Source organism: Labrus bergylta, chromosome 4, assembly GCF_963930695.1.
Source record: "Labrus bergylta chromosome 4, fLabBer1.1, whole genome shotgun sequence".
NCBI lineage: Eukaryota > Metazoa > Chordata > Actinopteri > Labriformes > Labridae > Labrus > Labrus bergylta.
Window position 1 is genome coordinate 11,176,109 of NC_089198.1, and position 70,503 is coordinate 11,246,611.

Below are 70,503 nucleotides of genomic sequence, written 5' to 3' on the forward strand. Positions count from 1 at the left end.
TATATATGATGTAGTGCTTTGTCCTTGCATTAGGGGGCGCTGTGGTTAAACTTTATTATTGTTTTGTGTCACTGTGTTCAGAGGCCAACCATCTTGCTAGGGACGTCTTTGACTGACTGGCGGCGCGACCAGTCGCAGCAGCCCCTCTCTCTCCCGATAGAGCGGTGTTTTCTTCTTTTTCTAACTTTTCTTTTGACTTTTCTCCGTGTTTTACTATGGAAAAACACAATTACAGCTGTCGATTTTTACTGTACTTAAACAGTAACAGCAAGGACTTCCGGAGAGTCCCCACTCCTAAACCCCCACTGACCATCGACGGTGCTGCTGTGGAGAGAGTGAGCAGCACCAAGTTCCTGGGGGTTCACATCAGTGAGGATCTCTCCTGGACAACCAACACCACATCACTGGCCAAGAAGTCCCAGCAGCGCCTCTACTTCCTCCGCAAGCTGAAGAGAGCACGAGCCCCCCATCCATCATGTGCTCCTTCTATAGAGGCACCATCGAGAGCATCCTGACCAGCTGCATCACTGTGTGGCTTGAGAGCTGCACTGCTGCCAACCGCAAGACCCTGCAGCGCACAGTGAAGGCTGCTGAACGGATTATCGGTGTCCCACTCCCCTCTCTTCTGGACCTCTATGGTACCCGCCTCACCTGCAAAGCAACCAGCATTGTGCGTGACCCCACCCACCCCTCACACAGCCTCTTCAGCCTCCTGCCATCGTGGAGACGGTACCGCAGCCTGCGGGCCGGCTCCACCAGACTGGGAAACAGCTTCTTCCACCAAGCTGTCAGGAAGCTTAACTCTCTCCCCTCTCTTCCTTCCCTCCCCTCTGCCCCCACGAACACTGGACGTTGAAACCCCTCCCGTTTGCCACCAAGAACTCTGGACTAATAACTCTGAAGCTAACTATTCAAAAGTACACTCAGTTTACTGCACATTGCACATATTGCACAAGTTTACTTTTTCTTTAAATTTTATTTTATTTTATTTACCATTTTGTACCTTTTGCACAATTTAGAATTTATTACTGTAATATTATTTATCTTATTTTTACCTCATTTTATTTTATCTATTTTACCTTATTTTGGTTGTATTGCACCGCAGGACGGAGACAAACGCAATTTCGATTCCACTGTATGTCTGGCATATTTTGAAATTGACAATAAAGTTGACTTTGACTTTGACTTTGATCATATCTATGTAATTTGAAAAAGGTCAGACAAAGTATATAAGAGTTACAGCCACTTCCTGTTTGATGGCGATGTGATTTGTGGACTTCCTGTTGAGTTTTGGGCTTTGAAATATTGTAGGGCGCGCCACTGAGCCATTAAGCCACGCCCACTTACTGAAACAGTATAAGATGTTTGACTTTACTACCATGATTATATGTATGGGATTTCAGGACAGTACGACTATGTTATGCCTGTGAAAAAACTACTTCCTGTTTGACGGCAAGCGACGCGTCCGTATGGCGACAGCGTTGGGCGTAGGCATTTGAGCTTGAAAGTGTTGTATGGCCAAGGTGTTAGCATGGTCCACACCAATTTTGAGGGGAAAATTAGCTACCGTGTAGCAATGGCTAATGCTAATTGAGAAGCAGTAACTTCCTGTTGTCAACAGGTGGCGCTGTGACTAATCAAAAAATGTCAATCATGGATGTGTTCAGGGCGGGTCCCGTATCATGCATAAGAAATTTTAATATGATTGAACACTGCATAGCTGAGATATAAGCATTTACTTTTTTGGCAAGTTGCCAAAACACTCAAAAAACTGAAAACGCACGCCACAATCACGCCCTTTGACAAAATACCGTGCAGCGCACAACGCAATATGTTGAGACTGTCTAGAACACACTGACACTGAGTTTGCGCTGATCGGATGAGCGCCCTCGGACAAGTTCATTCAAATAGGAAGGCTGAAATCAGCGATTTTGGGCCATTATCGTGAAATTCATCTTTAATTTGTGGACTTCCTGTCGGGTTTTTTTAAATGCTGCAAGAGGATTTTTAGTCCGTCCTGACAAGCTTAATATGCGTACCAATTTTCGTGAGTGTACGTGAAAAAACTCTTTATGGGGAGGCCATTTTGAAGATTTGAAGGGGGCACCACTGAGCCATTTTGCAAAATTTGTTTACGAAACCACCAAAATATCAAATTTTTCACGAGACCTGATGACCGTGGAAAGTTTGATGAGTTTTTTTCGGGCACATTCAGGCCCTCAAAAGTGGCCGCAAAGTGTCGGAACAATAAAAACGAGAATAAAAATAATAATCGCTAGAGTTTCAAGAGGGTCCTCGCACGGTTTGTGCTCGGGTTCTAACAAAGTTACCATATTTGTTTTACTATATAAACATTTTCAATAAGTTTAGATACGTCTCAGAGCTCCCCGAAACATGTCTGAATATTATCTATAAACCCCTCTATTTCAGCCCTGCTCAGAACAGGCTGTTTCTGTGTCTGTAGCTTTAAATGCAAATGAGCTGTGTCTGACCACGCCCCCTATCTAGAAGGTGATGTGGAACAAGCTTTCTTGATCCATGTCCTGTCGTTTACTTTGGAAAGGCAGATTCAGATGGCAGAACAAACACCTACCTGTGGGAGTGTCATCCACCCATGGGAGGGGTTAATGCCCTTTGTGATGTCATGAAGGGAAAATCTCCAAATGGACTGTTTAAGCACACATTACCCTTTACCATGTTTTATTTTTTGGATAAAGTGTGACCTTTAAATTTTGATAATTCAATTACATTTGCTTCTCTTCAACTCATTTATAAAGGTTTAAATCATGAGGCTCCTCCGGTGCTCGGTGACCTCGTGGTTCCACTTAGATAGTCAGCCTCTGTAACACATGGAGCATCTAATGGATGGTTGGAGGACAGGGAGTGGCTGCTCTTCCTGGAGGAGTGATGGTGGAGGGGGAAGGCCAGAGACTTGGTCTGACCCTTTGAATGTCCCGAAGACGAGGAGGACTGGAAGATTACAGCGTCAGTGTTCAGACCGACATCCTGATGGGAGAGAGGAGAGAGAGAGAGCTGAGTTAAACAGCCTGATTTAACAGGAATTGTTTCTTTTTAGCAAGGAGATGTTTACGGATCGACATTTCTTAAAACCCATCACAGATCTTGGACATCATCCGCTCATTTACATATTTAAAGGTACAGAAACAGGAACAGCCTGGTGTGAGCAGGGCTGAAATAGAGGGGTTTATAGACATGATCAAATACAGAATCAGAGTGGATTTAGAACAAGAAACTTCACACATGTTTTGGGGAGCTCTGAGACTTATTCAAACTGCTTGAATGGAGGATAATATGTTAACATGTCCATAGGTCATGCACGTGCAAATTTTCTAGGGGGCGCCACTGAGCCGACCTCTCACTAAACCCAGAGCAAACCTTTCACTGTGCCACTGGGATAATGTGGATGAAGTTCCAAACAAATTTACCAAATTTACCAACAACCTTTAACCACCCAGCCTCTGTGTCTGTTGAGAAGAATGTTATACAGGTAAGTATATTTCCAGGTGGAGATTAAGCCATCGGTTGTTGTCTTGCCTCCTTCCTGTTGCTGCCGAAGCTGTTCTCTGTAACCATGGTCTCTGCAGCGATGTGCCGGTATTTGGAGCAGGGGGGTAAGGACAGATTAGCCATAGCCATCACCCCGGCTCGCACCTCCACCACCCTGCCACCAGCGTACAGACACACTTCAGCCCGACTCCGCACCTCCTGCAGGTCCTCCGACAGGGACGGCATTCTACACACACGCACACACAATACCAGGTGTTAGCGTAACTCTGTTATTCAAGTGTGTAGAAGTAGAATGAGTGTGTGAAAATAAACTTTGTGCATGAGTTACAGAGTTGTCAGGAACTGGGGCAGCCTAAAGCTGTGTGTGTAAATAATACAGGTCAGGACAACTTCTCCAGACCAGGTCCCCTTGTGTCACTTGCTGCTGGAGGGTAAAAGTGAAGGAGATTAGTCCTGAAGTTAGCAACAACTTTGGACCTGGAGCAAAACAATGGGCTTCGTGAATTGGGACGTTGAGGCAGAAAAAAAACAAAGAGCTATTGAAATAGTTTATTTGAGGTATTGAATGTGTCAACATTTTGGAAACTATTTGCCTAAAGTAATTCATTTTTAATCGACAATTTTGGCACATGGTGCACTGCTTCAATCTCTTAAAACAGCAAAGTCCTCTCTGTCATTTCACTTCAGTGATGTTAACATATTACATATATATCTAGAGGAGAATCCTTCCCCTTACTGCCAGGATCAAAGTCATATGTGGAGACAAGAAGAGGTAAAAAAGCAACGGCAACACTTGTAGTGTGAAGATCAAATGTTTTAACTTTAATTATATTACTAAAGATGATATTCATACTACATCATGTGTTGCTGGAGCTTTTTGACATCTTCAAGCCTTTCATTCTCCATGCACCTTGGTAGTTGAAGTTGTACCATGCAGAGAAGCCTTCTCTGCGTCTATATTAGATGAGACGGATTTCAATTTGCATATAAAAACTGTACGCACACTATGCATCCTCCATCCCTCCCAACCTGCACCCACCCACTGAGAGCAGCTGCAGTCCTGTTCACATGCAGGATATGATGGCACAAAAGGTGAATGGACCATGTTTTTCAGTTTATTGAAGATGAATCTGAGCTTTGTATGTAGATAAGTAAATCAGGGTATGATCTGTCACTGCTGTCATCGCTTCACTCAGCAGCAGGTCAAATGAACTGCAGTCACGTAAAAATGTCTGAAACAAACCGTGCAGCAGCTGTTTCATAAAGCTTGACAACCTTACACATCCACCTGCGCAGCTGCGACTCAGTGATTACATGAAGCTGCTGTAGTGTCTTACCTTTGGTCCACAGGAGATCAGCAGAAAGAACCGGATCTATAGAGCAGCTCCTCCCTCCTTTCATTCACACCGAGCTGCAGGCTGACACATTGCGATGTTACGCTCGGCAATAGCAATAACGACCGTAAAGGTGTCGGGTAGTCAGGGTTACAGCAGGTGTGTTATTATCTACAGGACCCGTCATGTCAGCAAACAACGTTAAAACACATCATCCTCATCATCACACTCTCTCCTCCTGCTGAGGAAAACATGGACGCAGCACAGATGACGTCACACGTGGATCACTGAGGGCACCGTGCTTTTCTGTAAATGAAAATGTGAAAAATGACATAGCCCATGAGAATAACATTATTGTGTAAAAGACATGTAAAATAAAGATATATTAAAGCGAAAAGCATGTTCAAAAGTTTAACTTATTTTCCAAAGACTCTTGAATTAGATATTAAAAGCATAATCATTTTTATAACGTCATACTAATCACATGCAGAAATAAATGTAGGACATATAGGAGAAATTTACCAAATAGCTTAATAGGAAGATATCTTTGAAGATAAAGGTTATATTAAAGAGAAATTGAAGAAGGAGCTGAACATAAATATACCTGAGAAAAAGTAAAATCATATCATAGCTTTAAAGATTTACCTCGACATAAGATCACCTCGGCAGGAATAGACCTATTCATGGAAGATTCATGTTTTAGGGCATCATCCATGATGTCCAAGTTTGAACATAATTATGTCAGCTGCTGGAGATATGTGGGGGAAATAATGCAGATACACACAATTATTCTTTACATGCAAAACAACACACTTATTGGTCACATGACTCGAACATATGTTTGGTAAAACAGGAAAACAGAAGAAATTCTTTGGAATATAAAGGTCTAAAAATAGATTGTTTTTTATTGTTTTTAAAGGAGTACCCACAACACAATTATCTTGTCCATAAGACGATTGTTGCCACAAGTTAATATCTTCCTACAGTTCGTGTGTGCATGCTACATAATAACTTGTTTTTCACAAGATAATATTGTGTACACATGATAATAATTTGTTTCCATAAAATAATAACTTGCGAACAGAAGATGATATGTTTTCATTTTTGGGACTTCGGGGCCTCTGTAGTAATCTTAGAATTTGAATTTATTTATTTTTATTGTAAATCTCGAGAATAATAATAAATTAATGAAAATCATTTTATTCCATCTTTATTCTGTATAGCTCTAATTCATAACAAATGTTATCTGAACACGCTTTAAAAAAAGAGCAGGTCTAGGCCGTGCTCTTTGTTATATTATCTACAAAGATGATCATTATGATCCTTCATGAGCACTTTAAGCAACATTCAGCAAAGTTACAGAGACAAGACAATTTCTCTGCATTTGAGTGTAAAAGCTAATTTGAGGACCTATATGAATTCATGAAACTGGGTTATCACATAACTTCCTGGTAAAAGCAATACTGACTTCCTCTGAAAGAGCTACACTACACAGGTGGAACTGATTTGGCATAATTAAAAAGCAATCAATCTAGCCTGCCCTGCTTCTTCTGATTGGTTGTTGCAGAACCGCTAACACTAATTGTTGCACTTCAAATAGTCGCAGCAAAGAGTTGATCTCCAGTTCTTACCATTTCCAGGAGTCACAACAGAATGATGCGAAAAGGAAAAAGGAGAAGTGGCGCTGTTTACTTGGCTGCAGCTGTTGTTTTTACATGTTATTTGGCGCAAACCATTGACTGTTACCGATTAAAGAAACCAGAAAGAAGAGAAGGACAAAATGACCCTCATGCAGCCAAATCAGCAGCTGTCCAGGAGGGTAGAATTATTTTCGGGAGAGACCTTGAGACAGGGTCTGGCCTCGACTCTCAGGTCATAGATGGAATTAAGAAAACCTTCTCAAAAGTTTCTGCTGAAGCTGAAGCTGCCTATCAAGCGGACTCTCCAGGTATGTATATATATTTATTTTAAGTCTTTATGATTATGATATTAAATTTTTTGACTCTTTTTATGGTGACTCTTCAAATCACATGGTTATTTAATTAGTCCAATCAGGCTGGCCTGAAGGACATGCAAATGATTCCGATGGCGGAGATGCATCATGGAAGCGTATGACATCCTCCCTGCAGTGTAGTGCGGACCAAATGAAGTTCAGTGCAGTGGGACAAGGTGCTTCACAGTTTACAGTGGACAAAGGTAACTTAAATAGGATTTCGCTACCGCTGTGCGCTCATTATAAAGTGTAGCATATTTCTTGATTGCATTCTGACTGAGAATTTGTCCTAATAGGAACCTCGCATCTGTCCCAAATCCCACCAACCTGTGGCTACACAATGCAAAGGAACCCTCTTGCACTTGTTATGTTGGTCCCCTATGATGGCTGCAACATGGTTCAAGAGGTAATTTTTTTTTCTCTGAAATGTATAATGTTGTATACGGTGGGAAAATGATAACTCTAAAAGCAGCTGGTTTCATAACATCAGCAATTTTTTTAATAATTAATTGATCTTCTATAAAGCATTAAGGACCTGATTAGTGTCTGTATAGCCACCTGTTAAATGTTGATGATGAGTTGGTAAATGGTTATTCTTGGGTGTTTTTGAAGATCAATTGATCATAATTCTGTTAATCTAAACCTAGTCCTAGTGTAACCCTGTGGTCTGCTTAACATTTTGACTTTTTTTTTTTTTTTCTCCTCTGAAGGATGGGTATTATATTCTCCTAATACGCTGGCGAGGCGTTCCAGTCTACCTCTTGTGTCCATTTTACCCTCTGACAGTCACGGCAGCGCCATGCTTGACGTTTCCTTGTCCCTTCTTCCCACCTTGTTACCCTTGCGACCCTCTGGTGACTACTACTGAAACTGAGCCGACGAAAACTAAACCGACTAAAACTAAGCCCACTAAAACTAAACCAACCAAGACTAAGCCCACTAAAACTAAACCGACTATTGCTGACCCGACTAAGACTAAGCCCACTAAAACTAAACCGACTAAAACTAAACCAACCAAGACAAAACCGACTAAAACCAAGCCCACTAAAACTAAACCGACAAAAACTAAACCGACTGAAACTAAGCCCACTAAAACTAAACCGACTGAAACTAAACCAACCAAGACTAAGCCCACTAAAACGAAACCGACCAAGACAAAACCGACTAAAACTAAACCGACCAAGACAAAACCGACTGAAACTAAGCCCACTAAAACTAAACCAACCAAGACAAAACCAACTGAAACTAAGCCCACTAAAACTAAACCAACCAAGACAAAACCAACTGAAACTAAGCCCACTAAAACTAAACCAACCAAGACTAAGCCCACTAAAACTAAACCAACCAAGACTAAACCAACTGAAACTAAGCCCACTAAAACTAAACCGACTAAAACTAAACCAACCAAGACAAAACCAACTAAAACTAAGCCAACCAAGACAAAACCGACTAAAACCAAGCCCACTAAAACTAAACCGACAAAAACTAAACCGACTGAAACTAAGCCCACTAAAACTAAACCGACTGAAACTAAACCAACCAAGACTAAGCCCACTAAAACGAAACCGACCAAGACAAAACCGACTAAAACTAAACCGACCAAGACAAAACCGACTGAAACTAAGCCCACTAAAACTAAACCAACCAAGACAAAACCAACTGAAACTAAGCCCACTAAAACTAAACCAACCAAGACAAAACCAACTGAAACTAAGCCCACTAAAACTAAACCAACCAAGACTAAGCCCACTAAAACTAAACCAACCAAGACTAAACCAACTGAAACTAAGCCCACTAAAACTAAACCGACTAAAACTAAACCAACCAAGACAAAACCAACTAAAACTAAACCGACTGAAACTAAGCCCACTAAAACTAAACCAACCAAGACTAAGCCCACTAAAACTAAACCAACCAAGACAAAACCGACTGAAACCAAGCCCACTAAAACTAAACCAACCAAGACTAAGCCCACTAAAACTAAACCAACTAAAACTAAACCGACTGAAACTAAGCCCACTAAAACTAAACCAACCAAGACTAAGCCCACTAAAACTAAACCAACCAAGACTAAGCCCACTAAAACTAAGCCAACCAAGACAAAACCGACTGAAACCAAGCCCACTAAAACTAAACCAACTAAAACTAAACCAACCAAGACAAAACCGACTAAAACTAAACCAACCAAGACTAAGCCCACTAAAACTAAACCAACCAAGACAAAACCGACTGAAACCAAGCCCACTAAAACTAAACCAACCAAGACTAAGCCCACGAAAACTAAACCAACTAAAACTAAACCGACTGAAACTAAGCCCACTAAAACTAAACCGACTAAAACTAAACCAACCAAGACAAAACCAACTAAAACTAAACCGACTGAAACTAAGCCCACTAAAACTAAACCAACCAAGACAAAACCGACTAAAACTAAACCAACCAAGACAAAACCGACTGAAACCAAGCCCACTAAAACTAAACCAACCAAGACAAAACCAACTAAAACTAAACCAACTGAAACTAAGCCCACTAAAACTAAGCCCACTAAAACTAAACCAACCAAGACAAAACCGACTAAAACCAAGCCCACTAAAACTAAACCAACCAAGACTAAGCCCACTAAAACTAAACCAACCAAGACAAAACCGACTAAAACTAAACCAACCAAGACTAAGCCCACTAAAACTAAACCAACCAAGACAAAACCGACTGAAACCAAGCCCACTAAAACTAAACCAACCAAGACTAAGCCCACTAAAACTAAACCAACCAAGACAAAACCAACTGAAACTAAACCAACCAAGACTAAGCCCACTAAAACTAAGCCCACTAAAACTAAACCAACCAAGACTAAGCCCACTAAAACTAAACCAACCAAGACTAAGCCCACTAAAACTAAACCAACCAAGACAAAACCGACTAAAACTAAACCAACCAAGACTAAGCCCACTAAAACTAAACCAACCAAGACAAAACCGACTGAAACCAAGCCCACTAAAACTAAACCAACCAAGACTAAGCCCACTAAAACTAAACCAACCAAGACAAAACCAACTAAAACTAAACCAACTGAAACTAAGCCCACTAAAACTAAACCAACCAAGACAAAACCAACTGAAACTAAACCAACCAAGACTAAGCCCACTAAAACTGAGCCAACCAAGACAAAACCGACTGAAACCAAGCCCACTAAAACTAAACCAACCAAGACAAAACCAACTAAAACTAAACCGACTGAAACTAAGCCCACTAAAACTAAACCAACCAAGACTAAGCCCACTAAAACTAAGCCAACCAAGACAAAACCGACTGAAACCAAGCCCACTAAAACTAAACCAACCAAGACAAAACCAACTAAAACTAAACCGACTGAAACTAAGCCCACTAAAACTAAACCAACCAAGACTAAGCCCACTAAAACTAAACCAACCAAGACAAAACCGACTGAAACCAAGCCCACTAAAACTAAACCGACTGAAACCAAGCCCACTAAAACTAAACCAACCAAAACTAAACCGACTGAAACTAAGCCCACTAAAACTAAACCAACCAAGACTAAGCCCACTAAAACTAAGCCAACCAAGACAAAACCGACTGAAACTAAGCCCACTAAAACTAAACCAACCAAGACTAAGCCCACTAAAACTAAACCAACCAAGACTAAGCCCACTAAAACTAAACCAACCAAGACTAAGCCCACTAAAACTAAACCAACAAAGACAAAACCAACTAAAACTAAACCGACTGAAACTAAACCAACCAAGACTAAGCCCACTAAACCAACCAAGACAAAACCGACTGAAACCAAGCCCACTAAAACTAAACCAACAAAGACTAAGCCCACTGAAACTAAACCGACTAAAACTAAGCCAACCAAGACTAAGCCCACTAAAACTAAACCAACCAAGACAAAACCGACTGAAACCAAGCCCACTAAAACTAAACCAACCAAGACTAAGCCCACTAAAACTAAACCAACCAAGACTAAGCCCACTAAACCAACCAAGACTAAGCCCACTAAAACTAAGCCGACCAAGACAAAACCAACTAAAACTAAGCCGACCAAGACAAAACCAACTAAAACTAAGCCAACCAAGACAAAACCAACCAAGACAAAGCCCACTAAAACTAAACCGACCGAGACTAAGCCAACCAAGACAAAACCGACTAAAACTAAGCCGACCAAGACAAAACCAACTGAAACTAAACCGACCAAGACTAAGCCAACCAAGACAAAACCAACTAAAACTAAGCCAACCAAGACAAAACCTACTGAAACTAAACCGACCAAGACTAAGCCAACCAAGACAAAACCAACTAAAACTAAGCCGACCAAGACTAAGCCAACCAAGACAAAACCAACTAAAACTAAGCCCACTAAACCAACCAAGACTAAGCCGACCAAGACAAAACCAACTAAAACTAAGCCAACCAAGACAAAACCTACTGAAACTAAGCCCACTAAAACTAAACCGACCAAGACTAAGCCAACCAAGACAAAACCAACTGAAACTAAACCGACCAAGACTAAGCCGACCAAGACAAAACCAACTAAAACTAAACCTACCAAGACTAAGCCAACAAAGACAAAACCAACTGAAACTAAGCCGACCAAGACAAAACCTACTGAAACTAAGCCCACTAAAACTAAACCGACCAAGACTAAGCCAACCAAGACAAAACCAACTAAAACTAAGCCAACCAAGACAAAACCTACTGAAACTAAGCCCACTAAAACTAAACCGACCAAGACTAAGCCAACCAAGACTAAGCCGACCAAGACTAAGCCAACCAAGACAAAACCTACTGAAACTAAGCCCACTAAAACTAAACCGACCAAGACTAAGCCAACCAAGACAAAACCAACTGAAACTCAGCCCACTAAAACTAAGCCGACCAAGACAAAACCAACTAAAACTAAACCGACCAAGACAAAACCAACTGAAACTAAGCCGACCAAGACAAAACCTACTGAAACTAAGCCCACTAAAACGAAACCGACCAAGACTAAGCCGACCAAGACAAAACCAACTAAAACTAAGCCAACCAAGACAAAACCAACTAAAACTAAGCCAACCAAGACAAAACCTACTGAAACTAAACCGACTATTGCTGACCCGACCAAGACAAAACCAACTGAAACTAAGCCAACCAAGACTAAGCCAACCAAGACAAAACCAACTGAAACTAAGCCCACTAAAACTAAACCAACCAAGACTAAGCCAACCAAGACAAAACCAACTGAAACTAAGCCCACTAAAACTAAACCAAGCAAGACTAAGCCAACCAAGACAAAACCAACTGAAACTAAGCCCACTAAAACTAAACCGACCAAGACTAAGCCAACCAAGACAAAACCAACTAAAACTAAGCCAACCAAGACAAAACCAACTAAAACTAAGCCGACCAAGACTAAGCCAACCAAGACAAAACCAACTGAAACTAAGCCCACTAAGACTAAGCCAACCAAGACAAAACCAACTGAAACTAAGCCAACCAAGACAAAACCAACTGAAACTAAGCCGACCAAGACAAAACCAACTGAAACTAAGCCCACTAAAACTAAACCAACCAAGACTAAGCCAACCAAGACAAAACCAACTGAAACTAAGCCCACTAAAACTAAACCAACCAAGACAAAACCAACTGAAACTAAGCCCACTAAAACTAAACCGACCAAGACTAAGCCAACCAAGACAAAACCAACTGAAACTAAGCCCACTAAAACTAAGCCAACCAAGACAAAACCAACTGAAACTAAGCCCACTAAAACTAAGCCAACCAAGACAAAACCAACTGAAACTAAGCCAACCAAGACAAAACCAACTGAAACTAAGCCGACCAAGACAAAACCAACTGAAACTAAGCCGACCAAGACAAAACCAACTGAAACTAAGCCAACCAAGACAAAACCAACTAAAACTAAGCCAACCAAGACAAAACCGACTAAAACTAAGCCGACCAAGACTAAGCCAACCAAGACAAAACCGACTAAAACTAAACCGACCAAAACTCAGCCCACTAAAACTAAACCGACCAAGCCCACTAAGCCCACTAAACCGACCAAGCCCACTAAGCCCACTAAACCGACTAAGCCCACTAAACCGACCAAACCCACTAAACCACCCCAAGTTCAACAGCCTGTACAATACCTTAAAAAATATATTTATTCTCTTTACCATACCAATTCACCGCTTGAGCCATTAACTACTACCCCACCCTCTACAACAGAGCCCACTTCACCACTTACAATGCCTTGACCACACTGTCATCTGCATGCTGCTGTTCCTCAGTTTCTGTACCTGCCATATCCACCTCCCTATCCCCTACCATACCCCCTCCTCAAGTGTAACATGTGAAGTGTTTTAATAAATGATTTGACAAACGAGTGATACTGTCTCATCTGTTTATTTGACCTGTAACTGTCAATGAGAGCATGTACTTTATATTCTTTTATACCCTAAAAGGGGCTATTTCAGACATGTCTACATGGTGGCACCATGGCTCAACAAATTTATTTTCTAAAATAGTTGTGTGAACAAGCTCGCAAGGATATTGAGTTGCATTACACATCAGTTGTCAATGACATGGGATGGAACATATCCAGAAGGTTAGGGAGTTTACTTTTTCAGAGCTTGTATTTGTCTAAAGGTGCTTTAGCTGAACACATCAATCTCTGTGGTGCTTTATATTTGCTTAAACTAATTGCTACCATCATCAGCAGGTCTTCTAAAAATGTCATCTTCACTCTCATTGGATCACAACTTTTCAGTTCATTGGTTATAAAAATCTAGAACATGGACATTAACAATTGAATACTACAACATTGCCATATAAGAACTTCAACTGTAGAAAAACACCAAAATTTGCCACCAGAACTGCAAACCTAGTCCACTGTATGTCCATCAAAACCAAAAATTTCCACACAGAACACACCCATGGGTTTTTACAGGCTAGATGTCCATGTCTGAACCATATGTAAGCCCCTCACCCCTCTCTTGCTGATGCCTTATCACTTTGTAGCTGTGCTGATTCTTTCTGCGATGGTTTGCAGACTCAGACTGGATGGTGTCAGCTTTTGTGATCCTGAGCATATCGGTTTCCCTGATGATGGTGATGACAGTGCTTTCAAGCCATAGCTTATCCATAACTGCAAGCATGGAAGAAGCCCCCTCATTAAAAGTTGTAATGGCCATACTTGCTTCTGCCTCAACCCTACTCTTCCCAACAAACACAATTTTAAGACAGCGGGCCCATATCACCGAGTTGAAGCACTCATTAGCATTTTGAGTGCCACCATGTTGCATGCCCTGCAGCAGGCTGTCACTAGACATGTGGTGGTACACAGGAAGAAGCTTCTGGCCCACCTCCCGAGATAAAAAGTTCCCTGCATGGAGCCTGTGGCTCTCCGGAGTTTCTCCATTTTCCTCCGCTCTCCTGTACCAGCACCAGGATGGGTTGCACCTGGTGTGCAAAGGTACTTCGTCACAGGACATGCTGTGGAGGAGACCAGCCCATATTTCGTTCTTCATCCTGTCTAGGGAACCCTGGTTATTTAAAATTGCCCCCCTGTAATAATTTTGCAATGTTTTACATTTATTGGCCGTTAATTTTCCCAGACCCTTCCCCCCCAATTTGCGTTCAGCACTTGATTTGCGAAGGGCTGTTCCCATGCGCTTATGGGAATCGTAAACAGGGTCGACATATATATAATTTTTTTTTCTCATATCTCAGGATATATTTTAATATCAGGTTTGTATTTATATGAAATGTGTTTTTTATGAAATAATGTCCCTCTGAAATAATTTTGTTTTTGCAACAACTTCAATCTGCTTAATTTATCCATGCACCTGCACAGACACGACTACCCCTCCCGTTTGGAAAATGTCCAGCACAGCATCAATAGCAAGCAGCTGTACATTAACATTTTCTCTGAAGCTGATGTGATTCTGCACTTTCGTTTAGCTGTGACTTATCTCTCCGCAGTTTTTTAAAACGGGAGTTTTGCTCCTCGCGGATCCGACTGCAGTCTCTCGAGCGCACTATCCCCGCTCTCTCTCGCTCTCTCGCGCAAGCAGCAATTTCATGAATGAATAAAATAAATAAATACCCTCCAGGTATCGTCTATGTGTGGGAAACACTGGGTGGTAACAGCCACGCTCATTAGGGTATTTCTGACATTAAAAATTCTACAGACTGCTGCAACTTTTCTGACACAACCCTCTTTCCATAGCCTACCTGCCACTCTTTTGTCGTGCCTCTGATAAGTTTTAAGGTGAAGGGAAGGGATCCCCAACACCTTGCTGATTTTTCTGAGAGCCGCACATCCCAGACCTAACTCATGTGCCAAGAGGACCATTCGCACATTCACATCAAACGCGACATCCTTCCTGGACTCATCTTGAACAGAACCCATGATTCTGTGGATCTATATTTATTTTCAGCCCTGACCCAGCACAATTTGGACAAATTAAATCACAAAGCAGCTCATTCAATCGGGCAACATGAACAAGCAGCCACTGCTGTGTGGCATGCGCGTCACTTTTATCTATTTCTAAATCACCCCCCCCCCGGTTTCCCATCGACAGTTTACGTTCAGAAGCGCTTCCCGAGGACATTTCGCGGGATAACGCATCACAAACTTTCCTTTTACATCCCCTTGCAAGTGATAACTATTGTTTTCTTTTCAATGATTTACCGAAATACATTTTCATTCATTCCTCAAAGGTCCCGCGGAAAGATAAACAAGAAGTGTCAAAGCATACCACGTGATGCCTCTGAACGAATCACGATTGGTTGCTGGTAGAAAGGAAGTGTCCTTATTTGGGTTACATAGTGTTGTGCAGGAGAGAGAGAGCTTTACAGAGATATCAGTCATGACGGGCAGCAGAGATCAGCTGTTATACTGCACGTCGCATTACAATGATAACTTTCGGGCAAATATACGAGAAATCTAACGCAAATCAGACAAAATGTATTAAAATATACACATAAATGTATAATTTGGATATTTTCTTTATGGTAGTTTGTATGTTCAGGGAGTGATCTAGCCCAAAATCTCAAAATTGACCAGTGCATAAAAAATGGATGTTTTAGCCTGCTGTGTCTCGCCTTAAGAGCTTCTTATCAATGCAAACAGGTTTCCAGTTTAACTGAATAAAAGTTCAGTTACCTTACACATGCTATAGAAGAATATATAGACCACATGTATGTGATTTGTGACATGTACTGTAAATAACAGGGAAATAATAGCAACAGGTGTTTCCTTTCCTGCTTCTGCTACCGAGCACACTAAGCTGTCTCACTTGGAGGTTACGCCTCCTTGTGGAACAAATTGGAACCACACTCTAAATTAAAGTATTTTAATCATGGTTAGTCACCACAAGATGGCAGCATTGCCTTAATTTTAGACGGGGTCTGTATCATGCATGAGAAATTTTGAACTACCTTGACTTGAGAGTGTTATTAGCCCCTCTTCCCGACATGATAGCATGTCATGTTTGGTACCAATGGATGCAGTATTTGTGCAGGTTCATTTGATCCCTGTATCCCCTCTAGCCTTACAATTGAGCCCGCGGTGCTGTCCGGACAATAGTAACATTTATGTCAGCTGAGGGCACACTAACATTAGACAACAAGTTTAAGTCCAGTAAAAATCGACGGCTGTAATTGTGTTTTTCCATAGTAAAACATGGAGAAAAGTCAAAAGAAAAGTTAGAAAAAGAAGAAAACACCGCTCTATCGGGAGAGAGAGGGGCCACTGCGACTGGTCGCGTCGTCAGCCAGTCACTATAGTTACTATACTGTTCTGAATATAGGGTAGTTTTCATGTATATACAATGTTGTACTGCATATTTTTTCACAAACCATATTGTAGTTTAAAGGCTTTATATGCAATTTTTCACACTTAAATGTAATAGAAATCAAGTATATCCTCTGAAAATAACTCTGTGAGTCATGACTGTATACAATGGATGTAACACTGTCTGTGATGCTTTCTGATTTTTCCGAGTCCTATCTTGACTTTGTTTACAATGATGGGACAGCCTTCCAGCTCATCCCCTTGCGTATAAAAGTTGTTTAATTGAGGAACTAGAAAAAAGAATATATTACTGTACTCACTGCTTAACTGAATGTCACATAAGCGTTTGTAGATCACTGTAAGTTCGGGTAAATTTATCATGCAGTGTGAAGATACAAGTATAATAAAGATTGCTAACACAACAATGCAATGCAAGTTGTTTTGGTTTCATGCTGGTGCTCCAGGGCTACATCTGCTGGATGAAAAAGTTGCATATAAAGCCTTTGAAGTATTATTCATATAATATAATTCCAGTATCTACTATATTATAGTATATTAATATAATCATTAATAATTTTAAATGCAATTTAAAAATCTTCATTCACCCTCATGGAATTATTGTTTTGGAGCAGTTTATACATAGAAAAACACAAGTTAAGAAGCAGTGACATACATGCAAGAAATTAATTAAAAGATCTATATGGACATTCCAATGTTGAGCGGAATAGTTATTGATCAACCTAGTTGTTTAAAGAAATTCAAACAACAAAATGGTCTAAATTTGTGTGGTGATGAAAGGATGAAGTCAGTAAACATCAAGAAAAAATATTAATGTGATTGCAGAGGGGATGAATTATATAGAATGAAAATTATTTGTACCTGTAAAACATGATGACAGTGTAATGGCAACAGAAATAAATTACTGGTCACTGCTATTGTGAAGTGTGAATTGTCTTACAATAAAATGTAATGTAAGAGCCAATATGCAAATTATTGATTAATACTAAATATCTAGTTAAAAATGATTAAAATCTAATAACAGTAATTTCATGTAAATTTATAACGTTTAAAATTGTTTTAAAGGCATAATTTAGTCATTTATAAATGATAAAAAGGTTATTGTTTATGTTTTTGGATGTTTATGTTATGACAGCACTGCGTAGTTAAAGTTGTGACGGATGTGACGTAAGCAGTTTGGAGTCCAATATTGATGGAAGCTACACAGTTTTTTGACCGTGCGTTAGACCCTTTGTTAAACCTGTATTTTATTTTAAAGTTTTTTCAGTAAACCTTTTAAAACGAAGGAAAGCTGTCCTGTCTTTTCGCTCGCGTTGCAAATACTGTGAGTTGACTCCAACAAGTGGTACAGAGGACGAAAAAAGAGACGGAGTGCCACTACATTTTGTCAAAAAACTAGCTTAAAGGATCAATAAGCTGGAACGTGCCGGGCGCGGGGAGAGCGCAGCTGTCCGCTCGGGAGAAGGGGAGATAAGAAAAGAGAGCTCATCTAATGAAGCCAGCAGAAACAGGTTATCCTTTAAAGTACTCTCCAAGAAAAGGTAACGTGAAACCTAAATACTGCCCTCGTGCATTTCCATGGAAGGATGTAAAGCCGACGCAGGAAGATAATTGAAGCCCGTGCCGAAATTAAAGGAGGATTGCAGGAAATAATTCAAGTTGTAGTTTCTCCGTGTCAGCTCGTATTTTAAGCCTTGAAACAGTCAATGTGGATTTCGGCCTTATTTAAGAAGTTGTTTGCACTCGTTTTATGAAGAAAAAGTGCCTTAAAGGTTAAGTGCTTTTAAACCTTTGCATTCAACTAGAGCCTTACTCTGCAATATTAAGATGATTGATGAAAAGGAAAAAGAGTTTGGATGTCTTGAGGATACAATGGATTCAGGACGGACACGCAGGTTGACAGAGAAAGCCTTAGAGGAGAAATTGCAAAAAAATATAGCATTAAGAAGAAGAAAATTGGGAGCTCTCACAAGTAAAAGAAATTAAGTGGAGAAAATGATGAGTGATGCTCAGAGTTTACAAGGTGTTAAAGATGTGATGGAAAATGATTTTTCACTCGCTGTAGACGAGTTTAGTTGCCTCAACAAAGAAGTTGCAAGCCTTTTGTCTGAAGATGAAAAAACATTTGATCAGGAACAATGGTTTGAACCCAAAATGGCATCCATCAAAGAATTCATAAAAGCTACTAAAACATGGATCGCCGCTGTGCATGAACGCTCTTTTCAAAAAGAGGAAGATGCGGAAATTGACCCGCAAGATGCTGTTAAAGCAAGTGACAGTATTTCACAAGTAGGTGTCAGCAATGTTGGACACAATCGTCAATATGGATCTCAAGTAAGTCGCAGAACAGCCATATCACAGGTGTCCTCGACACGTGTTAGACAAGAGGTGGAACATGCAGCTCTGCTTGAACGTGCTGCGGCACAGAAGAAAAGGCAGCAGCTTGAGTTTGAAATGGCCAGAATCAAAAGCGCAAAAGAAGAACTTGAGTTGGAAACCGCATTAGCAGAAAGCAGTGCAAAATTAAAAGTGCTCAAAGAATATGAAAGATCAGAGGATGGTTCCAGTAGCCGTGGTTACAGTAGTCACGCACTAGTACAAAAGCTAAGAGGTGGGGGCATGAAGCGGGAAGAAACCAGTGTATCGCTTCCTCAGCCAGTTGATCCAGGCTTTCATGCTCAGTTGCAAATGTTGCACTCTCAAGTACCAAAAGTGGCTCAACAAGATTACAGCAACGCTCAGGCCAACAGAGGTGACGAGATGCTAAAAGTAATGCAAAATCAGAATGTTATCACTGAGCTTCTGGTAAAGCAACAAAAGCAATCCCAGTTACCAACAAAGGACATTACTGTCTTCAAGGGCGACACATTGCAATACAAATCTTTCATTAGCACTCAATAGAACAAAAGACAGACAATGATCAGGACAAATTGTACTTTTTGGAACAGTTTACAGCCGGTGAACCCCAAGAGCTAGTTCGCAGCTGTGCTCATATGCCACCTAGCAAAGGCTACTATAAAGCGAAGCAACTGCTTCATGATCACTATGGGGATGAACTACAGATCGCCAGCGCGTACATTGATAAAGCACTGAAATGGCCGCAGATCAAATCTGATGATGGAAAGGCATTAAATGCTTATGCAATGTTTTTGGTTGGATGTCGCAACACTATGGAAGACATAGAATTTCTAGAAGAGATGGACAACCCTACCAACTTACGGACGGTGGTATCCAAACTACCCTTCAAAATGAAAGAATGTTGGCGTGCTGAAGCTTACGATGTCAAACAGCGAAAAGGCAGAAGAGCAAAGTTTGCTGATTTGGTGAACTACATAGACCGCCAAGCTAAAATAATGATCGATCCACTGTTTGGTATTATACCAGACAGCCGCCCAACCATAATTGGAAAGATCGAACAAAAGGAAAGGCATCCTCCTAAGAGAGAGGTCCGTGGAAGCAGTTTCGCTACCAACGTTTTCCAAAATAAAAGACCTCAAGAAACATATGTGATGTCAGGTAATTCAAGCAAAACCAGGATTGCCTTTGAGAAGCCATGTTTGTACTGTCAGCAGTTTCACATTCTAACTTCATGCAACAAAATAAAAGATCAGCCACACAAAGAACGTGTTGAGTTCTTGAAGTCAAATGGCTTGTGTTTTGGCTGCTTAACCCCTGGCCATCTCAGCAGGTTCTGCAAAAGACGAATGGAGTGTAAAGTATGTGGGTTAAGTCATCCAGACATTTTACACATGGAAAAAAGAGAAGATTCTGTCTCACCTGAGAAGAATGAAGGTGCTCACGGAAACAAATTATCGTGTGCTCAAGTTTCTGTCACGCAAGAGTCTTGTAGCCTAACGGGGGCCGGAAAAGCTGAATGTGTGCTGTCGATAGTACCGGTGAAGATTAAATCAAAAAAGAGCGACAAGTATGTTGAAACGTACGCCTTCATGGACCCGGGAAGCACAGCAACGTTCTGCACAGGAGACCTGCAAAAGAAATTGAACGCTAAAGGGAAACCAACACAATTACTTCTCAGCACAATGAGTCAAGACAAACCTGGAGAACAGAAGCTAATAAATAGCTATGTGATATCGGACCTGGAAGTGTGCGGCCTGGAAGACACCAAACATATTGAGCTACCAAAAGTGTACACTCACAGCAACATACCAGTTCACGCCGAAAATATACCCAGGCAGTCAGATATTCAACAGTGGCCTTATCTCAGCGAAGTGCGTTTGCCAGAATTAGAAGCAGATGTAGGCCTACTTATTGGAGCAAACTGTCCAAAGGCTATGGAGCCATGGCGCATCATTAACAGTCAAGATGGAGGCCCTTATGCTGTTAAGACGGCCATTGGATGGGTCGTGAATGGTCCCATGAGAAAGGAACTGGAGGACACAGAGAACAAACCGCCTCAGTGTTCAGTGAACAGGATCTCAGTGATGGAAGTTGAGAAGTTACTTGTCCAACAGTACAACACTGATTTCCCAGAGCGCAACTACGACGACAAAGAAGAGTTGTCGCAAGAAGACAAACAGTTCATGCAGTCTATGCAGAAAACAGCAATGCTGGAAAACGGACATTACAGCATTGGATTGCCGCTCAGGAACGTGAAGCTCCAGATGCCTAATAACCGCTGTGTGGCGGAGCAGCGCATAGCCAGTTTGCACAGAAAGCTCAAGAAGAATCCTGAGTTCTTTGAAGAGTACAAAGACTTCATGGATACTATCATAAGCAAAGGCTATGCTGTCCAAGTTCCGGCACACCAGCTGAATCGTGACGACAACAGGGTGTTCTACATACCGCACCATGGGGTGTATCACCCTAAGAAAAGAAAACTGCGAGTGGTCTTCGACTGCACAGCCTCGTATCAGGGCCGGTCTTTGAACTGTGAGTTGCTACAAGGACCCGACCTGACCAATACGTTGGTTGGTGTCCTCTTAAGATTTCGTGAGGAGTCAATAGCCATAATGGCAGACATCGAGTCAATGTTTTATCAAGTTAAGGTGCCAGAAAAAGACGCAGATCTCCTCCGCTTTCTTTGGTGGCCCAACGGCAACTTGAATGGGCCAATGAAGGAATTTAGGATGGCAGTGCACCTATTCGGGGCCACTTCATCGCCAAGCGTTGCTTCGTATGCCCTTCAAAGAACCGCTGAGGACCATAGAGCTACTGCCTCCCCAGAAGCTGTCCAAACAGTCCTGCGCAACTTTTACGTGGACGACTGTTTGAAGAGCGTAGCTACAGAAGACGATGCAGTGACATTGGCAAGTGATCTCCGTACCTTGTGTGCCAGAGGAGGTTTCAATCTGGTGAAGTGGATGAGTCATAGCCGAAAGGTGTTGATGTCCATTCCAGAAGTACACAGAGCTAGTGGAGTAAAAGATTTGGATCTGAGCCATGAAGCTCTACCAGTCGAGAGGACTCTTGGCATACAGTGGGATACAGAAACGGATACCTTCACTTACAGCATGAAGCTGCAAGACAAGCCGTTGACGAGGAGGGGCATTTTATCCGTCGTCAATTCTATCTACGACCCCCTCGGCTTTTTGGCTCCAGTCATCCTGCCAGCCAAACTTCTGTTGAAAGAGCTTTGTAAGGAGCAGCATGGTTGGGATGAGAACATTGGTGAAAAACATGCTGAAGAGTGGAAAAGATGGAAAGAAGACATTACTCACCTTGCTGACTTCCACGTGAGCAGATGTTTAAAACCCACAGACTTCGGATGCGCTGCCACAGCGCAGTTACATAATTTCTCGGATGCCTCAGAGTACGCATATGGCACTGTGACTTATCTGCTGCTAGAAAACAAACAAGGCAAGAAACATTGTTCTTTCCTGATGGGAAAATCAAGAGTCGTCCCACTCAAGCAAGTTACAATACCCCGGCTTGAATTGACTGCGGCAGTCATGGCAGTGAAGATGGACAAGATGTTACGTCAAGAACTTCAAGTTCCACTTCAACCATCTATCTTCTGGACAGACAGCACTACCGTACTCAGGTATATTGACAATGAAACAGCTCGATTCAAAACTTTTGTTGCGAACAGAGTTACACTGATCCGCGAAGCCACCAAACCATCTCAGTGGAGCTACGTCGGATCAGCAGAAAATCCTGCAGATCAAGCCAGCAGGGGTCTGAAGGCCAAGAGTTTGATACAAAAGGGAACATGGATTAATGGACCGAATTTCCTGTTGCAAAATGAACATGATTGGCCCAAGCAACCCGTGCAAAGGAAGGAAAGCTTTCAAGATGACCCAGAGGTCAAGAACCTGGTTATAGTCAACACCATCAAAATCGAAGATAACGTGGAACCAATGAACCAGTTGATCAACTACTACTCGGACTGGCATAAACTTAAAAGGTCAGTGGCCTGGATTCTAAAGCTGAAGGAAACCTTGTGCCAACTGAAAGATGAAAGAAAGGAGTTCTCGAGAACAGTCAATCAAACCGAAAAGGACCCTGAAAAGCAAAGATCAAAGTTAGAAAGGCACATGGAAAAATACAAAACAACAAAAGGAAAGAAACCGCCTACCTTAGAAGATTTGGACACTGCAGAATCTGCAATAATCCAGTTCAGCCAAAGACAGCAGTACAGTGAAGAAATCAAAGCTCTGCAAAAAGGAAAACAAGTCAGTCGAAACAGTCAGCTGTTCAAACTGGATCCGATTCTGCAAGATGGCACATTGAGAGTTGGCGGAAGACTCAACAAGTCGGCCATGCCAGAGAATGCCAAGCATCCAGGGATACTCTCTAAGCATTGTAGAGCTGCCACATTGATCTTGAGAGACATACACCAAAGAACAGGACACTGCGGACACAGTTATGTCATGGCACAATTAAGAAGCAAGTATTGGATCCCACAAGCCAATTCTGCTGTCCGAACAATAATCAACAAGTGTGCAGTATGTCGCAGGATCAGCGGAAGAGTTGGAGAGCAAAAGATGGCGAACTTGCCTGAAGATCGCCTCTTGCCTGACAAACCTCCCTTTACGAACACCGGCGTTGATTATTTCGGGCCTTTTGATGTTAAGCGGGGCCGGAGTACAGTCAAGAGATATGGCGTATTGTTCACCTGCCTTACCCTTAGAGCCGTGCACATTGAAGTTGCAGACAGCCTTGATACTGACTCCTGCATCAATGCGATTCGGCGTTTTGTGTCTAGAAGAGGTCAAGTTACCATCATGCGCTCTGACAACGGCACAAACTTTGTTGGTGCTGAAAGGAAGATGAGGGAAGCAATTCAACTCTTTGATCATGACAAAATTGAAAGGCTCTTCCAACCAAAGGGGATACAGTGGATATTCAACAGCCCAGCAGCTTCCCACCAGGGCGGGATTTGGGAAAGACAGATTCGAACTGTGCGAAGAATCCTCAATTCTCTGTTGAAAGAACAAGCTGTGAATGATGATTGTCTTCAGACAGTAATGTGTGAGGTTGAGAGCATCATCAACGGCAGGCCACTCACAAGTATCTCAGATGACGTGAATGACCTTGAGCCTCTGACACCCAATCATTTGTTGTTGTTGAAGTCACAACCTATCATGCCTCCAGGCATTTTCAGCAAAAATGACACATACACAAGAAAACGCTGGAAGCAAGTCCAATATCTAGCGGACTTGTTTTGGACCAGATGGACCCGCCAGTACCTCCCACTCCTCCAGGAACGACAGAGGTGGTCAAAACTACGAAGAAATTTCATAGTTGGAGATGTTGTGTTGTTGGTGGACAGTTCATCACCTCGCAACTCCTGGCTGATGGGCAGAGTGGTAGAGACCTTACCCGACTCCAGCGGAGCAGTTCGTAGGGTGAAGATAAAAACCAAGACCAGCCTCTTGGAAAGACCTGTTACCAAACTGTGCTTGTTAGAAGAAGCGGCGTCAAACGAGAAGATTTGAAAAAAAAAAAAAAAAAAAGGAAGAAGCACAGGGAATAACTTTAAGTTGGACATTTCATGGACATTTGATTTATTTGGCTCTTAATGTTTTAATTTGTAATTGTTTAGTCCGCCTGCCTAACCAATTAGGGGCCGGGTAATGTAAGAGCCAATATGCAAATTATTGATTAATACTAAATATCTAGTTAAAAATGATTAAAATCTAATAACAGTAATTTCATGTAAATTCATAACGTTTAAAATTGTTTTAAAGGCATAATTTAGTCATTTATAAATGATAAAAAGGTTATTGTTTATGTTTTTGGATGTTTATGTTATGACAGCACTGCGTAGTTAAAGTTGTGACGGATGTGACGTAAGCAGTTTGGAGTCCAATATTGATGGAAGCTACACAGTTTTTTGACCGTGCGTTAGACCCTTTGTTAAACCTGTATTTTATTTTAAAGTTTTTTCAGTAAACCTTTTAAAACGAAGGAAAGCTGTCCTGTCTTTTCGCTCGCGTTGCAAATACTGTGAGTTGACTCCAACAAGTGGTACAGAGGACGGAGAAATAGACGGAGTGCCACTACATGTATTTTGTATTGAATTGTAATAATTTGTGATATGTGATATGTGGTTTGGCCACACACTGATGATCACATCATATTTCTATGTTGAGCAGTTAAGGCTGGCACTGTCATGATACCCGTGATATTTGGAGCAAATGTAGCATTGTATATGAGGTGTAGTATCGGCTCTGACCGGTAGGGGGCGTTTTGTTGATGGTATAATTGTATTAGGGTAGATGTGATACAGGGCAGGACTGACATCATTGATGTGAAATTTTAAGAAAATGTGAGACTTTGTAAACTGCAAACTGGACCAGCTGGGGCTCAGCACTTCCCTGTGCAACTGGCTGCTGGACTTCCCCAGCGAGAGGCCTCAGACAGTGCGGGTCGGCGGCAGCACATCAAAAACCACCGTCATGAGCACGGGGGCCCCCCAAGGTTGTGTGCGCTCCATCCTTCAGCAGAAACCACATTGTTAAGTTTGCAGACGACACAACAGTGGTTGGTCTCATCTCCAACAACGATGAGACGCACTACAGGATGGAGGTCAGCCAACTGGCCACGTGGTGCAGAGACAACAACCTCTTCCTGAACGTCGACAAGACCAAGGAGGTTGTTGTCGACTTCCGGAGAGTCTCCACTCCTAAACCCCCACTGACCATCGACGGTGCTGCTGTGGAGAGAGTGAGCAGCACTAAGTTCCTGGGGGTTCACATCAGTGAGGATCCCTCCTGGACAACCAACACCACATCACTGGCCAAGAAGTCCCAGCAAGTGCCTCTACTTCCTCCGCAAGCTGAAGAGAGCACGAGCCCCCCATCCATCATGTGCTCCTTCTACAGAGGCACCATCGAGAGCATCCTGACCAGCTGCATCACTGTGTGGCTTGAGAGCTGCACTGCTGCCAACCGCAAGACCCTGCAGCGCACAGTGAAGGCTGCTGAACGGATTATCGGTGTCCCACTCCCCTCTCTTCTGGACCTCTACGGTACCCGCCTCACCTGCAAAGCAACCAGCATTGTGCGTGACCCCACCCACCCCTCACACAGCCTCTTCAGCCTCCTGCCATCGGGGAGACGGTACCGCAGCCTGCGGGCTGGCTCCACCAGACTGGGAAACAGCTTCTTCCACCAAGCTGTCAGGAAGCTTAACTCTCTCCCCTCTCTTCCTTCCCTCCCCTCTGCCCCCACGAACACTGGACGTTGAAACCCCCTCCCGTTTGCCACCAAGAACTCTGGACTAATAACTCTGAAGTTAACTATTCAAAAGTACACTCAGTTTACTGCACATTGCACATATTTGCACAAGTTTACTTTTTCTTTAAATTTTATTTTATTTTATTTACCATTTTGTACCTTTTGCACAATTTAGAATTTATTGCTGTAATATTATTTATCTTATTTTTACCTCATTTTATTTTATCTATTTTACCTGATCTTATTTTACTGTTTAAGCACACATTACCCTTTACCATGTTTTATTTTTTGCATAAAATGTGAACTTTACATTTTGATAATTCAATTAAATTTGCTTCTCTTCAACTCATTTATAAAGGTTTAAATCATGAGGCTCCTCCGGTGCTCGGTGACCTCGTGGTTCCACTTAGATAGTCAGGCTCTGTAACACATGGAGCATCTAATGGATGGTTGGAGGACAGGGAGTGGCTGCTCTTCCTGGAGGAGTGATGGTGGAGGGGGAAGGCCAGAGACTTGGTCTGACCCTTTGAATGTCCCGAAGACGAGGAGGACTGGAAGATCACAGCGTCAGTGTTCAGACCGACATCCTGATGGGAGAGAGGAGAGAGAGAGAGCTGAGTTAAAGAGCCTGATTTAACAGGAATTGTTTCTTTTTAGCAAGGAGATGTTTACGGATCGACATTTCTTAAAACCCATCACAGATCTTGGACATCATCTGCTCATTTACATATTTAAAGGTACAGAAACAGGAACAGCCTGGTGTGAGCAGGGCTGAAATAGAGGGGTTTATAGACATGATCAAATACAGAATCAGAGTGGATTTAGAACAAGAAACTTCACACATGTTTTGGGGAGCTCTGAGACTTATTCAAACTGCTTAAAGAGGAGGATAATATGTTACCTTTAAAGTGTTAAGAGTGTTTAAGTTCAAATGATGCAGATGTTAAAAAATATAAATGAGTAATTGTGTTCCATAATTGTGATATCAATCAAAATAACTGTCATTATGATTATGAATTAAGCAGCCTAGTGTCAGTGCAGCTGAGTCAGTCATTGTTGACTACATCAAACAGTTTTTGCATTTTTATAAAATAAATAATAAAACTGCAGGGCTGAGGGGTGAATTTGTGGTGTGAGGGGCGGTACCTTATGTCTGAGTGTAGGTATGATTCTCTCGTAGAACTCAGGGTGTGGGTGAGTCTCCTGTAAGCAAAGCCAATCACAGGTTATCATCAGAGCGACAGACAGTTCTCCTTCAGAAACTCTGCAGAACAAATTCATGGAGGTATAATGCAGAGCTTCTGCTGCATGAGGGGAGAAAAGCCTCGATAAAGGGAAACCGACTTTGACATGCAGTCTACAAACACAACTTGTTGCTGATTGGAAGGAATCATGATGAGTTGTCAAATCAACCACGTGCACCAACAGAGTATCACTTTGTCTGTAAAGGTTCCTGGTTACAAAACAGGAGATTTGTTACATTGAAGAAGTGAATACACCGTTTCTTTTATCACAACTGATGGTTTCAATGTCAAATTAGACATTAAACACCCCCGTATGGCTGGAATGGAACGATCCTTGTGCGGTAAGTTAAAAGACGTTAATTTGTTTGTTTGTTGGTGGTTGAATCCGCACACACTGTGCCGTCAGTGTGTTTCTGCTGGATTTAACATGTGTATTATGGGTATAAGGTCACATTAATGCAGACTTAATGAGTGAATAAGAGGATTGATCAAATCCTATCATAGAATAAATTCTTATTCCACGTCTAGAAGACAAGTAGTTTCATGAGAATGTGGATCAATGAGCGCAAAAAAGAAACAACAAAACTTCCCACACTCAGTCGACTTTAGGAAAAATAGTTCTACTATAGTTCTGCTATGATCCCTGCAGAGAGGGGGCATATTAGATATCTTTTCTACCTTACAGTTGCTCTGTTTGTATTATTCAGCTCTGGAGAGATGTACGATTTTTTATAAATGCTTACACCCTTCTTCAAACAGAAGATGCAGGAGCTTTATTTCATCAAATATCAATAACATGTTTGCAGTTAATATTCTTGGAGATGTAACAACACGTGCACACCTTAATAAGCATTTCTAGCTCGATCCTCAGACTCATCACTTCGAGGGTCACTGCAGCGACTCTGCCCACATCCGGGTCTGTGACATCATCAGGGAAGCTGAGCCCATCGGCCTGCTGATTGGAGTAACCATAGAGACAGAGCACTGCTCGTCCTCCCTGAGAGCGGGGGGGGGGGGAAACAACCAGGAAGCAATGTGTGCTCAAGAAACAGGAAAAGGAGATAGTTCGGACTGTTTTGGACACAATCAAAAACAAGCCGTAGAGATTCATAACAAGGGATTAGCAACAATGAAAGGCTAATGAATTAAGATTTTGGGTAGACTGACTGGGATTTTTTTGGGCCGATAACGAAGTTGTGGAGATAAAAACAAATCTGATATCGATATATCTGCTGATATCTTTCTTAGATCGATGTTTGATTGTAGAGAGAGATTTAGATAAGTAATATATTACTTGATATGTAATATCGGCCGATAATATCAGCTGGCAGATTAATCGGTCGGGCTCTACATGCTATGAAAATGTCATGAAGGCCTGAAGCTAACGACAAAACTATCGGCTCTATCATCTCCTTCTGGTTCTTTTGTTTTAGGTTCCAGTGGTTCTTAGAGTAGTTCCTTTTCACACAGCATTTACTATATAGCACTGCCCTCTTATTTAAAAGGTCTTAGTTACCTGAATCGCATCGACGGTGGCCCTGAACACTGGGTTGTTGTGTTTCACCGTCCTCCAGTATTTCGGCCTGTTGGGATTTGTTAAGTTACAGCCGTACTTCTCCAGGATGTTCAAAGCAGTCGACAGTCTCTGGAGAGAAGCAAGGGTCTGAAGAAGAAGACAGAACGGTTCACAAATTACTAACTCTACGCTCGACTTCAATCTGAGATTAAAATTTGCATCAAAGCTTTAATCCAGCAGCAGCAACCATTGTTTCTATTGTAGATCCATAGACAGAGATCGTATTTGTTATTGGTCTAGAAATCATAACACTGACGATATCTAAATTCAAAAACATCCTTTAAATATATTTGTTTACATATATTTAAAACACTATATGTGTTTCCTGTGTTTAAATGTCATATTGCAAGGATAATCTACAATCTGATTTCTCTGTAATCAAAAGGAAAATGTATTTAGGTCGCCTGAATGCGGAGAGTTTGGGCTTTTTTTTTTTCATTTAGACTGCAGCCATTGAACCATTAAATCACATAACAAGCGATCTCCTGAGGACGACGGGTCTACAGTATTTATTTGATGTGTGTCCAGAATCGTTTTGAATCGAAATTGAATCGTGAGACACTGAAAGATTCCCAGCCCTACTCCTCATTCATCATGGTAACAGGTGAGGCACTGTAGAGAGACTGATACTAATTCAGTTGAACACTGCAATGTAGGTCCAGTGTGTAGTGCATGATGTTCAGCAGCAGATGAGAGCGACATGTCCATAGGTCATGCACGTGCAAATTTTCTAGGGGGCGCCACTGAGCCATTTGACCACGACCTCTCACTAAACCCAGAGCAAACCTTTCACTGTGCCACTGGGATAATGTGGATGAAGTTCCAAACAAATTTACCAAATTTACCAACAACCTTTAACGACCCAGCCTCTGTGTCTGTTGAGAAGAATGTTATACAGGTAAGTATATTTCCAGGTGGAGATTAAGCCATCGATGCCCCACCTACGGTCTGGGCCCCCAAAGTGGGATGCCAAAGTCTGAGGGAGGGTGAGAGGCTCTGTCTGCTCTGAGGTTGTCAAAATTAGATTTGTTATCTAAACTATCAGGGTAACACACTTCCTGGATGGCTTAGTTACTACAAAGGTCTGTTGGTAAGAAAAGGTGTGTGTTGTGATTTTACCATTAAAAAAAAGGCTGCTAACTTGCAATATATCCCTTTTTTGTGTGTGTCCTGGAGGGGCTCAGTGTTTTTAGATACAGGTGTGTGTGTGTGTGTGTGTGTGTGTGTGTGTGTGTGTGTGTGTGGGGGGGGTTGTTGTCTTGCCTCCTTCCTGTTGCTGCCGAAGCTGTTCTCTGTAACCATGGTCTCTGCAGCGATGTGCCGGTATTTGGAGCAGGGGGGTAAGGACAGATTAGCCATAGCCATCACCCCGGCTCGCACCTCCACCACCCTGCCACCAGAGTACAGACACACTTCAGCCCGACTCCGCACCTCCTGCAGGTCCTCCGACAGGGACGGCATTCTACACACACGCACACACAATACCAGGTGTTAGCGTAACTCTGTTATTCAAGTGTGTAGAAGTAGAATGAGTGTGTGAAAATAAACTTTGTGCATGAGTTACAGAGTTGTCAGGAACTGGGGCAGCCTAAAGCTGTGTGTGTAAATAATACAGGTTAGGACAACTTCTCCAGACTTAAACCAGGTCCCCTTGTCTCACTTGCTGCTGGACGGTAAAAGTGAAGGAGATTAGTCCTGAAGTTAGCAACAACTTTGGACCTGGAGCAAAACAATGGGCTTCGTGAATTGGGACGTTGAGGCAGAAAAAAAACAAAGAGCTATTGAAATAGTTTATTTGAGGTATTGAATGTGTCAACATTTTGGAAACAATTTGCTTAAAGTAATTCATTTTTAATCGACAATTTTGGCACATGGTGCACTGCTTCAATCTCTTAAAACAGCAAAGTCCTCTCTGTCATTTCACTTCAGTGATGTTAACATATTACATATATATCTAGAGGAGAATCCTTCCCCTTACTGCCAGGATCAAAGTCATATGTGGAGACAAGAAGAGGTAAAAAAGCAACGGCAACACTTGTAGTGTGAAGATCAAATGTTTTAACTTTAATTATATTACTAAAGATGATATTCATACTACATCATGTGTTGCTGGAGCTTTTTGACATCTTCAAGCCTTTCATTCTCCATGCACCTTGGTAGTCGGTGAAGTTGTACCATGCAGAGAAGCCTTCTCTGCGTCTATATTAGATGAGACGGATTTCAATTTGCATATAAAAACTGTACGCACACTATGCATCCTCCATCCCTCCCAACCTGCACCCACCCACTGAGAGCAGCTGCAGTCCTGTTCACATGCAGGATATGATGGCACAAAAGGTGAATGGACCATGTTTTTCAGTTTATTGAAGATGAATCTGAGCTTTGTATGTAGATAAGTAAATCAGGGTATGATCTGTCACTGCTGTCATCGCTTCACTCAGCAGCAGGTCAAATGAACTGCAGTCACGTAAAAATGTCTGAAACAAACCGTGCAGCAGCTGTTTCATAAAGCTTGACAACCTTACACATCCACCTGTGCAGCTGCGACTCAGTGATTACATGAAGCTGCTGTAGTGTCTTACCTTTGGTCCACAGGAGATCAGCAGAAAGAACCGGATCTATAGAGCAGCTCCTCCCTCCTTTCATTCACACCGAGCTGCAGGCTGACACATTGCGATGTTACGCTCGGCAATAGCAATAACGACCGTAAAGGTGTCGGGTAGTCAGGGTTACAGCAGGTGTGTTATTATCTACAGGACCCGTCATGTCAGCAAACAACGTTAAAACACACCATCCTCATCATCACACTCTCTCCTCCTGCTGAGGAAAACATGGACACAGCACAGATGACATCACACGTGGATCACTGAGGGCACCGTGCTTTTCTGTAAATGAAAATGTGAAAAATGACATAGCCCATGAGAATAACATTATTGTGTAAAAGACATGTAAAATAAAGATATATTAAAGCGAAAAGCATGTTAAAATGTTAAACTTATTTTCCAAAGACTCTTGAATTAGATATTAAAAGCATAATCATTTTTATAACGTCATACTAATCACATGCAGAAATAAATGTAGGACATATAGGAGAAATTTACCAAATAGCTTAATAGGAAGAGATCTTTGAAGATAAAGGTTATATTAAAGAGAAATTGAAGAAGGAGCTGAACATAAATATACCTGAGAAAAAGTAAAATCATATCATAGCTTTAAAGATTTACCTCGACATAAGATCACCTCGGCAGGAATAGACCTATTCATGGAAGATTCATGTTTTAGGGCATCATCCATGATGTCCAAGTTTGAACATAATTATGTCAGCTGCTGGAGATATGTGGGGGAAATAATGCAGATACACACAATTATTCTTTACATGCAAAACAACACACTTATTGGTCACATGTCTCAAACATATGTTTGGTAAAACAGGAAAACAGAAGAAATTCTTTGGAATATAAAGGTCTAAAAATAGATTGTTTTTTTATTGTTTTTAAAGGAGAACCCACAACACAATTATCTTGTCCATAAGACGATTGTTGCCACAAGTTAATATCTTCCTACAGTTCGTGTGTGCATGCTACATAATAACTTGTTTTTCACAAGATAATATTGTGAACACATGATAATAATTTGTTTCCATAAAATAAGAACTTGCGAACAGAAGATGATATGTTTTCATTTTTGGGACTTAAGGGCCTCTGTAGTAATCTTAGAATTTTAATTGATATATTTTTATTGTAAATCTCGAGAATAATAATAAATTAATGAAAATCATTTTATTCCATCTTTATTCTGTATAGCTCTAATTCATAACAAATGTTATCTGAACACGCTTTAAAAAAAGAGCAGGTCTAGGCCGTGCTCTTTGTTATATTATCTACAAAGATGATCATTATGATCCTTCATGAGCACTTTAAGCAACATTCAGCAAAGTTACAGAGACAAGACAATTTCTCTGCATTTGAGTGTAAAAGCTAATTTGAGGACCTATATGAATTCATGAAACTGGGTTATCACATAACTTCCTGGTAAAAGCAATACTGACTTCCTCTGAAAGAGCTACACTACACAGGTGGAACTGATTTGGCATAATTAAAAAGCAAGCAATCTAGCCTGCCCTGCTTCTTCTGATTGGTTGTTGCAGAACCGCTAACACTAATTGTTGCACTTCAAATAGCCGCAGCAAAGAGTTGATCTCCAGTTCTTACCATTTCCAGGAGTCACAACAGAATGATGCGAAAAGGAAAAAGGAGAAGTGGCGCTGGTTACTTGGCTGCAGCTGTTATTTTTACATGTTATTTGGCGCAAACCATTGACTGTTACCGATTGAAGAAAACAGAAAGAAGAGAAGGACGAAATGACCCTCATGCAGCCAAATCAGCAGCTGTCCAGGAGGGTAGAATTATTTTCGGGAGAGACCTTGAGACAGGGTCTGGCCTCGACTCTCAGGTCATAGATGGAATTAAGAAAACCTTCTCAAAAGTTTCTGCTGAAGCTGAAGCTGCTTATCAAGCGGACTCTCCAGGTATATATATTTTTAAGTCTTTATGATTATGATATTAAATTTTTTGACTCTTTTTATGGTGACTCTTCAAATCACATGGTTATTTAATTAGTCCAATCAGGCTGGCCTGAAGGACATGCAAATGATTCCGATGGCGGAGATGCATCATGGAAGCGTATGACATCCTCCCTGCAGTGTAGTGAGGACCAAATGAAGTTCAGTGCAGTGGGACAAGGTGCTTCACAGTTTACAGTGGACAAAGGTAACTTAAATAGGATTTCGCTACCGCTGTGCACTCATTATAAAGTGTGGCATATTTCTTGATTGCATTCTGACTCAGAATTTGTCCTAATAGGAACCTCGCATCTGTCCCAAATCCCACCAACCTGTGGCTACACAATGCAAAGGAACCCTCTTGCACTTGTTATGTTGGTCCCCTATGATGGCTGCAACATGGTTCAAGAGGTAATTTTTTTTTTCCTGAAATGTATAATGTTGTATACGGTGGGAAAATGATAACTCTAAAAGCAGCTGGTTTCATAACATCTGCAATTTTTTTAATAATTAATTGATCTTCTATAAAGCATCAAGGACCTGATTAGTGTCTGTATAGCCACCTGTTAAATGTTGATGAGTTGGTAAATGGTTATTCTTGGGTGTTTTTGAAGATCAATTGATCATAATTCTGTTAATCTAAACCCAGTCCTAGTGTAACCCTGTGGTCTGCTTAACATTTTGACTTTTTTTTTTTTCTCCTCTGAAGGATGGGTATTATATTCTCCTAATACGCTGGCGAGGCGTTCCAGTCTACCTCTTGTGTCCATTTTACCCTCTGCCAGTCACGGCAGTGCCATCCCTGACGTTTCCTTGTCCCTTCTTCCCACCTTGTGACCCTCTGGTGACTACTACTGAAACTGAGCCGACGAAAACTAAACCGACTAAAACTAAGCCCACTAAAACTAAACCAACCAAGACTAAGCCCACTAAAACTAAACCGACTAAACCAACCAAGACAAAACCGACTAAAACTAAGCCAACCAAGACAAAACCGACTAAAACCAAGCCCACTAAAACTAAACCAACCAAGACTAAGCCCACTAAAACTAAACCGACTGAAACTAAGCCCACTAAAACTAAACCGACAAAAACTAAACCGACTGAAACTAAGCCCACTAAAACTAAACCGACCAAGACAAAACCGACTAAAACTAAACCAACCAAGACAAAACCGACTAAAACCAAGCCCACTAAAACTAAACCGACTATTGCTGACCCGACTAAGACTAAGCCCACTAAAACTAAACCGACGAAGACAAAACCAACTGAAACCAAGCCCACTAAAACTAAACCAACCAAGACTAAGCCCACTAAAACTAAACCGACTAAAACTAAACCAACCAAGACAAAACCGACTAAAACTAAGCCAACCAAGACAAAACCGACTAAAACCAAGCCCACTAAAACTAAACCAACCAAGACTAAGCCCACTAAAACTAAACCGACTGAAACTAAGCCCACTAAAACTAAACCGACAAAAACTAAACCGACTGAAACTAAGCCCACTAAAACTAAACCGACCAAGACAAAACCGACTAAAACTAAGCCAACCAAGACAAAACCGACTAAAACCAAGCCCACTAAAACTAAACCAACCAAGACTAAGCCCACTAAAACTAAACCGACTGAAACTAAGCCCACTAAAACTAAACCGACAAAAACTAAACCGACTGAAACTAAGCCCACTAAAACTAAACCGACCAAGACAAAACCGACTAAAACTAAGCCCACTAAAACTAAACCAACCAAGACAAAACCGACTGAAACTAAGCCCACTAAAACTAAACCGACTAAAACTAAACCAACTAAAACTAAGCCCACTAAAACTAAACCAACCAAGACAAAACCGACTGAAACCAAGCCCACTAAAACTAAACCGACTAAAACTAAACCGACCAAGACAAAACCGACTGAAACTAAGCCCACTAAAACTGAACCGACCAAGACAAAACCGACTGAAACTAAGCCCACTAAAACTAAACCAACCAAGACTAAGCCCACTAAAACTAAACCGACTAAAACTAAACCAACTAAAACTAAGCCCACTAAAACTAAACCAACCAAGACTAAGCCCACTAAAACTAAACCGACTAAAACTAAACCAACCAAGACAAAACCGACTGAAACCAAGCCCACTAAAACTAAACCAACCAAGACAAAACCGACTGAAACCAAGCCCACTAAAACTAAGCCAACCAAGACAAAACCGACTGAAACCAAACCCACTAAAACTAAACCGACTAAAACTAAACCAACCAAGACAAAACCGACTGAAACCAAGCCCACTAAAACTAAACCAACCAAGACAAAACCGACTGAAACCAAGCCCACTAAAACTAAGCCAACCAAGACTAAGCCCACTAAAACTAAGCCAACCAAGACAAAACCGACTGAAACCAAGCCCACTAAAACTAAGCCAACCAAGACAAAACCGACTGAAACCAAGCCCACTAAAACTAAACCGACTAAAACTAAACCAACCAAGACAAAACCGACTGAAACCAAGCCCACTAAAACTAAGCCAACCAAGACTAAGCCCACTAAAACTAAGCCAACCAAGACAAAACCGACTGAAACCAAGCCCACTAAAACTAAACCGACTAAAACTAAACCAACCAAGACAAAACCGACTAAAACTAAACCGACTAAAACTAAACCGACCAAGACAAAACCGACTGAAACGAAGCCCACTAAAACTAAACCAACCAAGACTAAGCCCACTAAAACTAAACCGACTAAAACTAAACCAACTAAAACTAAGCCCACTAAAACTAAACCAACCAAGACTAAGCCCACTAAAACTAAACCGACTAAAACTAAACCAACCAAGACAAAACCGACTGAAACCAAGCCCACTAAAACTAAACCAACCAAGACAAAACCGACTGAAACCAAGCCCACTAAAACTAAGCCAACCAAGACAAAACCGACTGAAACCAAGCCCACTAAAACTAAGCCAACCAAGACAAAACCGACTGAAACCAAGCCCACTAAAACTAAACCAACCAAGACAAAACCGACTGAAACCAAGCCCACTAAAACTAAGCCAACCAAGACTAAGCCCACTAAAACTAAGCCAACCAAGACAAAACCGACTGAAACCAAGCCCACTAAAACTAAACCGACTAAAACTAAACCAACCAAGACAAAACCGACTGAAACCAAGCCCACTAAAACTAAACCAACCAAGACTGAGCCCACTAAAACTAAACCAACCAAGACAAAACCAACTAAAACTAAGCCCACTAAAACTAAACCAACCAAGACTAAGCCCACTAAAACTAAACCAACCAAGACAAAACCAACTGAAACTAAACCAACCAAGACTAAGCCCACTAAAACTAAACCAACCAAGACTAAGCCCACTAAAACTAAACCAACCAAGACAAAACCAACTGAAACTAAACCAACCAAGACTAAGCCCACTAAAACTAAACCAACCAAGACAAAACCGACTGAAACCAAGCCCACTAAAACTAAACCAACCAAGACAAAACCGACTGAAACCAAGCCCACTAAAACTAAACCAACCAAGACAAAACCAACTAAAACTAAACCGACTGAAACTAAGCCCACTAAAACTAAGCCAACCAAGACAAAACCAACTGAAACTAAGCCCACTAAAACTAAACCAACCAAGACAAAACCGACTGAAACTAAGCCCACTAAAACTAAACCAACCAAGACTAAGCCCACTAAAACCAAGCCCACTAAAACTAAACCAACCAAGACAAAACCGACTGAAACCAAGCCCACTAAAACAAAACCGACTGAAACCAAGCCCACTAAAACTAAACCAACAAAGACAAAACCGACTGAAACCAAGCCCACTAAAACTAAACCAACCAAGACTAAGCCCACTAAAACTAAACCAACAAAGACAAAACCAACTGAAACTAAACCAACCAAGACTAAGCCCACTAAAACTAAACCAACAAAGACAAAACCAACTGAAACTAAACCAACCAAGACAAAACCGACTAAAACTAAACCAACCAAGACAAAACCAACTGAAACTAAACCGACCAAGACTAAGCCCACTAAAACTAAACCAACCAAGACAAAACCGACTGAAACTAAACCAACCAAGACTAAGCCCACTAAAACTAAACCAACCAAGACAAAACCGACTAAAACTAAGCCCACTAAAACTAAACCAACCAAGACAAAACCAACTGAAACTAAACCAACCAAGACTAAGCCCACTAAAACCAAGCCCACTAAAACTAAACCAACCAAGACAAAACCGACTGAAACCAAGCCCACTAAAACTAAACCAACCAAGACTAAGCCCACTAAAACTAAACCAACCAAGACAAAACCAACTGAAACCAAGCCCACTAAAACTAAGCCCACTGAAACTAAACCAACCAAGACAAAACCAACTGAAACTAAACCAACCAAGACTAAGCCCACTAAAACTAAACCAACCAAGACAAAACCGACTAAAACCAAGCCCACTAAAACTAAACCAACCAAGACAAAACCAACTGAAACTAAACCAACCAAGACTAAGCCCACTGAAACTAAGCCCACTAAAACTAAACCAACCAAGACTAAGCCCACTAAAACCAAGCCCACTAAAACTAAACCAACCAAGACAAAACCGACTGAAACCAAGCCCACTAAAACTAAACCAACCAAGACAAAACCGACTGAAACCAAGCCCACTAAAACTAAACCAACCAAGACTAAGCCCACTAAAACTAAACCAACCAAGACAAAACCAACTGAAACCAAGCCCACTAAAACTAAACCAACCAAGACTAAGCCCACTAAAACTAAACCGACTAAAACTAAACCAACCAAGACAAAACCAACTGAAACTAAACCAACCAAGACTAAGCCCACTAAAACTAAACCGACTAAAACTAAACCAACCAAGACAAAACCAACTGAAACTAAACCAACCAAGACTAAGCCCACTAAAACTAAACCAACCAAGACAAAACCGACTAAAACCAAGCCCACTAAAACTAAACCAACCAAGACAAAACCAACTGAAACTAAACCAACCAAGACTAAGCCCACTAAAACTAAACCAACCAAGACAAAACCAACTGAAACTAAACCAACCAAGACTAAGCCCACTAAAACTAAACCAACCAAGACAAAACCGACTGAAACTAAACCAACCAAGACTAAGCCCACTAAAACTAAACCAACCAAGACAAAACCGACTAAAACCAAGCCCACTAAAACTAAACCAACCAAGACTAAGCCCACTAAAACTAAACCAACCAAGACAAAACCGACTAAAACCAAGCCCACTAAAACTAAGCCCACTAAAACTAAACCAACCAAGACAAAACCAACTGAAACTAAACCAACCAAGACTAAGCCCACTAAAACTAAACCAACCAAGACAAAACCGACTAAAACCAAGCCCACTAAAACTAAACCAACCAAGACAAAACCAACTGAAACTAAACCAACCAAGACTAAGCCCACTAAAACCAAGCCCACCAAGACTAAGCCCACTGAAACTAAGCCCACTAAAACTAAACCAACCAAGACTAAGCCCACTGAAACTAAGCCCACTAAAACTAAACCAACCAAGACTAAGCCCACTAAAACCAAGCCCACTAAAACTAAACCAACCAAGACAAAACCGACTGAAACCAAGCCCACTAAAACTAAACCAACCAAGACAAAACCGACTGAAACCAAGCCCACTAAAACTAAACCAACCAAGACTAAGCCCACTAAAACTAAACCAACCAAGACAAAACCAACTGAAACCAAGCCCACTAAAACTAAACCAACCAAGACTAAGCCCACTAAAACTAAACCGACTAAAACTAAACCAACCAAGACAAAACCAACTGAAACTAAACCAACCAAGACTAAGCCCACTAAAACTAAACCGACTAAAACTAAACCAACCAAGACAAAACCAACTGAAACTAAACCAACCAAGACTAAGCCCACTAAAACTAAACCAACCAAGACAAAACCAACTGAAACTAAACCAACCAAGACTAAGCCCACTAAAACTAAACCAACCAAGACAAAACCGACTGAAACTAAACCAACCAAGACTAAGCCCACTAAAACTAAACCAACCAAGACAAAACCGACTAAAACCAAGCCCACTAAAACTAAACCAACCAAGACTAAGCCCACTAAAACTAAACCAACCAAGACAAAACCGACTAAAACCAAGCCCACTAAAACTAAGCCCACTAAAACTAAACCAACCAAGACAAAACCGACTAAAACCAAGCCCACTAAAACTAAACCAACCAAGACAAAACCAACTGAAACTAAACCAACCAAGACTAAGCCCACTAAAACTAAACCAACCAAGACAAAACCAACTGAAACTAAACCAACCAAGACTAAGCCCACTAAAACTAAACCAACCAAGACAAAACCGACTGAAACTAAACCAACCAAGACTAAGCCCACTAAAACTAAACCAACCAAGACAAAACCGACTAAAACCAAGCCCACTAAAACTAAACCAACCAAGACTAAGCCCACTAAAACTAAACCAACCAAGACAAAACCGACTAAAACCAAGCCCACTAAAACTAAGCCCACTAAAACTAAACCAACCAAGACAAAACCGACTAAAACCAAGCCCACTAAAACTAAGCCCACTAAAACTAAACCAACCAAGACTAAGCCCACTAAAACTAAACCAACCAAGACAAAACCGACTAAAACCAAGCCCACTAAAACTAAGCCCACTAAAACTAAACCAACCAAGACTAAGCCCACTAAAACTAAACCAACCAAGACAAAACCGACTGAAACTAAACCAACCAAGACTAAGCCCACTAAAACTAAACCAACCAAGACAAAACCGACTAAAACCAAGCCCACTAAAACTAAACCAACCAAGACTAAGCCCACTAAAACTAAACCAACCAAGACAAAACCGACTGAAACTAAGCCCACTAAACCGACCAAGCCCACTAAACCGACCAAGCCGACCAAGCCCACTAAACCGACCAAGCCCACTAAACCGACCAAGCCCACTAAGCCCACTAAACCGACCAAGCCCACTAAGCCCACTAAACCGACCAAGCCCACTAAACCGACCAAGCCCACTAAACCGACCAAGCCCACTAAGCCCACTAAACCGACCAAGCCCACTAAACCGACTAAACCACCCCAAGTTCAACAGCCTGCACAATACCTTAAAAAATATATTTATTCTCTTTATCATACCAATTCACCGCTTGAGCCATTAACTACTACCCCACCCTCTACAACAGAGCCCCCTCCATCACCTACCACATACTCTACAACGGAGCCCCCTCCACCATTTACTTTGCCTTGACGACACTGTCATCTGCATGCTGCTGTTCCTCAGTTTCTGTACCTGCCATATCCACCTCCCTATCCCCTACATACTCTCTCAAGTGTTAATGTGAAGTGTTTTAATAAATGGTTTAACAAACAAGTGATACTGTCTCATCTGTTTATTTGACCTGTAACTGTCAATGAGAGCATGTACTTTATATTCTTTTCAAACCCTAAAAGGGCTATTTCAGACATGTCTACATGGTGGCACCATGGCTCAAATTTATTTTCTAAAATAGTTGTGAACAAGCTCACTAGGATATTGAGTTGCATTGCACATCAGTTGTCAATGACATGGGATTGAACATATCCAGAAGGTTGGGGAGTTTACTTTTTCAGAGCTTGTGTTTGTCTAAAGGTGCTTTAGCTGAACACATCAATCTCTGTGGTGCTTTATATTTGCTTAAACTAATTGCTACCATCAGCAGGTCTTATAAATATGTCAGCTTCCATCTCACTACTATCTCATTTTGTCATCCCTTACTACAAATGATAACACCTTTCCTGCTTTACATCCTTCAGGAAACAGTTTTGCTGATGAAGGAAAAAATTACCTGAATTATTGAAATATATTTCCATGTTCTTTGTCTATACTGCTGTTCCTCTTAACTTGGAATGTTTCTACTCCACAGACTTTAATATTAAAACACCAGTTTGAGTATCAATTGCCTATTTTCATAATCAAGTCCAAAATGTATTTACTGTATGTGTATTTCCATTTAATTTTAGTTCTAATGTATATCCCACCTAGTAAATAAATGGAGTTGTTACTCTATCCATTAGACTGTACCAGCACCAGGACAGGTGCTGGTACAGCACTTCATCACAAGGGCAGGGATCCCCAACACCTTGCTGATTTTTCTGAGAGCCATATATCCCAGACCTAACTCATGTGCCAAGAGGACCATTCGCACATTCACATCAAACGCGACATCCTTCCTGGACTCATCTTGAAGTCGTGTAGATGTGTACACGCTCCTGCGGTATTTGTCACTCTCGCGCAGATGGCACTCGAGCAATAAACTGCTACAGAACCCATGATTCTGTGGATCTATATCTATTTTCAGACCTGACCCAGCACAATTTGGACAAATTAAATCACAAAGCTGTTCATTCAATCGGGCAACATGAACAAGCAGCCACTGCTGTCTGGCATGCGTGTCACTTTTATCTATTTCTAAATCACCCCCCGGTTACACCCCCTTGTAGAACAAATTGGAACCCCACTCTAAATTAAAATATTTCAATCATGGATAGTCACCACAAGATGGCAGCATTTCCTTAATTTTAGACAGGCTCTGTATCATGCATGAGAAATTTTGAACTACCTTGATTTGAGAGCGTTATTAGCCCTTCTTAGCCCCCGACATGTCATGTTTGGTACCAATGGATGCAGTATTTTGTGCAGGGTCATTTGATACCTGTATATCCCCTCTAGCTTTAAAATTGAGCCTGCAACGCCGTCCAGAAAATAGTAACAGTTATGTCAGCTGAGGGCACACTAACATTAGACAACAAGTTAACCGTTAGCGATAGCTAGCTAACGAAATGACTGCTAGCTAACTGGTAAACTGTTAACGCGAGCAATTTTGTGAAATTGCTTGGTTGACTCATGTAACATAATGGTTTAGCTAGTTAGCCGTTAGCTAGCAAGAGTTACAGCCACTTCCTCATCATGGCGATGGGATTTGTGGACTTCCTGTTGGATATTGAGCATGGGTGCAAGAGGGTTTATTGTAGGTGTTGTCCAGTGGGCGTGCACTGTAGCTGTTCCCACTCAACGTTCTTGATGCCAAAATACGCCGCTTAGGGGCGCTTCCATCTTGCGATTTTGACGTCATTTGGAGCCAGAGTCTGCACAGTAGGGTCCGAGGGCAGGAGCCCTGGTAACACGCCCCGCCCACTTAGCATACTGCCCTGATGACTTACGCAGCCCAGCTACGTCGAAAGCGTTCTGCCGGTCTACGATGAAGAAATGTGTAAGTACAACAAACCACCGTATTCAAAGTCTAATATTTAAACACACTGTATTTTTAAAAATCCCGCTATTTTGATCAGTACTGAAAATACGTGGGCTGCTGGGTCCTCTGTTTTTAACGAAGTCGTTCTATATTTAAGCTATATTTAAGATAGGTTAGCACCACAGACCGTAGGCTACAGGTGTTAAGATATGTTGTATTTTGTTAGAAACTGATAGTCTGCAATGTGATTCAAGTCTGCTTTTCTAATATATTTAATTGAACAGTAAATCAATTGTTTTTTGTATCTTCATTTAGGCAAATTAGAGATAAAAGCAGCTGGTCTGACATCTTCCACAGAGGTGAAGTGTAAGTTAAAATCATCTGTTAAAAGTTATATATCCTGTGATTTTTATTTAAGTTTCATAAGAGGATTGTCAAAACAAGCTAGTGTGAACAATACAGTCTTCTAAAAATAAAAATCACACTGAGTCATACACCAGCTAAATATTAAATAGAAAGGTGATGTTTTCTTTTCCATTTTACAATCAACTGAACCTAAAAATGACTCATTTCAACCTTTGTCTGCACACCTGTTACAGAGGTCAGGCTGGGGTCGCTTAGTTTGAAGGAACCTCCTCCTTTTTTCACCTGTGCTTGGACTAAGAGCTGTGCCAGATGCCCTGCTCATCCACTGTGGTAGAAATGACCTTACACCAGCAGCTCTCCCAGATGAAGAGTCCTCTCTGCCATCACCCAGAGGAGCTGATCGACGTCTGAAGAAGGTGGACAGAGTCTGGAGCTTTGTGACAGTGAACAGTGAGAAGGCTACCATAGTCATCCTCAGATAAAACACAGAGATCCAGGTCAATATTTAATTTATTTTTCTTAACATGATGTTGCCCTGTGTTTGAAAGGCCAGATGCTGGAGGGTTGTGTTGGATTTGTTTTTCCATTATATTTTAACAGTCAAACAATCATCCAGGATCTCTATACTTTATTTGATTTTTCTTGGGATTCCTTTGTTAAATTATTTTTTATACTTTCTCCTATGTCCCAGCAATTGGACCTGATGGTCTCCCTTACTTATTTTCCACATGGTTAATGAAGCCAGGGGTTGCTTATTGAAGATTTCTTTTCATAAAATGTTAAATAAACTTTTTAAAAATCTGATATGACTGTCTCTGATTAACTGGAGTACAACAAACTGTTGGTCACAGTAAAATAATTTAGCAGTTAAGTTTATAGCTCACATTTGAAAAGGCCTTGAACTGACATTAATTTCTTCTTGACCAACAACAGCTAAGACAACAGCAAAGCTAACAGACGAGCTCAGCTTGTCACAGCCGGCCTCGTCTGAGATAAATGGCCTTCAAATGTATTTAATATTAAACATTTAAAGCCAATAAGCATAGCAAGATACGCATGAGATTCCATTTCAATTTATTCAATCACACACTTGTCAAACAGTCTGGCATTTTGTGCTGCTGTTTTCAAGAGTTAATAACTGAAGAGAAGAAGACCATCGAGAGAGGACAGGAAACGCTCAGGGGACGAGTCCTCCATGTTGTCAGGGGTTGCTGATGGATCTGAATCTGAGAGCATCTTCTGTAATAAAGAAAAACAATCACAGAGTTAAATGTAAAGTATAATGAATTTTACTGTGATGTTTATGCCTCAGACCTGAAATCAGATCTGTCCTCAGGTTCTGCTAAACTTCAGCTTCTAAAGTTTACTTTAAAGACAGGAGAACTATTAAAGAGGAAAAACAAAATATATATTAAGACATGATGAATTCAATAATATGATCAGCTTTATGAATTTATGTTTTAAGACAAAAGTGTTCCTGCCACTTTCTATTGAAGATTATTTTAAACTGTCATCACATGGGCCAGCCTGATGAATTAAACTAATGTTAAACATTCTCATATAATCAGACAGCCAATTTGTGTGCTGAACCTCACCGGAGCTGGAATCAGACTCTGGACTGCTGTTTCCTTTGGGCACTGATTTCCTTGAAGACAGAAAGAAGAACAATTTAAACATGAACTTCTTGCAGAACCATAGAGGCTGTTAAAATCTTCTGCTAGTCTTCCTTACATTTTAAGAAGGATTATAAATTGTTACTAAAATTACTTTGATGCCGATAGCGGTTACAATAACACAGTCCAATCATATGAGAGATAATTTTACCTTTGAGTCCTATGTGAAGGCGTTCTCTTCAGAATCAGCACTGCAAAGACAAGATGATGGCGTCCACCTTCACAACCTGCTGCTTCAGCCTGGCTGCATCACGGTCACCTACAGAAACACCACAGAAATGCAATCAAAGTACTTCACTTTATTTATCAGAGGATGTACTGTATGCAAAGTAGAATCTTTTTTAGCTGTAATTCCTCAAAAAGTTTCTTTTCCCTTCTCTCTGTTTGCCTGTACATGACCTTTTAGTGCTGTAAAAGATGCTACAGTAAATCCTGGATCAGCTGTGCGGATGGTGTGACTGTGTGGTAAAGCTTTGTTAAAGTTGTCACGCACATACTCATATGCCTTTGGAGAGTAAAAGTGCAGTGTGGTGGCAAACTGCTTATAAAATATAAAATAGTATTTTATTGGTGAGGTGCCCCAATCAAAGTGTCCTACAGAGTAGCAGCAGCTTTAGAGGGAGGAGACGAGCACATTATGGAGAGGAGCGCACCAGAGGGGGCGAGCTGGGGGACAGACGCGACCCGAGAAAAAGGAAATCCCCAGTTTAAAATATAATGTTGGCGAAAAGAGGGAAATAGGAAGAAAGAAATATCAATGTTGAAATTCTTTTGAATACAGAGGCTGTGAATGTTCAGTTTTCTTTGGCTATAAAAAGGCAACAATAGCCTGTAGTTTAATCCTGGTGTTTCTCTTCGTTAACGATTATTGAAGCAAAATCAAAAATAAATGCATGACATTTAAAACATATTAACATGTGTGGGGGAAAACACGATCTTTATGTCTTCTTTGATTGTGCCTCTGTCTCCTCCTAACTTCAATAACAGCAGCATGTTGTGTGTAACACTGGTCTCCTGCATTAACACCTTCCTTTCCAAGGTGTTAAATACAGACACAGTCACAATCACCGAAACATTTTTTAGTACAAATTCTGAATGAGCGTCAACAGGAAGTCCGCTATGATTTTTTTAATGTCTAAAAAGTCCGTATTTTCATGAGGTTTCGAAATAAGGCGTGGCCGTGGCGTAACTCTACTATGCAGTGTTCAATCATCACCAAAAAATTCATGCATGACAAAGAGCCCGCCCTGAACAAATCCATGATTGATTTTTTTTAATTAGTCACAGCGCCACCTGTTGACAACAGGCAGTCACTCCGTCTGAGCACTGTTTCCTTTGCACTAGCCATTGCTACACAGTTACTTGTGTCTCCCTTAAAATCGCTGTTGACCATCCAAAGACCTTGACCATACGACCTTTACAAAGTTCTGCGTGAAAAGCTGTTCCCTTACGGACGCGTTGTTCGACATCAAACAGGAAGTAGTTATTTCATGGGCTTAACATAGTCGTACAGACCCGAAACTTCATACATATAGTCCTGGTACGAAAGTCAAAAATCTTATATCGTTTAAGTAAGTGGGCGTGGCTTCATGGCTCAATGGCGCCCCCCAACAATATTTCAAACATTCTGCCCCCGCAGCACGTTGAATCTACTATTTTGAATTTTACTATGCGTATTCATCTTGACAACACCTACAATAAACCCTCTTGCACCCATGCTCAAAATCCAGGAAGTCCACAATTTACATCGCCATAAACAGGAAGTGGCTGTAACTCTTGCTAGCTAACGGCTAACTAGCTAAACTTATAAAAATAAATAAATCTTATTATTTTCCCGGATGGCGTCGTTGGCTCAATTTTAAAGCTAGAGGGAATATACAGGTATGAAATGAAACAGCACGAAATACTGCATCCATTGGTACCAAACATGACATGCTATCATGTCAAGAAGAGGCTCTCAAGTCTAATGTTAGTGTGCCCTCAGCTGACATAAATGTTACTATTTTCCGGACAGCGCCGTGGGCTCAACTGTAAGGCTAGAGGGGATACAGGGATCAAATGAACCTGCACAAATACTGCATCCATTGGTACCAAACATGACATGCTATCATGTCGGGAAGAGGGGCTAATACCTATTTTGTAGCATTATTTATTTATAGCATTTATTTATATTTATAGCATCCCATTAATCCAGCCATCCAGATATACCTAATAATTCACTTTTTTTAGTCTACATCTGTAAATTTTGTAATTACTGTACATAGCACAGACTCTTGCACTTTCTGCTTATTTGCACTTCTGGTGAGATGCCAAACCTCATTTCGTTACTCTATACTTGTATATGTGTAATGACAATAAAGTTGAATCTCATCTCATCTCATCTAATAACGCTCTCAAGTCAAGGTAGTTCAAAATTTCTCATGCATGATACAGACCCCGTCTAAAATTAAGGCAATGCTGCCATCTTGTGGTGACTATCCATGATTGAAATACTTTAATTTAGAGTGTGGTTCCAATTTGTTCCACAAGGAGGCGTAACCTCCAAGTGAGACAGCTTAGTGTGCTCGGTAGCAGAAGCAGGAAAGGAAACACACCTGTTGCTATTATTTCCCTGTTATTTACAGTACATGTCACAAATCACATACATGTGGTCTATATATTCTTCTATAGCATGTGTAAGGTAACTGAACTTTTATTCAGTTAAACTGGAAACCTGTTTGCATTGATAAGAAGCTCTTAAGGCGAGACACGGCAGGCTAAAACATCCATTTTTAATGCACTGGTCAATTTTGAGATTTTGGGCTAGATCACTCCCTGAACATACAAACTACCATAAAGAAAATATCCAAATTATACATTTATGTGTATATTTTAATACATTTTGTCTGATTTGCGTTAGATTTCTCGTATATTTGCCCGAAAGTTATCATTGTAATGCGACGTGCAGTATAACAGCTGTTCTCTGCTGCCCGTCATGACTGATATCTCTGTAAAGCTCTCTCTCTCCTGCACAACACTATGTAACCCAAATAAGGACACTTCCTTTCTACCAGCAACCAATCGTGATTCGTTCAGAGGCATCACGTGGTATGCTTTGACACTTCTTGTTTATCTTTCCGCGGGACCTTTGAGGAATGAATGAAAATGTATTTCGGTAAATCATTGAAAAGAAAACAACAGTTATCACTTGCAAGGGGATGTAAAAGGAAAGTTTGTGATGCGTTATCCCGCGAAATGTCCTCGGGAAGCGCTTCTGAACGTAAACTGTCGATGGGAAACCGGGGGGGTGATTTAGAAATAGATAAAAGTGACGCGCATGCCACACAGCAGTGGCTGCTTGTTCATGTTGCCCGATTGAATGAGCTGCTTTGTGATTTAATTTGTCCGAATTGTGCTGGGTCAGGGCTGAAAATAAATATAGATCCACAGAATCATGGGTTCTGTTCAAGATGAGTCCAGGAAGGATGTCGCGTTTGATGTGAATGTGCGAATGGTCCTCTTGGCACATGAGTTAGGTCTGGGATGTGCGGCTCTCAGAAAAATCAGCAAGGTGTTGGGGATCCCTGCCCTTCACCTTAAAACTTATCAGAGGCACGACAAAAGAGTGGCAGGTAGGCTATGGAAAGAGGGTTGTGTCAGAAAAGTTGCAGCAGTCTGTAGAATTTTTAATGTCAGAAATACCCTAATGAGCGTGGCTGTTACCACCCAGTGTTTCCCACACATAGACGATGCCTGGAGGGTATTTATTTATTTTATTCATTCATGAAATTGCTGCTTGCGCGAGAGAGCGAGAGAGAGCGGGGATAGTGCGCTCGAGAGACTGCAGTCGGATCCGCGAGGAGCAAAACTCCCGTTTTAAAAAACTGCGGAGAGATAAGTCACAGCTAAACGAAAGTGCAGAATCACATCAGCTTCAGAGAAAATGTTAATGTACAGCTGCTTGCTATTGATGCTGTGCTGGACATTTTCCAAACGGGAGGGGTAGTCGTGTCTGTGCAGGTGCATGGATAAATTAAGCAGATTAAAGTTGTTGCAAAAACAAAATTATTTCAGACGGACATTATTTCATAAAAAACACATTTCATATAAATACAAACCTGATATTAAAAGATATCCTGAGATATGAGAAAAAAAAATTATATATATGTCGACCCCCCCCCCCCCCCCCCCCCCAGCACGTACTCCACCGCCCTGGTATCGCATCATTCTGTGGGAAACACTGCTGTATCCATAAAACCAAACCAAATGAACAGTTATTGATACAATGCACATTTTATTTTAGTTGCGAAAATTGAGAGAGGTCTGGAGTCACTACACAGGACCAGGGAGCAGGTCAGGCAGGCCTATGCAGATGTTGATGCAGATGTGGCAGAGTTGCTGAGGGAGGATGCAGATGCTGTGATTAACATCAGTGTGTCTTTTGATGGCACTTGGCAGAAAAGAGGGTTCACATCACACTATGGGATCGGGGTGTGCATTGATATATTTATGGGACTGGTGATAGACTTTGAGGTCCTATCCTCCTATTGTCACGCTTGTGCCCTTAAAGAAGCTGCCAGGCATGAGGGAAAAATTACGATTCCCATAAGCGCATGGGAACAGCCCTTCGCAAATCAAGTGCTGAACGCAAATTGGGGGGGAAGGGTCTGGGAAAATTAACGGCCAATAAATGTAAAACATTGCAAAATTATTACAGGGGGGCAATTTTAAATAACCAGGGTTCCCTAGACAGGATGAAGAACGAAATATGGGCTGGTCTCCTCCACAGCATGTCCTGTGACGAAGTACCTTTGCACACCAGGTGCAACCCATCCTGGTGCTGGTACAGGAGAGCGGAGGAAAATGGAGAAACTCCGGAGAGCCACAGGCTCCATGCAGGGAACTTTTTATCTCGGGAGGTGGGCCAGAAGCTTCTTCCTGTGTACCACCACATGTCTAGTGACAGCCTGCTGCAGGGCATGCAACATGGTGGCACTCAAAATGCTAATGAGTGCTTCAACTCTGTGATATGGGCCCGCTGTCTGAAAATTGTGTTTGTTGGGAAGAGTAGGGTTGAGGCAGAAGCAAGTATGGCCATTACAACTTTTAATGAGGGGGCTTCTTCCATGCTTGCAGTTATGGATAAGCTATGGCTTGAAAGCACTGTCATCACCATCATCAGGGAAACCGATATGCTCAGGATCACAAAAGCTGACACCATCCAGTCTGAGTCTGCAAACCATCACACAAAGAATCAGCACAGCTACAAAGTGATAAGGCATCAGCAAGAGAGGGGTGAGGGGCTTACATATGGTTCAGACATGGACATCTAGCCTGTAAAAACCCATGGGTGTGTTCTGTGTGGAAATTTTTGGTTTTGATGGACATACAGTGGACTAGGTTTGCAGTTCTGGTGGCAAATTTTGGTGTTTTTCTACAGTTGAAGTTCTTATATGGCAATGTTGTAGTATTCAATTGTTAATGTCCATGTTCTAGATTTTTTATAACCAATGAACTGAAAAGTTGTGATCCAATGAGAGTGAAGATGACATTTTTAGAAGACCTGCTGATGATGGTAGCAATTAGTTTAAGCAAATATAAAGCACCACAGAGATTGATGTGTTCAGTTAAAGCACCTTTAGACAAACACAAGCTCTGAAAAAGTAAACTCCCTAACCTTCTGGATATGTTCCATCCCATGTCATTGACAACTGATGTGTAATGCAACTCAATATCCTTGCGAGCTTGTTCACACAACTATTTTAGAAAATAAATTTGTTGAGCCTTGGTGCCACCATGTAGACATGTCTGAAATAGCCCCTTTTAGGGTATAAAAGAATATAAAGTACATGCTCTCATTGACAGTTACAGGTCAAATAAACAGATGAGACAGTATCACTTGTTTGTCAAACCATTTATTAAAACACTTCACATGTTACACTTGAGGAGGGGGTATGGTAGGGGATAGGGAGGTGGATATGGCAGGTACAGAAACTGAGGAACAGCAGCATGCAGATGACAGTGTGGTCAAGGCATTGTAAGTGGTGAAGTGGGCTCTGTTGTAGAGGGTGGGGTAGTAGTTAATGGCTCAAGCGGTGAATTGGTATGGTAAAGAGAATAAATATATTTTTTAAGGTATTGTACAGGCTGTTGAACTTGGGGTGGTTTAGTGGGTTTGGTCGGTTTAGTGGGCTTAGTGGGCTTGGTCGGTTTAGTGGGCTTGGTCGGTTTGGTCGGTTTAGTGGGCTTAGTCGGTTTAGTGGGCTTAGTGGGCTTGGTCGGTTTAGTTTTAGTGGGCTGAGTTTTGGTCGGTTTTGTCTTGGTCGGCTTAGTTTCAGTTGGTTTTGTCTTGGTTGGCTTAGTCTTGGTCGGCTTAGTTTTAGTTGGTTTTGTCTTGGTCGGCTTAGTTTTAGTCGGTTTTGTCTTGGTTGGCTTAGTTTTAGTTGGTTTTGTCTTGGTTGGCTTAGTTTCAGTTGGTTTTGTCTTGGTCGGCTTAGTCTCGGTCGGTTTAGTTTTAGTGGGCTTAGTTTCAGTTGGTTTTGTCTTGGTCGGCTTAGTTTCAGTTGGTTTTGTCTTGGTCGGCTTAGTTTCAGTTGGTTTTGTCTTGGTCGGCTTAGTTTCAGTTGGTTTTGTCTTGGTTGGCTTAGTCTTGGTCGGCTTAGTTTTAGTTGGCTTAGTTTTAGTTGGTTTTGTCTTGGTTGGCTTAGTTTTACTTGGTTTTGTCTTGGTTGGCTTAGTCTTGGTCGGTTTAGTTTTAGTGGGCTTAGTTTCAGTTGGTTTTGTCTTGGTTGGCTTAGTTTTAGTGGGCTTAGTTTCAGTTGGTTTTGTCTTGGTCGGCTTAGTTTTAGTTGGCTTAGTTTTAGTTGGTTTTGTCTTGGTTGGCTTAGTTTTACTTGGTTTTGTCTTGGTTGGCTTAGTCTTGGTCGGTTTAGTTTTAGTGGGCTTAGTTTCAGTTGGTTTTGTCTTGGTTGGCTTAGTTTTAGTGGGCTTAGTTTCAGTTGGTTTTGTCTTGGTCGGGTCAGCAATAGTCGGTTTAGTTTCAGTAGGTTTTGTCTTGGTTGGCTTAGTTTTAGTTGGTTTTGTCTTGGTTGGCTTAGTTTTAGTTGGTTTTGTCTTGGTTGGCTTAGTTTTAGTTGGTTTTGTCTTGGTTGGCTTAGTCTTGGTCGGTTTAGTTTTAGTGGGCTTAGTTTCAGTTGGTTTTGTCTTGGTTGGCTTAGTCTTGGTCGGTTTAGTTTTAGTTGGTTTTGTCTTGGTCGGTTTAGTTTTAGTGGGCTTAGTTTTAGTTGGTTTTGTCTTGGTCGGCTTAGTCTTGGTCGGTTTAGTTTTAGTGGGCTTAGTTTTAGTTGGTTTTGTCTTGGTTGGCTTAGTTTTAGTTGGTTTTGTCTTGGTTGGCTTAGTTTTAGTTGGTTTTGTCTTGGTTGGCTTAGTCTTAGTCGGTTTAGTTTTAGTGGGCTTAGTTTTAGTTGGTTTTGTCTTGGTCGGCTTAGTCTCGGTCGGCTTAGTCTTGGTCGGTTTAGTTTTAGTGGGCTTAGTTTTAGTTGGTTTTGTCTTGGTTGGCTTAGTCTTGGTCGGTTTAGTTTCAGTTGGTTTTGTCTTGGTTGGCTTAGTTTTAGTTGGTTTTGTCTTGGTCGGCTTAGTTTTAGTTGGTTTTGTCTTGGTCGGCTTAGTTTCAGTTGGTTTTGTCTTGGTCGGCTTAGTTTTAGTTGGTTTAGTTTTAGTTGGTTTTGTCTTGGTCGGCTTAGTCTCGGTCGGCTTAGTCTTGGTCGGTTTAGTTTTAGTGGGCTTAGTTTTAGTTGGTTTTGTCTTGGTTGGCTTAGTCTTGGTCGGTTTAGTTTCAGTTGGTTTTGTCTTGGTTGGCTTAGTTTTAGTTGGTTTTGTCTTGGTCGGCTTAGTTTTAGTTGGTTTTGTCTTGGTCGGCTTAGTTTCAGTTGGTTTTGTCTTGGTCGGCTTAGTTTCAGTTGGTTTTGTCTTGGTCGGCTTAGTTTTAGTTGGTTTTGTCTTGGTCGGCTTAGTTTTAGTTGGTTTTGTCTTGGTCGGCTTAGTTTCAGTTGGTTTTGTCTTGGTTGGCTTAGTTTTAGTTGGTTTTGTCTTGGTCGGCTTAGTTTTAGTTGGTTTTGTCTTGGTTGGCTTAGTCTTGGTCGGCTTAGTCTTGGTCGGTTTAGTTTTAGTTGGTTTTGTCTTGGTTGGCTTAGTCTTGGTCGGTTTAGTTTTAGTGGGCTTAGTTTCAGTTGGTTTTGTCTTGGTTGGCTTAGTCTTGGTCGGTTTAGTTTTAGTGGGCTTAGTTTCAGTTGGTTTTGTCTTGGTTGGCTTAGTCTTGGTTGGTTTAGTTTTAGTGGGCTTAGTTTTAGTTGGTTTTGTCTTGGTTGGCTTAGTTTTAGTCGGTTTTGTCTTGGTTGGCTTAGTTTTAGTCGGTTTTGTCTTGGTTGGCTTAGTTTTAGTCGGTTTTGTCTTGGTCGGCTTAGTTTCAGTTGGTTTTGTCTTGGTTGGCTTAGTTTTAGTGGGCTTCGTTTCAGTTGGTTTTGTCTTGGTTGGCTTAGTCTTGGTCGGTTTAGTTTTAGTGGGCTTAGTTTCAGTTGGTTTTGTCTTGGTTGGCTTAGTCTTGGTTGGTTTAGTTTTAGTGGGCTTAGTTTTAGTTGGTTTTGTCTTGGTTGGCTTAGTTTTAGTCGGTTTTGTCTTGGTTGGCTTAGTTTTAGTCGGTTTTGTCTTGGTTGGCTTAGTTTTAGTCGGTTTTGTCTTGGTTGGCTTAGTTTTAGTCGGTTTTGTCTTGGTCGGCTTAGTTTCAGTTGGTTTTGTCTTGGTTGGCTTAGTTTTAGTGGGCTTCGTTTCAGTTGGTTTTGTCTTGGTTGGCTTAGTCTTGGTCGGTTTAGTTTTAGTGGGCTTAGTTTCAGTTGGTTTTGTCTTGGTTGGCTTAGTCTTGGTTGGTTTAGTTTTAGTGGGATTAGTTTTAGTTGGTTTTGTCTTGGTTGGCTTAGTTTTAGTTGGTTTTGTCTTGGTTGGCTTAGTTTTAGTGGGCTTAGTTTCAGTTGGTTTTGTCTTGGTTGGCTTAGTTTTAGTCGGTTTTGTCTTGGTCGGCTTAGTCTTGGTTGGTTTAGTGGGCTTAGTTTCAGTTGGTTTTGTCTTGGTCGGCTCAGTTTTAGTTGGTTTTGTCTTGGTCGGCTTAGTTTTAGTTGGTTTTGTCTTGGTTGGCTTAGTTTTAGTGGGCTTAGTTTCAGTTGGTTTTGTCTTAGTTGGCTTAGTCTTGGTTGGTTTAGTTTTAGTGGGCTTAGTTTCAGTTGGTTTTGTCTTGGTTGGCTTAGTTTTAGTTGGTTTTGTCTTGGTCGGCTTAGTTTCAGTTGGTTTTGTCTTGGTTGGCTTAGTTTTAGTGGGCTTCGTTTCAGTTGGTTTTGTCTTGGTTGGCTTAGTCTTGGTCGGTTTAGTTTTAGTGGGCTTAGTTTCAGTTGGTTTTGTCTTGGTTGGCTTAGTCTTGGTTGGTTTAGTTTTAGTGGGCTTAGTCTTGGTTGGTTTAGTTTTAGTGGGCTTAGTTTTAGTTGGTTTTGTCTTGGTTGGCTTAGTTTTAGTTGGTTTTGTCTTGGTTGGCTTAGTTTTAGTGGGCTTAGTTTCAGTTGGTTTTGTCTTGGTTGGCTTAGTTTTAGTCGGTTTTGTCTTGGTCGGCTTAGTCTTGGTTGGTTTAGTTTTAGTGGGCTTAGTTTCAGTTGGTTTTGTCTTGGTCGGCTCAGTTTTAGTTGGTTTTGTCTTGGTCGGCTTAGTTTTAGTTGGTTTTGTCTTGGTTGGCTTAGTTTTAGTGGGCTTAGTTTCAGTTGGTTTTGTCTTAGTTGGCTTAGTCTTGGTTGGTTTAGTTTTAGTGGGCTTAGTTTCAGTTGGTTTTGTCTTAGTTGGCTTAGTCTTGGTTGGTTTAGTTTTAGTGGGCTTAGTTTCAGTTGGTTTTGTCTTGGTTGGCTTAGTTTTAGTTGGTTTTGTCTTGGTTGGCTTAGTTTTAGTGGGCTTAGTTTCAGTTGGTTTTGTCTTAGTTGGCTTAGTCTTGGTTGGTTTAGTTTTAGTGGGCTTAGTTTCAGTTGGTTTTGTCTTAGTTGGCTTAGTCTTGGTTGGTTTAGTTTTAGTGGGCTTAGTTTCAGTTGGTTTTGTCTTGGTTGGCTTAGTTTTAGTTGGTTTTGTCTTGGTCGGCTTAGTTTCAGTTGGTTTTGTCTTGGTTGGCTTAGTCTTGGTCGGTTTAGTTTTAGTGGGCTTAGTTTCAGTTGGTTTTGTCTTGGTTGGCTTAGTCTTGGTTGGTTTAGTTTTAGTGGGCTTAGTTTTAGTTGGTTTTGTCTTGGTCGGCTTAGTTTTAGTTGGTTTTGTCTTGGTCGGCTTAGTTTTAGTTGGTTTTGTCTTGGTTGGCTTAGTCTTGGTCGGTTTAGTTTTAGTTGGTTTTGTCTTGGTCGGTTTAGTTTTAGTGGGCTTAGTTTCAGTTGGTTTTGTCTTGGTTGGCTTAGTCTTGGTCGGTTTAGTTTTAGTTGGTTTTGTCTTGGTTGGCTTAGTTTTAGTGGGCTTAGTTTCAGTTGGTTTTGTCTTGGTTGGCTTAGTTTTAGTCGGTTTTGTCTTGGTCGGCTTAGTCTTGGTTGGTTTAGTTTTAGTGGGCTTAGTTTCAGTTGGTTTTGTCTTGGTCGGCTCAGTTTTAGTTGGTTTTGTCTTGGTCGGCTTAGTTTTAGTGGGCTTAGTTTCAGTTGGTTTTGTCTTGGTCGGCTTAGTTTTAGTTGGTTTTGTCTTGGTTGGCTTAGTTTTAGTGGGCTTAGTTTCAGTTGGTTTTGTCTTAGTTGGCTTAGTTTTAGTTGGTTTTGTCTTGGTTGGCTTAGTTTTAGTGGGCTTAGTTTCAGTTGGTTTTGTCTTAGTTGGCTTAGTCTTGGTTGGTTTAGTTTTAGTGGGCTTAGTTTCAGTTGGTTTTGTCTTGGTTGGCTTAGTTTTGGTTGGTTTAGTTTTAGTGGGCTTAGTTTCAGTTGGTTTTGTCTTGGTTGGCTTAGTTTTGGTTGGTTTAGTTTTAGTGGGCTTAGTTTCAGTTGGTTTTGTCTTAGTTGGCTTAGTCTTGGTTGGTTTTGTCTTGGTCGGCTTAGTCTTGGTTGGTTTAGTTTTAGTGGGCTTAGTTTCAGTTGGTTTTGTCTTGGTTGGCTTAGTTTTAGTCGGTTTTGTCTTGGTCGGCTTAGTCTTGGTTGGTTTAGTTTTAGTGGGTTTAGTTTCAGTTGGTTTTGTCTTGGTTGGCTTAGTTTCAGTTGGTTTTGTCTTGGTTGGCTTAGTTTTAGTTGGTTTTGTCTTGGTCGGCTTAGTTTTAGTGGGCTTAGTTTCAGTTGGTTTTGTCTTGGTTGGCTTAGTTTTAGTGGGCTTAGTTTCAGTTGGTTTTGTCTTGGTCGGCTTAGTTTTAGTTGGTTTTGTCTTGGTTGGCTTAGTTTCAGTTGGTTTTGTCTTGGTCGGCTTAGTTTTAGTTGGTTTTGTCTTGGTTGGCTTAGTCTGGGTCGGTTTAGTTTTAGTCGGTTTTGTCTTGGTCGGCTTAGTTTTAGTGGGCTTAGTTTTAGTTGGTTTTGTCTTGGTTGGCTTAGTTTTAGTTGGTTTTGTCTTGGTCGGCTTAGTTTTAGTCGGTTTTGTCTTGGTCGGCTTAGTTTTAGTTGGTTTTGTCTTGGTTGGCTTAGTTTTAGTTGGTTTTGTCTTTGTTGGCTTAGTTTTAGTGGGCTTAGTTTCAGTTGGTTTTGTCTTGGTTGGCTTAGTCTTGGTCGGTTTTGTCTTGGTCGGCTTAGTTTTAGTTGGTTTTGTCTTGGTTGGCTTAGTCTTGGTCGGTTTAGTTTTAGTGGGCTTAGTTTCAGTTGGTTTTGTCTTGGTTGGCTTAGTCTTGGTCGGTTTAGTTTTAGTGGGCTTAGTTTCAGTTGGTTTTGTCTTGGTTGGCTTAGTCTTGGTCGGTTTAGTTTTAGTGGGCTTAGTTTCAGTTGGTTTTGTCTTGGTTGGCTTAGTCTTGGTCGGTTTAGTTGGTTTTGTCTTGGTCGGCTTAGTTTTAGTGGGCTTAGTTTCAGTTGGTTTTGTCTTGGTTGGCTTAGTCTTGGTCGGCTTAGTTTTAGTGGGCTTAGTTTCAGTTGGCTTCGTTTCAGTTGGTTTTGTCTTGGTTGGCTTAGTTTTAGTGGGCTTAGTTTCAGTTGGCTTCGTTTCAGTTGGTTTTGTCTTGGTTGGCTTAGTTTTAGTGGGCTTAGTTTCAGTTGGCTTAGTTTCAGTTGGTTTTGTCTTGGTTGGCTTAGTTTCAGTTGGTTTTGTCTTGGTCGGCTTAGTTTTAGTTGGTTTTGTCTTGGTTGGCTTAGTTTTAGTTGGTTTTGTCTTGGTTGGCTTAGTTTCAGTTGGTTTTGTCTTGGTCGGCTTAGTTTTAGTTGGTTTTGTCTTGGTCGGTTTAGTTTTAGTTGGTTTTGTCTTGGTCGGCTTAGTTTTAGTTGGTTTTGTCTTGGTTGGCTTAGTTTTAGTGGGCTTAGTTTCAGTTGGTTTTGTCTTGGTTGGCTTAGTCTTGGTCGGTTTAGTTTTAGTCGGTTTTGTCTTGGTCGGCTTAGTTTTAGTGGGCTTAGTTTTAGTTGGTTTTGTCTTGGTTGGCTTAGTTTTAGTCGGTTTTGTCTTGGTCGGCTTAGTTTTAGTTGGTTTTGTCTTGGTTGGCTTAGTTTTAGTGGGCTTAGTTTCAGTTGGCTTAGTCTTGGTCGGTTTTGTCTTGGTCGGCTTAGTCTTGGTTGGTTTAGTTTTAGTGGGCTTCGTTTCAGTTGGTTTTGTCTTGGTTGGCTTAGTTTTGGTTGGTTTTGTCTTGGTCGGCTTAGTTTCAGTTGGTTTTGTCTTGGTTGGCTTAGTCTTGGTCGGTTTAGTTGTAGTCGGTTTTGTCTTGGTTGGCTTAGTTTCAGTTGGTTTTGTCTTGGTTGGCTTAGTTTCAGTTGGTTTTGTCTTGGTCGGGTCAGCAATAGTCGGTTTAGTTTCAGTAGTCGTCACCAGAGGGTCGTAAGGGTAGCAAGGTGGGAAGAAGGGACAAGGAAACGTCAGGGATGGCACTGCCGTGACTGGCAGAGGGTAAAATGGACACAAGAGGTAGACTGGAACGCCTTGCCAGCGTATTAGGAGAATATAATACCCATCCTTCAGAGGAGAAAAAAAAATTCAAAATGTTAAGCAGACCACAGGGTTACACTAGGACTGGATTTAGATTAACAGAATTATGATCAATTGATCTTCAAAAACACCCAAGAATAACAGTTTACCAACTCATCATCATTTAACAGGTGGCTATATAGACACTAATCAGGTTCTTAATGCTTTATAGACGATCAATTATTAAAATAGGTGCAGATGTTATGAAAACAGCTGCTTTTAGAGTTATCATTTTCCCACTGTATAGAACATTTTGCATTTCAGGAAAAAAAAAAAAAAATTACCTCTTGAACCATGTTGCAGCCATCATAGGGGACCAACATAACAAGTGCAAGAGGGTTCCTTTGCATTGTGTAGCCACAGGTTGGTGGGATTTGGGACAGATGCGAGGTTCCTATTAGGACAAATTCTCAGTCAGAGTGCAATCAAGAAATATGCTACACTTTATAATGAGCGCACAGCGGTAGCGAAATCCTATTCAAGTTACCTTTGTCCACTGTAAACTGTGAAGCACCTTGTCCCACTGCGCTGAACTTCATTTGGTCCTCACTACACTGCAGGGAGGATGTCATACGCTTCCATGATGCATCTCCGCCATCGGAATCATTTGCATGTCCTTCAGGCCAGCCTGATTGGACTAATTAAATAACCATGTGATTTGAGTCACCATAAAAAGAGTCGAACAATTTAATAGCATAATCATGAAGACTTTAAATAAATATATATACCTGGAGAGTCCGCTTGATAAGCAGCTTCATCTCCAGCAGAAACTTTTGAGAAGGTTTTCTTAATTCCATCTATGACCTGAGACTCGAGGCCAGACCCTGTCTCAAGGTCTCTCCCGAAAATAATTCTACCCTCCTGGACAGCTGCTGATTTGGCTGCATGAGGGTCATTTCGTCCTTCTCTTCTTTCTGTTTTCTTTAATCGGTAACAGTCAATGGTTTGCGCCAAATAACATGTAAAAATAACAGCTGCAGCCAAGTAAACAGCGCCACTTCTCCTTTTTCCTTTCCGCATCATTCTGCTGTGACTCCTGCAAATGCTAAGAACTGGAGATCAACTCTTTGCTGCGGCTATTTGAAGTGCAACAATTAGTGTTAGCGGTTCTGCAACAACCAATCAGAAGAAGCAGGGCGGGCTAGATTGATTGCTTTTTAATTATGCCTAATCGGTTCCACCTGTGTAGTGTAGCTCTTTCAGAGGAAGTCAGTATTGCTTTTACCAGGAAGTTATGTGATAACCCAGTTTCATGAATTCATATAGGTCCTCAAATTAGCTTTTACACGCAAATGCAGAGAAACTGAAAGAAAAATGAAGCATGAGTAGGACCAACTTAAAGTTTTTTTTTTATATTGTTGCTCAGTATGGTAGGACACAGAACCTGAAAAAAAGGTTAAGAAACACAGTTGAAAGATTTAAACTACATCATAGAATTACTAGCAAGGCTTACCTTTGGAGTTGTTATGGCTGAGAATTTTGCCATTCAAATGGAGGATTGTCTTGGCCTGTGGAGTGAGGAAACCAGGGCCCAGGCTGCCAGTAGTTGAAGCCTGGATGTAGGTGCGACCGAGGCTGGAGTCCAGATTTGTAGCCAGTTTGGGGCATTAATTTCTGGTCAACTGGGTATTTACCTGCCTTACTGGATTTGTACGAAACATATGGAATAAAGGGGCCTGGTAGTAAGGCACAAATGGATTCATTGGACCTGGATATTTGTTGGGCTTTGTCGTTTGAGCAGTTGAAAGGGAAGATGCAGTTGTTGGCTTAATGGTTGGCTTTGTTGTAGAATCAGGGCCACTTGGTTTAGAAGTGGGAGTGTTCATGCCCGGCTTAGTGGTTGTTGTAGGGTTACCGGGCTTGGCGGTTGTGGGGGTTGGAGGTTTAGTAGTTGGCATGCCTGGGGCTTTTCCATAAAAGGGCTGGATAAGAGGGTAGTAGTAGACATTAGAATTTTCTTGCACTTGGTGTAACCTGTCTTAACACTATGCAGTGACTGATTCCAATAACATCACTGTAGTCAACATGTGGATTCACATGGCCAAATATACTCCACCCAAGGTCTATTAGCTGGGCATAATGCTCGATGCTTTTGGCACATGTTGCAAACACTACTGTTGCAGCTGTTTGATTGGTGAACTGACTTGAGGCAACCAAAGCAGATCTTTTCAGCTTGTATGCGTCTGATTCTGTCTGACACTGATTTCTCCATGAACTTCCTGAATTTGTGCAAATCATGACCATTCTTCTTACCAAATATGCTTGTTATACATGTCTTTTATTAGAACTTGTGGTCAGTGTCTTTGCTCCAAAAAGTGTCTATTTTTGGAATTTTGGCTTTTCAGCTTCACCTTGTCTCTGTGACTGCAATGATGTGACTGGGTTGCACGCAATTTTTGCTTCCATTATCAGAACCTTCACAAATTGGCTGAATGAGGGGAACTGGTTTATCTCCTCTTCTTCTTCAATAACCTTTCTGTTCCAACTTACTGTTAGCCAATCTGGTAACTTTGAAATATTTTTAATGTTTTCGTTACAGTCGTTCAAGATTTCCAATGCCTTTATGTCAATCGTAACAGCTCAAAACTGTCCTTAGGTCCTATCTTGGGCCATGCTTGAAGTTTGTCTCCATACGATTTTGCAATTGTAGATGGATTTCCAAATCTTTCTTCCAAAAGCAGCAGCATAGGCAGATTCAGTCCCAAGTAGGAAATAGCCATCAAGTGCGTTCTTAGCTTGTTCACTTACATATATATCTTCTCTTTGTCTTTAACGTTCTTCTGGTCAATCAATGTTTCAAAGGAGAGTTACCAGTCTTTGTATGTTAATAGATCCCCACTGAATACTGCAGGTTCAGGAACTGGAATTCTGTTGTCACTTAAAGCTCCTGCAAGCACCTTGACGAGTTCTGGAAACATTTGTAGGGGCAGAGGTCTTGTGGGAGTTGGCACTTGGTTGTCTGCTCCTGCCTCATACTCTACAATGTCTGTCAGGTCTTCTTCAGTGGCCTTGACTTGATCATACACCTGCATTTTTGCGCTTGCTGAATTGAGACCTTTTACTGCTTCCAAGTGCTGTATTCTTCTTTTCTTTTTCTCAAGAGTCTTCTATAGAGCTGTAAACTCATCTTCCAGTTGAGCTTTAATTCTAGCTTCTTCTTCCTCTCTCTTTAATCTTTGTTTCAGCTCTTCTGCTTCTTGCTCTAAACGACGCTTTACAGCTGCTGCCTCTTGATCAGCTAACTTAATTTTAGCTTCTGCTTCAATACGCTTTATTTTTTTTCTTGTTCATTTAATACTTTCATATCAGCTTGACTTGCAGCAGCCTCAGCTGCAGCTTCTTGTTGTTTTACAGAAGGTTTGCTTGATTGTTCTGAACCACTTTTCAATAAAGAAGTGACAGAACCTTATTTGTACAAGATTGAGTCAAAGAGAGAACCTGCTTCAGGCCCATCTTGCTGTTCTTCTAAAGTTTTTCTAGCCAGTCGACTTTAGGCTTTTGGACACAATGAACTTAGAAACCTCTACACACAGATCTACTTTTCGACAAATGTCTTCGTCTGGAGCTGAGACTTTGCGTAGTTCATCATTTAATTTTGTTTCCTTTAAATTCCACATTTCTCTTTAAGCTGTGGTTAGATAGATTATTTTATAAAGACAACTGCACCACTATAAACCATACAGCTGTTATATTCTTTGTTGTTGTTGTTTTTCTGTTTGTCTCTGTCAAGTCTCAGCAGATGTCTGTTCATCATGATTCTGCTTCAGCTCCAGGTTTCTGCCTCTTAAAGGAACTTTTGTCTTGTCTCTGTAACTTTGCTGAATGTTGCTTAAAGTGTTCATGAAGGATCATAATGATCATCTTTGTAGATAATATAACAAAGAGCACGGCCTAGACCTGCTCTTTTTTTAAAGCGTGTTCAGATAACATTTGTTATGAATTAGAGCTATACAGAATAAAGATGGAATAAAATGATTTTCATTAATTTATTATTATTCTCAAGATTTACAATAAAAATATATAAATTAAAATTCTAAGATTACTACAGAGGCCCCGAAGTCCCAAAAATGAAAACATATCATCTTCTGTTCGCAAGTTATTATTTTATGGAAACAAATTATTATCATGTGTACACAATATTATCTTGTGAAAAACAAGTTATTATGTAGCATGCACACACGAACTGTAGGAAGATATTAACTTGTGGCAACAATCGTCTTATGGACAAGATAATTGTGTTGTGGGTACTCCTTTAAAAACAATAAAAAACAATCTATTTTTAGACCTTTATATTCCAAAGAATTTCTTCTGTTTTCCTGTTTTACCAAACATATGTTCGAGACATGTGACCAATAAGTGTGTTGTTTTGCATGTAAAGAATAATTGTGTGTATCTGCATTATTTCCCCCACATATCTCCAGCAGCTGACATAATTATGTTCAAACTTGGACATCATGGATGATGCCCTAAAACATGAATCTTCCATGAATAGGTCTATTCCTGCCGAGGTGATCTTATGTCGAGGTAAATCTTTAAAGCTATGATATGATTTTACTTTTTCTCAGGTATATTTATGTTCAGCTCCTTCTTCAATTTCTCTTTAATATAACCTTTATCTTCAAAGATATCTTCCTATTAAGCTATTTGGTAAATTTCTCCTATATGTCCTACATTTATTTCTGCATGTGATTAGTATGACGTTATAAAAATGATTATGCTTTTAATATCTAATTTAAGAGTCTTTGGAAAATAAGTTAAACTTTTGAACATGCTTTTCGCTTTAATATATCTTTATTTTACATGTCTTTTACACAATAATGTTATTCTCATGGGCTATGTCATTTTTCACATTTTCATTTACAGAAAAGCACGGTGCCCTCAGTGATCCACGTGTGACGTCATCTGTGCTGCGTCCATGTTTTCCTCAGCAGGAGGAGAGAGTGTGATGATGAGGATGATGTGTTTTAACGTTGTTTGCTGACATGACGGGTCCTGTAGATAATAACACACCTGCTGTAACCCTGACTACCCGACACCTTTACGGTCGTTATTGCTATTGCCGAGCGTAACATCGCAATGTGTCAGCCTGCAGCTCGGTGTGAATGAAAGGAGGGAGGAGCTGCTCTATAGATCCGGTTCTTTCTGCTGATCTCCTGTGGACCAAAGGTAAGACACTACAGCAGCTTCATGTAATCACTGAGTCGCAGCTGCGCAGGTGGATGTGTAAGGTTGTCAAGCTTTATGAAACAGCTGCTGCACGGTTTGTTTCAGACATTTTTACGTGACTGCAGTTCATTTGACCTGCTGCTGAGTGAAGCGATGACAGCAGTGACAGATCATACCCTGATTTACTTATCTACATACAAAGCTCAGATTCATCTTCAATAAACTGAAAAACATGGTCCATTCACCTTTTGTGCCATCATATCCTGCATGTGAACAGGACTGCAGCTGCTCTCAGTGGGTGGGTGCAGGTTGGGAGGGATGGAGGATGCATAGTGTGCGTACAGTTTTTATATGCAAATTGAAATCCGTCTCATCTAATATAGACGCAGAGAAGGCTTCTCTGCATGGTACAACTTCAACTACCAAGGTGCATGGAGAATGAAAGGCTTGAAGATGTCAAAAAGCTCCAGCAACACATGATGTAGTATGAATATCATCTTTAGTAATATAATTAAAGTTAAAACATTTGATCTTCACACTACAAGTGTTGCCGTTGCTTTTTTACCTCTTCTTGTCTCCACATATGACTTTGATCCTGGCAGTAAGGGGAAGGATTCTCCTCTAGATATATATGTAATATGTTAACATCACTGAAGTGAAATGACAGAGAGGACTTTGCTGTTTTAAGAGATTGAAGCAGTGCACCATGTGCCAAAATTGTCAATTAAAAATGAATTACTTTAAGCAAATTGTTTCCAAAATGTTGACACATTCAATACCTCAAATAAACTATTTCAATAGCTCTTTGTTTTTTTTCTGCCTCAACGTCCCAATTCACGAAGCCCATTGTTTTGCTCCAGGTCCAAAGTTGTTGCTAACTTCAGGACTAATCTCCTTCACTTTTACCCTCCAGCAGCAAGTGAGACAAGGGGACCTGGTTTAAGTCTGGAGAAGTTGTCCTAACCTGTATTATTTACACACACAGCTTTAGGCTGCCCCAGTTCCTGACAACTCTGTAACTCATGCACAAAGTTTATTTTCACACACTCATTCTACTTCTACACACTTGAATAACAGAGTTACGCTAACACCTGGTATTGTGTGTGCGTGTGTGTAGAATGCCGTCCCTGTCGGAGGACCTGCAGGAGGTGCGGAGTCGGGCTGAAGTGTGTCTGTACTCTGGTGGCAGGGTGGTGGAGGTGCGAGCCGGGGTGATGGCTATGGCTAATCTGTCCTTACCCCCCTGCTCCAAATACCGGCACATCGCTGCAGAGACCATGGTTACAGAGAACAGCTTCGGCAGCAACAGGAAGGAGGCAAGACAACAACCCCCCCCCCCACACACACACACACACACACACACACACACACCTGTATCTAAAAACACTGAGCACCTCCAGGACACACACAAAAAAGGGATATATTGCAAGTTAGCAGCCTTTTTTTTTAATGGTAAAATCACAACACACACCTTTTCTTACCAACAGACCTTTGTAGTAACTAAGCCATCCAGGAAGTGTGTTACCCTGATAGTTTAGATAACAAATCTAATTTTGACAACCTCAGAGCAGACAGAGCCTCTCAGACTTTGGCATCCCACTTTGGGGGCCCAGACCGTAGGTGGGGCATCGATGGCTTAATCTCCACCTGGAAATATACTTACCTGTATAACATTCTTCTCAACAGACACAGAGGCTGGGTGGTTAAAGGTTGTTGGTAAATTTGGTAAATTTGTTTGGAACCTCATCCACATTATCCCAGTGGCACAGTGAAAGGTTTGCTCTGGGTTTAGTGAGAGGTCGTGGTCAAATGGCTCAGTGGCGCCCCCTAGAAAATTTGCACGTGCATGACCTATGGACATGTCGCTCTCATCTGCTGCTGAACATCATGCACTACACACTGCACCTACATTGCAGTGTTCAACTGAATTAGTATCAGTCTCTCTACAGTGCCTCACCTGTTACCATGATGAATGAGGAGTAGGGCTGGGAATCTTTCAGTGTCTCACGATTCAATTTCGATTCAAAACGATTCTGGACACACGTCAAATAAATACTGTAGACCCGTCGTCCTCAGGAGATCACTTGTTATGTGATTTAATGGTTCAATGGCTGCAGTCTAAATGAAAAAAAAAAAGCCCAAACTCTCCGCATTCAGGCGACCTAAATACATTTTCCTTTTGATTACAGAGAAATCAGATTGTAGATTATCCTTGCAATATGACATTTAAACACAGGAAACACATATAGTGTTTTAAATATATGTAAACAAATATATTTAAAGGATGTTTTTGAATTTAGATATCGTCAGTGTTATGATTTCTAGACCAATAACAAATACGATCTCTGTCTATGGATCTACAATAGAAACAATGGTTGCTGCTGCTGGATTAAAGCTTTGATGCAAGTTTTAATCTCAGATTGAAGTCGAGCGTAGAGTTAGTAACCTGTGAACCGTTCTGTCTTCTTCTTCAGACCCTTGCTTCTCTCCAGAGACTGTCGACTGCTTTGAACATCCTGGAGAAGTACGGCTGTAACTTAACAAATCCCAACAGGCCGAAATACTGGAGGACGGTGAAACACAACAACCCAGTGTTCAGGGCCACCGTCGATGCGATTCAGGTAACTAAGACCTTTTAAATAAGAGGGCAGTGCTATATAGTAAATGCTGTGTGAAAAGGAACTACTCTAAGAACCACTGGAACCTAAAACAAAAGAACCAGAAGGAGATGATAGAGCCGATAGTTTTGTCGTTAGCTTCAGGCCTTCATGACATTTTCATAGCATGTAGAGCCCGACCGATTAATCTGCCAGCTGATATTATCGGCCGATATTACATATCAAGTAATACATTACTTATCTAAATCTCTCTCTACAATCAAACATCGATCTAAGAAAGATATCAGCAGATATATCGATATCAGATTTGTTTTTATCTCCACAACTTCGTTATCGGCCCCAAAAATCCCAGTCAGTCTACCCAAAATCTTAATTCATTAGCCTTTCATTGTTGCTAATCCCTTGTTATGAATCTCTACGGCTTGTTTTTGATTGTGTCCAAAACAGTCCGAACTATCTCCTTTTCCTGTTTCTTGAGCACACATTGCTTCCTGGTTGTTTCCCCCCCCCCCCGCTCTCAGGGAGGACGAGCAGTGCTCTGTCTCTATGGTTACTCCAATCAGCAGGCCGATGGGCTCAGCTTCCCTGATGATGTCACAGACCCGGATGTGGGCCGAGTCGCTGCAGTGACCCTCGAAGTGATGAGTCTGAGGATCGAGCTAGAAATGCTTATTAAGGTGTGCACGTGTTGTTACATCTCCAAGAATATTAACTGCAAACATGTTATTGATATTTGATGAAATAAAGCTCCTGCATCTTCTGTTTGAAGAAGGGTGTAAGCATTTATAAAAAATCGTACATCTCTCCAGAGCTGAATAATACAAGCAGAGCAACTGTAAGGTAGAAAAGATATCTAATATGCCCCCTCTCTGCAGGGATCATAGCAGAACTATAGTAGAACTATTTTTCCTAAAGTCGACTGACAGTGGGAAGTTTTGTTGTTTCTTTTTTGCGCTCATTGATCCACATTCTCATGAAACTACTTGTCTTCTAGACGTGGAATAAGAATTTATTCTATGATAGGATTTGATCAATCCTCTTACTCACTCATTAAGTCTGCATTAATGTGACCTTATAACCATAATACACATGTTAAATCCAGCAGAAACACACTGACGGCACGGTGTGTGCGGATTCAACCACCAACAAACAAACAAATTAACGTCTTTTAACTTACCGCACAAGGATCGTTCCATTCCAGCCATACGGGGGTGTTTAATGTCTAATTTGACACAGATTGAAACCATCAGTTGTGATAAAAGAAACGGTGTATTCACTTCTTCAATGTAACAAATCTCCTGTTTTGTAACCAGGAACCTTTACAGACAAAGTGATACTCTGTTGGTGCACGTGGTTGATTTGACAACTCATCATGATTCCTTCCAATCAGCAACAGGTTGTGTTTGTAGACTGCATGTCAAAGTCGGTTTCCCTTTATCAAGGCTTTTCTCCCCTCATGCAGCAGAAGCTCTGCATTATACCTCCATGAATTTGTTCTGCAGAGTTTCTGAAGGAGAACTGTCTGTCGCTCTGATGATAACCTGTGATTGGCTTTGCTTACAGGAGACTCACCCACACCCTGAGTTCTACGAGAGAATCATACCTACACTCAGACATAAGGTACCGCCCCTCACACCACAAATTCACCCCTCAGCCCTGCAGTTTTATTATTTATTTTATAAAAATGCAAAAACTGTTTGATGTAGTCAACAATGACTGACTCAGCTGCACTGACACTAGGCTACTTAATTCATAATCATAATGACAGTTATTTTGATTGATATCACAATTATGGAACACAATTACTCATTTATATTTTTTAACATCTGCATCACTTGAACTTAAACACTCTTAACACTTTAAAGGTAACATATTATCCTCCTCTTTAAGCAGTTTGAATAAGTCTCAGAGCTCCCCAAAACATGTGTGTGAAGTTTCTTGTTGTACACTGTACACTCTGATTCTGTATTTGATCATGTCTATAAACCCCTCTATTTCAGCCCTGCTCACACCAGGCTGTTTCTGTGTCTGTACCTTTAAATATGTAAATGAGCGGATGATGTCCAAGATCTGTGATGGGTTTTAAGAAATGTCGATCCGTAAACATCTCCTTGCTAAAAAGAAACAATTCCTGTTAAATCAGGCTCTTCAACTCAGCTCTCTCTCTCTCCTCTCTCCCATCAGGATGTCGGTCTGAACACTGACGCTGTGATCTTCCAGTCCTCCTCGTCTTCGGGACATTCAAAGGGTCAGACCAAGTCTCTGGCCTTCCCCCTCCACCATCACTCCTCCAGGAAGAGCAGCCACTCCCTGTCCTCCAACCATCAGAGTCTCAGGTCCATCCAGGTCTCCTCCACCTCCTCCAACAAACACCCCGGTTAGAGCATGTCATGTTTGTTTGTATTGGGACAGGTATAAAGCGAGTAAACTGATGCCAGACACTACAACATTTATAGCCTAAGCTAATTTGCAATGCCCGTCCCTAGATGGACGTTTAAAACATAGAAAAACTCAGCAATAGAGACACACTGTATAAAAGAGTACCAAACAAACTCAACATTAAACAGATAAAATGGGACAGGATACAAAAACAGGAAGAGCAAGAGATCATACATGACTATGAGACTCTTGAGTCCTCTCTAAGAACAGATTCAGTTTGAGTTTAAAATGACTCCAGTCTGGTTCCAGTCTGAGATATGCAGGCCAAGTGATCCACATGTTGAACCCCTGAATAGAAAAATCTGTTTGTCCAAGTGGAGATGAAAAAAACGGCACCTCATAGACTCCATTAGATGCTCCATGGATGCACATTCAAAGGGTCAGACCAAGTCTCTGGCCTTCCCCCTCCACCATCACTCCTCCAGGAAGAGCAGCCACTCCCTGTCCTCCAACCATCCATTAGATGCTCCATGTGTTACAGAGCCTGACTATCTAAGTGGAACCACGAGGTCACCGAGCACCGGAGGAGCCTCATGATTTAAACCTTTATAAATGAGTTGAAGAGAAGCAAATGTAATTGAATTATCAAAATTTAAAGGTCACATTTTATGCAAAAAAATAAAACATGGTAAAGGGTAATGTGTGCTTAAACAGTCCATTTGGAGATTTTTACCTTCATGACATCACAAAGGGCAGTAACCCCTCCCCCAGGTGGGTGACACTCCCACAGCTAGGTGTTTGTTCTGCCATCTGAATCTGCCTTTCCAAAGTAAACGATAAGACATGGAGCGAGAAAGCTGGTTCCACATCCCCTTCCAGATAGGGGGCGTGGTCAGACGCAGCTCATTTGCATTTAAAGCTACAGACACAGAAACAGTCTGTTCTGAGCAGGGCTGAAATAGAGGGCTTTATAGATAATATTCAGACATGTTTCGGGGAGTTCTGAGACTTGTTGAAAATGAGCATAACATGTGACCTTTAACATATTAAACTTTTTAAAACATGTGACCTTATTGGCTTTCTGTCTCAGATTTGAATTTCTCTGTTATATATCATCATCAGAGGCCTGATGGTAGTAGGTGCTGCTTGTTACCCGGAGGTTACTCAATAACTAATATGGGAAAACGTCATGGAGTGCATGAAAGCATTTTCAGAATTTTCTGCATGGAACCACTCTGTTGCCTGAGTTTGTATTTTTCTAAGTATCTATGAAAACACAGACTGGAGACTGTTAAAACAGAAAGACAGTTTTAATTGAACACACAGTGACACATCATGGCTACGTTAGGATAATCTCACATTTGAGAACAGCCGTTTTGTTTCTTATTCATTCAACTTTCTGGCTGTATTGTATATTGGGCTGCTTCTATCTTGGTGTTTATATAGTAAAACAAATATGGTAACATTGTTGTTGTTATTTTTGTTTCAGAGAATTGCACTATCTGTGAAATATTCCGAATCTCCTCCCACTGCCTCACCTGTCTCCAGGGGCTCTGCTCAGAGTGTGACCGACTGTATCACTCCTACCCTGAGAGGGCCAACCACCGCCGAGTGGCTGTCACATCATCGTCATCATCTTCTTCCTCATCTTCATCATCCCAAAACAGGAGCAGTCAAAGGTCAGGGTCCACAGTTTTTGCTTCATAAATGGTGCTGGTCTGAGTCTGTCATCAACATGTTGCAATACTTTCTGGGATGTGGGGAGTAATTTCAGCTCAAAGGAAATATATTTTTTTTAATTTTATTTAGGGGCCTCAGAGGCGGGGGCGTTTATCCCTAAGCTGCTCAGCTTGATTAATGTATTTAGTCATGATTTAACAATAGGCCAGGTTTCAACGCACCAACATTTGCCCTGGTAAAGCAGTAATATGTAACTCTGGCACGAAGCGTTCTAAATGGGGAGCACGCAGGTTGCCATGTCATTGCCATGAAGCTTCAGTGTTTAGCCGGCTCTGCATCGGTCTTAAAACCTCTCTCCAGTTTAAAAAGCATCTCCAATATTGATCCTAGTTTGAACACTCGTTTCTGCTCGTGGAGCTTATTAGAAACATGCAGAGGCTTTTTAGCTCGGGTACAATCACTTCTGAACCAGTTTGCTTGCCCGCTTCCATCGCTGCAACACCTGTTTGTTTGCTGTTTGCCTGGCAAACCGAGGGGCGTCCAAA

At 41.2% G+C, this 70,503-nt stretch overlaps 5 protein-coding genes across 7 annotated transcripts in view; 3 read left to right on the forward strand and 2 right to left on the reverse strand.

The window, feature by feature from the left end:
* The first annotated feature begins 6,484 nt into the window (after positions 1-6,484).
* LOC136179043 (mucin-2-like) lies at positions 6,485-13,244 on the forward strand. The gene is made up of 4 exons (XM_065953716.1): positions 6,485-6,810; positions 6,909-7,058; positions 7,152-7,261; positions 7,566-13,244. Exons 1-4 carry the CDS (start codon positions 6,516-6,518, stop codon positions 13,113-13,115), a joined length of 6,105 nt encoding a protein of 2,034 aa, XP_065809788.1. The 5' UTR covers positions 6,485-6,515; the 3' UTR covers positions 13,116-13,244.
* A 13,211-nt stretch (positions 13,245-26,455) lies between these two features.
* On the reverse strand, positions 26,456-31,961 carry LOC109976405 (E3 ubiquitin-protein ligase RNF31-like). Of its 2 annotated transcripts, XM_065953314.1 has the most exons (6): positions 31,719-31,961; positions 30,400-30,598; positions 29,077-29,223; positions 28,402-28,557; positions 27,463-27,519; positions 26,456-26,903 (listed from the first exon to the last, which is right to left on the reverse strand). In XM_065953314.1, exons 2-6 carry the CDS (start codon positions 30,595-30,597, stop codon positions 26,682-26,684), a joined length of 780 nt encoding a protein of 259 aa, XP_065809386.1. In that variant the 5' UTR covers position 30,598; positions 31,719-31,961; the 3' UTR covers positions 26,456-26,681. The 2 variants fall into 2 exon arrangements, with proteins under 2 accessions (XP_065809386.1, XP_065809387.1); XM_065953315.1 differs by lacking the exon at positions 28,402-28,557 and having other exon boundaries at positions 26,457-26,903.
* A 1,394-nt stretch (positions 31,962-33,355) lies between these two features.
* Positions 33,356-41,118, forward strand: LOC114918633 (mucin-2-like). Its single transcript, XM_065953717.1, has 4 exons — positions 33,356-33,664; positions 33,756-33,905; positions 33,999-34,108; positions 34,407-41,118. Exons 1-4 carry the CDS (start codon positions 33,370-33,372, stop codon positions 40,989-40,991), a joined length of 7,140 nt encoding a protein of 2,379 aa, XP_065809789.1. The 5' UTR covers positions 33,356-33,369; the 3' UTR covers positions 40,992-41,118.
* Positions 41,119-50,888: 9,770 nt separating this feature from the next.
* LOC136179044 (mucin-2-like) lies at positions 50,889-59,148 on the reverse strand. The gene is made up of 4 exons (XM_065953718.1): positions 58,844-59,148; positions 58,603-58,752; positions 58,400-58,509; positions 50,889-58,103 (listed from the first exon to the last, which is right to left on the reverse strand). The coding sequence occupies exons 1-4, from the start codon at positions 59,136-59,138 to the stop codon at positions 51,021-51,023; spliced, it is 7,638 nt and encodes a 2,545-aa protein (XP_065809790.1). The 5' UTR covers positions 59,139-59,148; the 3' UTR covers positions 50,889-51,020.
* A 3,869-nt stretch (positions 59,149-63,017) lies between these two features.
* Positions 63,018-70,503, forward strand: part of LOC109996552 (E3 ubiquitin-protein ligase RNF31) — a 25,996-nt gene continuing 18,510 nt past the window's right edge. Inside the window, exons 1-7 of one of the 2 annotated variants that reach the window (XM_020650732.3) lie at positions 63,018-63,281; positions 64,399-64,597; positions 65,756-65,902; positions 66,421-66,576; positions 67,463-67,519; positions 68,084-68,276; positions 69,768-69,957. In XM_020650732.3, the coding sequence (XP_020506388.1) occupies positions 64,400-64,597; positions 65,756-65,902; positions 66,421-66,576; positions 67,463-67,519; positions 68,084-68,276; positions 69,768-69,957 (941 nt within the window). In that variant the 5' untranslated portion in view covers positions 63,018-63,281; position 64,399. The remainder of the gene's footprint in view (positions 63,282-64,398; positions 64,598-65,755; positions 65,903-66,420; positions 66,577-67,462; positions 67,520-68,083; positions 68,277-69,767; positions 69,958-70,503) is intronic. The other variant, XM_029280562.2, reaches the window with a different exon arrangement.

Coding starts and splice junctions, on each gene's coding strand:
- LOC136179044 (XM_065953718.1), bottom strand. CDS start 59,138: ATGATGCGGAAAGGAAAAAGGAGAAGTGGCGCTGTTTACTTGGCTGCA. Junction 58,753..58,843: donor TTATCAAGCGGACTCTCCAG/GTATATATATTT, acceptor TTATTTAATTAG/TCCAATCAGGCTGGCCTGAA. Junction 58,104..58,399: donor GCTGCAACATGGTTCAAGAG/GTAATTTTTTTT, acceptor TCTCCTCTGAAG/GATGGGTATTATATTCTCCT.
- LOC136179043 (XM_065953716.1), top strand. CDS start 6,516: ATGATGCGAAAAGGAAAAAGGAGAAGTGGCGCTGTTTACTTGGCTGCA. Junction 6,811..6,908: donor CTATCAAGCGGACTCTCCAG/GTATGTATATAT, acceptor TTATTTAATTAG/TCCAATCAGGCTGGCCTGAA. Junction 7,262..7,565: donor GCTGCAACATGGTTCAAGAG/GTAATTTTTTTT, acceptor TCTCCTCTGAAG/GATGGGTATTATATTCTCCT.
- LOC114918633 (XM_065953717.1), top strand. CDS start 33,370: ATGATGCGAAAAGGAAAAAGGAGAAGTGGCGCTGGTTACTTGGCTGCA. Junction 33,906..33,998: donor ACAGTTTACAGTGGACAAAG/GTAACTTAAATA, acceptor TTGTCCTAATAG/GAACCTCGCATCTGTCCCAA. Junction 34,109..34,406: donor GCTGCAACATGGTTCAAGAG/GTAATTTTTTTT, acceptor TCTCCTCTGAAG/GATGGGTATTATATTCTCCT.
- LOC109976405 (XM_065953314.1), bottom strand. CDS start 30,597: ATGCCGTCCCTGTCGGAGGACCTGCAGGAGGTGCGGAGTCGGGCTGAA. Junction 28,558..29,076: donor CCACCGTCGATGCGATTCAG/GTAACTAAGACC, acceptor CCCCGCTCTCAG/GGAGGACGAGCAGTGCTCTG. Junction 27,520..28,401: donor AGCTAGAAATGCTTATTAAG/GTGTGCACGTGT, acceptor CTTTGCTTACAG/GAGACTCACCCACACCCTGA.